A 72089-nucleotide genomic window follows, 5' to 3' on the forward strand; every position below is an offset into this window, starting at 1 on the left:
ATTCTGGACACACGGAAAAGAGAGCTCAGGAACCAGACCATCACCGAACACCTGATAAAATGGAGGAATCTCCCAAACGAGGATGCCACTTGGGAAAAGGAGGAGGACCTAAAGATGCTTGAGGACAAGCAAAGTTGAGATGGAGGGACTGTGATATCCCCACCGCACCACATGGTGTAAGGCCTTTTTTCTTAAATAAAAGACAAAATAAGGTAATAATGTTAAACACTATTGAGGAAACAATACTAACAAATCATTAGAAGAGAATTGTTTGTTAACATTGATATTCAATTAATTTAATATAATTAATAGGTTTAAATTATATTGATATTTAATAATAATCAAGGTGATTATTAAATATATTAAATAGGATTAATTCATTTAATAAATTAAGTGATTATCAAATATATTAAATAGGATTAATTCATTTAATAAATGAAGTGATTATTAATATTAAATAGGATTAATTCACTTAATAAATAAAGTGATTATTAAAATATTAAAAAGGGAGATCAAGGCATTTTAAATAAAGTATTTATTTTATATTAAGAGCCACCCCCCTCCCCCCGCGGGAAGCGGTGGGATGGAAACCGCAGCCTAGGCTGCGTCTACCATCACACCCCTTCCTTCAGAAGGGAAATGGTGTGACGGTAGCCGCAGCTTAGGCTGCAAGCCATCACCACCTTTCCCACAGGAGGGTGCCCATGGAGGGACACGACTACTCCCCTCCATGGGTATTTAACCCAATTAAATGCAGGGATCAAAGGGAAAAGAGGAGGGCACAAAGGTAAGGATGGAGCAGAACTTCTGTGGCTGGTAAGAGGTAAGAAAATGTTATTTATTTTATAATGAATATAATTAATGAATAGGTAAATGCTCACTAGGATATATCTATATAATTGAACATAGGTAATTAATAGGTAGTTGTTGTTCATTTTTTATATATTAATGAATACAAGGAATTAATGTATTAATCCACACCCTAGGGCATGAATATGTAAAGATAGATGTGGTAAATGAAATTAATAAGAATGTAATACATAGGTTAATGATGGTAAGGTATATTGAATATATATAAGGAACACATTAGGAATATATGTGAATTGTGAAATGAAGTAGCATCAAATTATCAATGTATTATAAAGGAAATCACATATTGGAGGCTATAGGGAGGAAAATCCTATAGTATAAGGGAGGGATGGTGATAATTCCTAGGGCAGTACATGTACTAAAAATGGATATGCAAATGTATGGCTTGGTTGATTAAACTTAACCAAGAAGAGACAGATCTGGCCGGCCCCCTCTGAGGACTTGGATGATGGAGGCATCACCCAAGGCAAGGAATAGACAAGGGTCTTCCTTGGATGGCTTGGGTTTAAGAGGTTACACCCAAGACATGATTCTAACACAACTTCGATTTCCTGAAGGGCTTGGAACCAAGGGGTTCCAAGAAGGTGAGCTTCACGGTCGCCTAAGGACATACTTTCGTATCTTTTTATTAGATGAAAATTATGTTCGTGATAATTAAGTATAAAAGTTAAATTGCAAAGTTAAAGATGGATTATATATATATATATTTATATGTTGTATTCTAACAATCTATTTTGCAGGCCAGTAATCTCTAACTAGCAGGGACATTACACATTATCACTGATAATGGGCGACCATTCAAAAATCAAGATGTACAAGAGCTATGTGAGAAGTTCAAAATCCAGCACAGATTCTCCACACCCTATTAACCACAGGTGAATGGGCAAGCAAAAGCATCTAACATAACTATTCTAAAAATCTTCAAAAAGATAGTGAATGATGCAGGCAGAGATTGGCATATTTAACTTAACCCTGCTTTGTGGGCCTACCGTACCAGTATTCGCACACCAACAGGTGCCACACCTTTCTCTCTTGTATATGGATCAGAACTAATATTGTCAATCAAAGTAGAGATACCCTCTCTACATGTATCATTAAAAGGTCTCATCCCAGATGAAGAACAATGAGTATCTAAACTGTGAGAGTTAGAATTGATCCATGAACGAAGACAAAATGCCTTCGATCATTTAAAGTTATATCAACAAAGAATGTGCCGAAGTTATAATCATAAGGTCAAACCAGGAGCATTTCAAGTTGGAGAACTAGTACTAAAGGAAAATCCACGCAACCAGGCAGATCGAGAAAAGAAAGGAAAGTTTGAACCAAACTGCTTAGGTCCATTTGTGGTCACAACAGTATTTGGATTAGGAGCATATCAGCTATCAACATAGGACGAAGATCAGCTCGAGGAACCTATCAATAGCATGCATCTGAAAAAGTTTTATGTCTGAAAAAATGAGAAAAAAAAAAATAGTAAAAAAAAAAAAAAAAAAAAAAATATTAGAAAAGTTAAAAAAAAATAGACAGTGAAAACCTAGCAAACATGCGCTATCTGTCCACTAGCTCTTCCATCTATTAGTTCATGCATCTTTCCACTTGCATCCATTCATTTTCCATCAACGCTGACCATCATAAAGCCTTTATACATACGTAGACATCCCAGGTGGCTTCTTGTCATGGTTTGGATCATTGGATATATCATAACGACTTTGTTTCTAGGCTTGGGGAAAAATCCTACAACTAGCTGGGGGAAAAACTCTTGATCATTTTGAGCTTAATAAAATAAGTAGAAAAATAGTTAGACAACTCTTATCAAGCGAAAACTGAGACACATCCAATGTTGAACATGAGATCAAACTATCAATTATCAAGCTATCACAGAGTCAATCTAAGAACATCACACACTTTTTAGTGGATAATATCTTTTGGATGATGATTTTAACATGATTGTTCAACTTTTCTATATTGATTTTCGCTCTCATGATTTCTGAGTAACTCCAGGATGTCTTTGGCTAGAGGAACAAGGAAGGAACATGATATTTTTCTTGTCTGCTATCTGAAAATTAATCATTAACATGTGCAAATATGTCTTGAGACATGATAATCATAGTATCATTGAAGATATTTCCAATTTTCATATTGAAATGATTAATACTGCTTGTTTTACGCAAGCAATGCTCATGTCATCATGGTTCATTTATACCTCGATGCTTGTGCTAAATTGCTATATCAAAATCCAGGAAAGAAGTGCTCAGGTCATCATGGTTTAATTATACCATCGATGTTTGCACTCACTTCCCCAATTTCAAAATCTCAATGATGACAAAACGCAATAATCCAGTGACTGGTCCGATCGTAGCTTTGCATTTTCATTTTCATTTAGCTTGCATTTCATTCTTGCATGGGATCCTGCATGCTCCTTTCATCCAAGGTTAAATCTATCGCAGGAATCATCAAGGTATCATCACAAGTGTATATGCAATCAGACGAATGACTCATATCTCTTCAGATATTGTCGACCTAGCGAAAATCTTATGCTATCTCTCTCAACAGAATCAACATCAACATAACTGAATCTTTTTGCAACTTGATATCAACAAATTGTCAGTTCTTTATCTAATCAACCTTATAAATTCATTCAATCAATCAAACCTAATCGATTTTATCATGTCTTATATAGGATGTATCTTTCCTAAAACCAGACAATCTGATTCATGTCTTATACAGGATGTATCCTTCCTGAAACCAAATGTTCTGATCTATGTCTTATACAGGATATACCTTTCCTAAAACCAGACACTTTGATCATCTTTGTCTTATATAGGAGGTTTCATTCCTGAAACCAGACTGAATCTCAATCTTATCAATCTAATCAATCAAGCTAATCGAAGAACTCACATTTTCATCAACCATAGGTGTAGAAATCAAATCATTTCTAATTGGGATATCAATTTCGTAAAGTCAGAAAACTGCAAAGATCAATTATCTCAATTGATCTCCCGAGGGGGAGTCATCATACCGCAATTTATCAATCAATGTCTGGGGCATTCTATCAAACCAATATCATCATCAAAATGAGATTATTCTTTGAATCAACATGTCATCACACCTCGCTTCAAAGAGGGACAAAATGTATACACCTAAAAATGGTTTGAAGATAATTAATTGAATAAGGAATTATTTAATTAATCTCCCTCCCTAATTTGATTGAATCCATTAACAATTTGATTAAATCCTCTCCCTTTTCATCTACTTATTAATAAATCTAAGGATTTATTTAATAGGTTCATTTCAATAATCCCCTTTGATTAATTAATTCAAATTAATTAATTCTTCTCCATTAAAATCATTTCTTCTAATCTCCTAATTAATTAAAACAAATCAATTATGAGTTGTTGAAATTAATTATCCTTTTCCTATTATTTGAATCTTTAAATTCAATTCTCATAACTTTTAACCACCTAACTTCTAACCCTTCCTAAACCTAACCCATTCCATTTACCCACATGTCCCCTTTCCTTGAACACTTTACCCTCTCATGAGAAAAGCTTTGTGACACTTGTCACTAAGTGTTCCCTTTCATCCAACCTCTTCTAGAAGCCTCTTGACACTTGTCACCATAGAGATGACAAATGTTCCCTTTCATCCAACCTCTTTGCCAACCTCCTCCAATTTCACCATCGATATCTTCAGACTTAATCTCACTAGTACATTTGGGTCAAAATTTCAATGGCCAATTGTTGGAATTCCGACCACACTTCGTCGCACTACCAACAAAAAAGGCCGTCGAAAACTTTGTGTCGGAATTTCCGACTATCTTTATGGTCGTCGCAATTCTGACATCACCTCCAACCTTTCCGATGGCCACCATGGATGCTCATTCCACGAAAGAATACCGTCGCCATCTCAGGCTATCATCGGAATTCCGACTCCAAAGTATAAAATTTTGACAGAGGAGTGCTGTCGGATGCACAACATCCTTGTCGGGCGTTTCATTAGTTGTCGACGGAATTTCGATGGCGAGAGATGATGTGGGTCAAACGGCTTTGCCGTCGGTGCATGAAAGCATTGAACGAGTTCTATTTTTTAAAATTGCATTAAACATTTTAATTTATTTGATTCAGTGTTATTTGCAAAAAATGATTATCAATGATGTTTCCTTTCTCCACGAATTGTCTAGGACCTTTCCATCAGATAATATGTAACATCGAATGACTAAATTTTTTCTTTACAATTGCTTATTTAATTTAATTATTATCTCAGCGTGAATTAAAATTTATATTTGTACGGAAGTAGAACATACAAGTTGAAGAGTCTCTTGCAAGCAAATTTCCTAAAAGAAAGCAAGCAGGCATTATCTTGAATGACATGGAAACAAGCTCATCAGCTGCCTAGAAGAGAGCAATTGGAGAATGGCAGAGGAAAGTGTTTAAGGGTGATAAATAGATAGATAGTATGCAATACAAACAAACAATGTCTGGAGTGTCTGATGTGACGTCTCTAATTTATGTCCGGAGGGACTAACTGGTTTTGGAGTTCCTGCGAAACCTATTGGGCCACACTTGGAGGAAATCAATGTGTTCATGCAAGGAGCACCTTTTTTCTATTATGAGAATGATACTTTTGCACCGAGGGATATTTGGAAGTCAATATCCAAAAATTTCTATAGTGTGGAACAAGAGTTGGCGGACTCGAAGTATAACTGTCAGCTTTCAGAAGACCAAGAGGTTATGTACACAATCTCCCAATAGAAGAATGATTTCAAGAATTACCTCTCTCCCCCATGACTATTCAGGAAGCACTTCCTCAAACAGAGGACTATTGGCCTCCATGGGATCAAAGAAAAAAATTAAAGCATAGACTCTAGACGATGTGGTGGTGTCCTTCGTGAAGAACTCTACACTATAATTGAAAATTCATGAGGGAAACTGCAAGATAGTGAAGAGAAATACAATCTTGAAAAGTGGGAAGAATGGATCTTGGTTTGGGTGGGGCCAAGTCAGGTGGCTGCTCTAGAGGTTGACGAGATAGAAATCATATTAGGATTTGAAAAAGATCACACTCGTGGAACTTCGTGTGCGAGTGATCAATTGCGGTGTTTGGGTAATGCATTCCAAATAGATACAATTGCATTCCAAATGGGTAATGTCTTGATGGCATGCAATTGTATTTATTTGGAATGCATTACCCAAACACCACAATCGATCACTCGCACACGAAGTTCCACGAGTGTGATCTTTTTCAAATCCTAATATGATTTCTATCTCGTCAACCTCTAGAGGAGCCACCTGACTTGGCCCCACCCAAACCAAGATCCATTCTTCCCACTTTTCAAGATTGTATTTCTCTTCACTATCTTGCAGTTTCCCTTGTGAATTTTCAATTATAGTGTAGAGTTCTTCACGAAGGACACCACCACATCGTCTAGAGTCTATGCTTTAATTTTTTTCTTTGATCCCATGGAGGCCAATAGTCCTCTGTTTGAGGAAGTTCTTCCTGAATAGTCATGGGGGGGAGAGGTAATTCTTGAAATCGCTCTTCTATTGGGAGATTGTGTACATAACCTCTTGGTCTTCTGAAAGCTGATAATTATACTTCGAGTCCGCCAACTCTTGTTCCACACTATAGAAATTTTTGGATATTGACTTCCAAATATCCCTCGGTGCAAAAGTATCATTCTCATAATAGAAAAAAGGTGCTCCTTGCATGAACACATTGATTTCCTCCAAGCGTGGCCCAATAGGTTTTGCAGGAACTCCAAAACCAGTTAGACCCTCCGGACATAAATTAGAGATGTCACATCAGACACTCCAGACATTGTTTGTTTGTATTGCATACTATCTATCTATTTATCACCCTTAAACACTTTCCTTTTCCATTCTCCAATTGCTCTCTTCAGGGAGCTGATGAGCTTGTTTCCATGTCATTCAAGATAATGCCTGCTTGCTTTCTTTTAGGAAATTTGCTTGCACATGACTCTTCAACTTGTATGTTCTGCTTCCATACAGATATAAATTTTAATTCACCCTCAGATAATAATTAAATAAAATAAGCATTTGTAATGAAAAGATTTAGTCATTCGATGTTACATATTATCTGATGGAAAGATCCTAGACAATTCTTGGAGAAAGGAAACATCATTGATAATCATTTTTTGCAAATAACACTGAATCAAATAAATTAAAAATGTTTCATATAATTTTTAAAAGTAGAACTCGTTCAATGCTTTCATGCACCGACATCAAAGCCGTCTGACCCACACCATTATGCATAATAGAACAAATCAATATAATAGGCTATTATAAAGAATATATACAAAAATATGAAAGAACATTAAATTACCATTACAAACCCATAAACCATTAAATAGTGAAAATAGATATAAATTTGTAAATGTCTCCCTATAAACACCACAACCATAACCAAAACAAAAAAAATTCTTACCTGCAAAAACTTAGGTGGTGAGTTGCAAGTCTACAACATCTCTCAGATGATCAAACCATTTCTTAATTTTGTTCTTCTGGTTAGTCAATGGATTTAGTTGCATGTTCAAGTTTTCTATTTGAAGCCTCCTTTTTCCCTATATTTGAGACATAATAAAATTCTTGTGAGTAGGAAATTGATTCAGGAGTTAAGTGTGAAGAATTTGGCAAAGTAAATGATGACAATCAAACTCAAATTTTATCTGTCTTGATTAAAGACTTTTATCCTGATGGCATTAAATTAAAGTTCTTTCTCTATTTTTTGGTGATCTCTGGAGCAGAGGTCGCTTTGCATCGACCTGGGATACATTTAACTTGTGTTGTATCTGCGGAAATATGTATCCTAGGACGATACAATGCAACCTCTGCTCCACCAATACCAGATAGAAGAGAAAGTACTTTAATTTAAAGCCATCACAATAAAATGCCTACCCTGTCATTTGAAGGGGTTTACCTACAATTCAAGTGATCTCTTAATTATAAAATCAATTCAATTCCAAGTAAACATGCAATCAAGCATTTATCAAGAATTGAAGGAGAAATCAAGTTAATAAAGATATTTAATAAAGATATCATCTTTTAAATTAAGAAATGGGTAGGAGATTAAGAATACAAACCTTCCATATTGCACACTTCAAGGTATATTAAAATCAGTTTAAAGTGTATTCATTTAGGGACCTTTCATAAAATATTCTCAACTTACATATCATAAAAGGATTTGCTCCACCAATACTAGATAGAAGAGAAAGTACTTTAATTTAAAGCCATCGGGATAAAATGCTTTCAAGACATATAAAATCAAGTGATCTCTTAGTTATAAAATCAATTCAATTCCAAGTGAACAGGCAATCAAGCATTGAAGGAGAATTCAAGTTGGTGTAGGTGAATTTGGAAGACAAAAGGACTCAATGAAGCCATTAAAGACTTTTGAAGGTCTTAGGAGTGAAGAGCCAATCAATTATGATGTCTTAATGGGGCAACCTTAAATAAAACACACTAAGCTTTGACTGCTTAGGTGTGTTGTGGGCCCATTCCTTCCCTTGACGTCCCTTCCCGTCTGTTTCCGTTAAAAAGACAATCACCATTAGCATTTGAATTCAAACAGTGTTCTCGCGTTTGACTGCATAGAACAAAGAAAATGACATAAGAAACTTTCATCTACCTCACAACTGTCATAGAATACCTCCCCAAGGACATATTCTCATGTCCTTTCCTGCTTTATACTATCGATGAAATACATAAGCGTCCTCACAATGCAGTCAATGCAACAAATAGATTTCCATTTCAATCAGTTTTATTTGCCAACGTACTCTCTACCTGTGCCAAAATGGGAGCTTTGGAATAGAGTATGGGCTTCCATCAAAGCAGAAGGTGAGGGCAATTAATATCAGATGCTTACGGTTGGAAATGCTTTGTTTGACATGTTTGGAAAATGTGGAAGTATAGATTGCAGGATATGCACAAGATGTGTTTGAAATGGATTTAGAAACTTCCAACTAAATGTGATTAGTGAGTATAGATGTTGTAGTGCAATTGCCCAAGTACACATGCATGCAAAATATGTAAGCTTAGATAAGGCACATGAACTATTTGACATAATGCCTCAAAGATCACCCAATATCCAATGACGGTTGGGAGAAAGAAAACATCAATTTTTTGACAATCTTAAATATTTCTTTATTCATCACTATAAATCTATTATGAATATAGTCTCAATATTACAAAAATTTATTCTATTATGAATGCAATATTTAGGGATGTAATCTTTATATTTTTTTTTTAATTAGGAAAAGGTCCTAATAGAATCCCCAACTAATTAATCTACAAAAAGATACCACTAAAGAAAGAAATTCAATCCTCACCACTATGGTCTTGAAGGCTTTTAAGACACTTGGATTCCTATTTTGGCCCGTTTTTCCTTGACCCTATGTTAAGATAGTAAACTAGTTTGAGAGAATCTATTGGGTGGGAAATTGTGTATGGTTGCAATTATTTTCATGCATGGAAAGTGATTCAAAGTTTGGACCAATAGAGGATAAGTATTTTTTGAACCTTCAAGGACATGTGTAGAGCACTGCATGGATGTTTCTCCATTATTGAACTCTTTGAATATGTAAGTAAATTATTTTTGGTTGATGACACAGTAAGTGTGGTATTTGTCTTTTCGATATGTTGTGGATAATATTAATCAAATATGGAATTTTTTTGATGCTATATACACTATGTTTTGGATTGAATTTAGGTAAGTGAAGAGGTAATGGAAGAATAAAAGAGGTACACAAAGGAAGAAGAGTGAAATAGGTGGTTTGGGATGGAGGTTACAAGTATATATGATAATTCGTATGGATAATTTGTTGTCTATAAAGAGGCAAATAAGCTATCACAACTTCAACATGAATGAATGCCTCATCTACAGAAGTAAAAGGTACCTCTAATGGTTTCAAAATTTGTCAAAATAGTTATGATATACCAAATAATCAAGTGGAACATCCTTTAGGTAACTAATATTATCTTCAAAGTATTTATTTTGATTTTCATCATATCCTTTCCATGTGCATTTCCCTTGGTTTTAGTCCCATTTTTTCTTTATTTTATATATATTCAAAACAAAATTTATAGATGCCTCTACTTGTCTCACCACTCATTAATTGTTTGGGATTTTCATTCCATTCACCAAGGTTGGCATCTATTCTAAGACTTTGTGTCATGGCCAAGCTAAATTATTTGCCTCTAGTTTCTCTCCAATCTAGTCACCTAGTAGCATGTGAAATCTATCTCTTCCTAATTATTATTCTCTCCATCTTGTTAATGACTATTTCATTAATGAATGCTTCCTCATAATTTTGGATAAGTGAGACAATGTTAGCTCAAGGAATCTTTTCAATCCTCTTTCAAGATTCTTTCCCAAGTAATAATCTTGCATATTGGAAAATAAATTATGCTTCTATTTTTCCAAGCTACTCTACAGATATAACGTTTAGATTTATTCTAAAGTGCTCATTGTGACTCATGTTTACTACTCTTCCTATTAGTCTCATTCCAATATCTCCTACAAAAATATGGAATGATTACATTTATATTTTATTTGTCTCCTAAATATCCACAAAATTTGGAACAATAATACAATTTTTCAATAATACTATGAGCATCACTTTGATGAAATGAGTACTAAGTGATCCATTCTTATGAGGGGTTCATGTAAACTACTGATGAGAATGGGTCAGCTTGACTCTAAAACTATGCAAGTGAATCTTGATATAAATATCATAGTATGAAAGTCTTGTGAAAACACTCATTCTTCTAGCATTGAAAGTTGTGAGAGAGTTATTAAGGGGATTCTCGTGTGTATAGATTCAATGTATAAGTTCAAGACAAATTTTGAGGTGATATTTCTTTCCTTTTGGTACATCTATCTTTAAATTGGATGTTCTTTTGCCTTCATGGTAGGGAGTAAGTAATTTTTATGTGGGTTCCTTTTTTTCATTCTTGGATTATTAAGGAAAACATAGTTTGTGAAGAGGAGGTTTTGCTTGTTATCTTATAAAAAAATTGGGTATTAGCTATTATAATAAATGATAGACAAAACAATGTCCTCTAAGGCTGTTGAAAAGAAATATCTATATGATGGATTCTCTTCCCAATTTATCTTCAAAGTTATTTAGTAAATATTTGGGAAACCAAAATAGGGTATGTTGAATTGCAAAGGAAGAACTAAATCTCCCAAGCTTGTTCCAACAACCATAAAATTTTATGATTGGGATGCAAGGGAGATTAGTGGATTTGATGGGTTGGCTTTGGCTAGATTCACCTAAGACAATTGATGATTTATTAGGCATTGTTGCCGTCGATGCATTGTTAAGGTTATTATGGTTGAATATCAAAGCTAGTGGGATTCAAATATAGAGGCATGTTTAAGATAATTCTTATCATTGGTTGGTTAATAAAAATATGGTTTCAAGATTGATGCACAAACATATTAGAAGGGCACTTTTATGATGTATGTGCAATAATCATATTATTAAGCAAAATAATAGGTAATCTATAGGCAAGAATACTCCATATATAGATATTCTATATGAGGGACATGACTAATTCCACAAACTATAAGATTGACTAGGCTTTTCTCATTAGTGGAATCATATAATAGCTAGTGTGTATTGTTGGCTAGATGCATGAATTTGTAGTTTCCATACAACTAAGAAATGATAATGTTTCTAAGTACAAACCAAGTGGGAACTATGGACCCACTAATCTTATTCGTAACCACTCGCCACGACTATATTATGATAACTCTCTTATTGATAATAGAGAGTATCTAATACATTTATTAAGACCCTGATTATGGTCATGGTAGACCACACAAAGAATGACTTCCATAGGAGGCTAAGAAGGTGATCCATGAACAAGAGTTTGTTTCATTCAATCCTTAACATTAACTATCATTAAGGTGGAGAAATTTTTGAGGTGAGAAATTTAGTGAAATATTACTTAATATTCTAACTAGAGATATTACATACTAATCATGAAGTGTGAGTTCATATGACTCACTGATATATAATGATAAAGTATTACATAATTAAAATTGTAAAAAACACTACCTACTTGATATTAAATTTATTATTATTCTAATGTGCAAAGAATAAACAAGATTATCTAGGAATTAAATCTGTTACGGTTTCATCATTAATAGATGGATGGATTGAATGAGTGATCGGTGAAGTAGTTGAATTTGTGCCTATAATTCTAGAGGTTGGAGAGTTTAAAAGCATTGCATGTACATCGATCTTTGAAGGCCAAATTAATGCATCTACTTGTGCACATAAAAGGCCCACATGAATGCATCTTAAAACTTACTCATTGGATATGCTTTCTACTATTGCTTTGTCAATCACATCCACAATATTTCCTCTCGCAAAAGATTTCCATACCTAAACAAGAATGACTAATACTCATCTTGATGAGATATATAATATAAAAAAATTGTTTTATCTTCTATTTTCGCCACCAGCTTAACCTTGTTTAGAAATTGCTCGTTTCCTTGCGTTGATTGAACGGAAAGTCTCTTTACCGCTATTTGTATTCCATTTGGCATTGTCCCCTGACAGAAAGACAACACAATAATCTTATGATTATATCTCACTATGAATTTATAACCGATTCCAGAACTATAAATTGAGTAAAATATTGCTTGAAACTTGTTTTGATAAATTAATCGAGATTAGAAAAGAGGACCACTAAGGAAAACTCATTAATCCTATGTTTATATCTGACTATAAATTTATAACCATTTCCGGAACTATAGAAAAGAGGGCCACTAAGGATTATGTTACCTTGTATACAACGCCAAATCCTCCCTTTCCAAGCTTGTTATTTTCATGGAAATTGTTAGTTGCGGCCTTGATATTTTCCAACTTACATATTATCTCCTGCTCCTGGCCAATCGCTATGTCTACCTCTCTATCTGGATTCTCTGGATAAGTATTACACAGGGAGAAATGGGGGTGATGGGGGAGGAGATTACAATTATCTTGTATCAGGATATAGATTTATTTTCTGACCATAATGTAACGAAAATTAATCGAAAATTTTCTTGATTCTGTTCTAATAGCCTAACTAGCAAGGAATTTTGTTGATACAACTGTAGCACAAGTTCAAGAAAATTTCACCGCAAAAATACCATTCCTTAAGAGCACTTGCATCCATAATTCTTTCTCAAAGATGACTTCTTCCTCCGTCCATAGCTCTTATTGCTGTTGACAGAGGCCCGGGCGTCGCCGTTTACACAGCCCATTTTGGGCTCCCTTGCGGTCATCCTTGCTGGTTATGTGCCAACCCTTGGCACTTTGTGCCCGTGGCACTTTGTTCCCCTGTTCCCCGCTGCGGTCGTGTTTGTCACACCAATGATCGCTACAGAGGTGGGACGAATGAGAGGTGACATTTTGTAAAGAGGCGGGATTTTGGTCCTTTTTTTTTTTTAACTAATGCACGCGGTCATCGTAATTTCGACGAACACGGGCACTTTTTCTTAAAAAAACCCTAATGTCATTGCATTATCGTCAGAATTCCGACCAAATCGGGCATTTTTTCAAAAAAAAATCAAGTTTGATCACAATATACCTTCTTTGTCGGAAACCTCCATCGGAATTTTAGGCTAAATGTATTAGTGTCTTGACCGTTGATTCCTGCCACCTCACCCCTAGCCTTGGAAATCCTATAAATAGACCCCATTTTGGAGCACAAAGGATCCCCAATTCATCCTGAATCTCGATTCATTCATCCCGATTCATCCCATCTCATTTTGCATTTCAGGCATTGTTACTATAGGCATATGCAATCTTAGTTTATCATCTAAGCATTGTTATCATAGCTGAATTACATCATTTTAGCATGTTTTCTAGCATAATTATAGAATCATTTAGTTTAATCATTATCATCGCTAGCTCAAATGCATCATTATCATCTTAAATTCTCCATCTAGGTGTAGTCAAGTCTAGAATTTGCCTAACCAGATTTGAGAGAAAAATTCATACTCGCATTTACTAGGAGGGGATAGATCGCTTAGCTATGGTTTTATCTTTACTTGTTTTAAATTCATTAACCATGCTTGTAATGATCTATTGAGTGTTTTGTGTTGTAGCTACAGGTATCACAGGTACACACTTCACAGGCATGACATTTGGAATTTTACATAAAAGTAATTTAAACATCTTATTATGAATGCAGGGTGATGTGGGTTTGCGATTTGAGTTTTATAAAATATCCAATCGCCCCTTTTCTTGTTGTTTGTGCAATACCATAGTTATAGTAATTTTTGTTTGAGTATTGTCACATGTAACACTAGGTTGAAACCCTTCATATTTGGTTTCTCATCCTCTTCGCTCATTTATGCTTACGAATTGGTCATGAAGCAATTGTTGGAAGTGGTCTCCTTAGTTACCACTAAGCTAATTTAGGGTGAAATTCTCCCATGTTTTCCTTATTGAATGAAAAATTTAGAAGAAAGTCACTTTGTTTTAATATTTAACAATTTTATTTCTCATTATGATTTTGGGTATGTATGTTAAATAGAAAAGCTAGCATATACAAACTATGTCATACGGGTTTTTGGTGGATGTTTGGAGGTGTTATTTTAGAGCTAGTTTCATGTTTAACTTTATGTAGACAAACTTCTATTACACCTTCCTATATAACTAAAAATTAGGGCATGAATGTTGTGGTGTTCTTGTTAAATTTTGTGTACACTTCTACCCTAACTTTCACTAAAAGAGACATAATCATTTAAAATTATAAAGAGTTTATGTCTACAATTTGTCACCATAAAAATAAATATCAACCCTCTCAAATTTGTTGGTTGAAATAAAAATAATTCAATCAAATCATTCCCTTCACATTGTTTTACACTCTATATCTCACGTGTGTGTGAAGGTTGAATGTTTAGTTGTATATAATGAATATATATCTTATTTAACCATTTTTCAGATATATTTAATAGTATAAGGGAAATATTGCACAAAAATTAGGGTAGCATTAGGTGTTATTTTAATTCATATAAAGATAATGAATTGTTATTTTTACCTAGCAGCAAAAACTCCCATGAATCCATCTTAATTTAAAAAAATGTTAGGTTCTTAATGAATCATTTGAATACAAGAAATTAATTATTTTTAGTCAAGGCATAATGGAACATGAATATGCTGGATTTACAAATTTAACCAAGTTAGCCTTGTATAAACTACAATAAGGGGAAACAAGCATAAAGAAAACTAAGAAACGATGAGATGAGAGATCATATAACAATGAAATGATGGTATTAGCTGAGTGACGGTAGCCTTTCTTACTTAAAAACCTGTAATCCTCTCCTAAAAGGAGAAATCTCCCACACACAAGCCTATGCCATAAAAATATACCTTTTGGGTAGACTAGTGTGTTTTTGCAACTAGGAATATTGCATCACCACGAAATAATTTTGTCATGCCAATGTAGCTAGAAGAGAAACCATTTACTCCCTCTCCATGATTTTTTGTAGCTACACTTTGTCAATAGAAGTAGATTGTGGATAATCACCCTACAAAAGTAGCCCAGATTTATGTCCATTGTTAGTGGCTAAAAGTTAAGAAAAGGGTTTCTAAGGATCTTTTTAGTCTCTAAGATTCCATCAAACTTCGTAGATGATTAGGTGCATCAAAGATGAGTCTCCAATTTTAGATGTGTTTCTTTCAACTACTTGGGTCTTTGTGCATCAATATTCATAGGTTTTAAATCTCAATAGATATTTCCTAAGCAATTTACATTGTCTATTGTAAGTTTCTCCCTTTGAGAGAAATTTGTTGGAACAACATCTATAAGTAATACTTGTAGACATGATCCACATGCTTCTTGCTCATGCCTAAATAGAAACATTGGGCTCACAATGTTCATAAATGATCCTAGTCCTCTCATTAGTCATTAGCTTCTTCTTAGCCATATGATATAGGTGTCTTTAGTTGACTAGGTAGTGACAAGTTTTCTCATCTTATTTTGATTATTTACCCTCCCAAGGTTGTTAATCGACCTCTTGATTTTCAAGAAGACTAGGAGCTTATCATATCATGAATGATTAACGTCTTAATGTATGAAATAAAGAAGATAATGACAACTCTTTCTATTTACCAGATTAATGTTTTCTCTTTGAATATACAATCAGACTATATTACATAAGTCATGAAGGATCACTATTTTCATCCATCTTCCACGTTGAATCTGGCACTATTCATTCGACATTTCCTAAAAACTCTGTCAAACTCCTCCTACGTCCACGTTTTGTAATTCTGATATATTAAAAGACTTCTTGTTTATTTTGTTTCCTACTCTTTAGTTGGCGTGAAAATCTCTAGAAACGAGTCAATATAATTTGTTACGTTGATCAATAAATAATCTAGTTTTGGTTTGCTGTAGCACACGAGTTATTTTTATTCTCTTTGGTTTCATTGATCGTATTATTGTAAAATACCTGTATTTGGCAGCTTTTCTCGTGTTCTACTGCTCGAATCTGTATTTTATTCCTACACGACAATATGCGGAGTCATTTTTGACACCCGTTCATCACGTTTTAATGAATTGCTGTCATGATGGAGATGTTTTCCAGCTGGTGCTCTAATATTCTATAAGAAATACAATAAAATCTTTGCTAGCTGTTGAGAATTGAAATGAACAAAGTCAGTCGCTGATGTAATATATTTGCTAGCTACTGGGAATCGAGGCAATAAATTTAAGGAAAAAATCTTTCCTGACTGCTAAGAATTGATATCATAACTGATCATGTCTATCCTTATTAAAATAGAGATTTATTGTACAATGGTATGAGTCAAAAGAGAAAATAAAGTCGGTCGTTGTAACCAGAGGGACCCATTAACTTTTTAAAAACCTGTTTTCTACAAATACTGATAAGAGAAAAGAAAATTTCTGCATCATAGTTTTATTTATTTAATAAAGAAGTATCATTTTTTTTTCGCCGAGGGATGGATGCTTATTTTGGATTTGGTTCAAAGAAACATTTAGATTTTGATTATATATAGTGGTTCATCTTAAATCACATTATTGAGTGGGTCATATTAATGACTTATTTTGGTGTTGAAAGTTATATAAATTACTATCTGATCATTTTGTATTTTTTTATTAGAAGATTTTATCATTCATGCATAATTTTTTTAATGGAAGATTTCATCATTTATGAATAGTTTTGTTATTGATAAGGGAACATGAGCTTATGCTGATATCTCATTGAATAAGTGCCAAAGGTTGATAGGTATCCATTTTGAATTTGGCTTAAACACACACTTCAGGCTTTGTCTATCTTTAGTGATGCATCTTAAATCAAACTAATAGGTGGGCCTTATTAAAGAAACTAGAGTGATTTCAGATGTTTGAAAGAATCAACTCTTAGAGTATGTTGTTTAGACCTAGTCTTCATTTTGTGAATTGAACCTTTATCAAATGTTATTCTATCTAATGATTTGAATTGAATGATAATTTCTATCAACAAGACCCGAAAACTGCAATTATTTTTAAATACTTTTTTGTTTAGTCATTAAACTACCTTGGTTGACATTTGACATGTATGAAATACAAAACCATGTCCTCGTCGACTGGTAGAATAATATGCTTAAGCATATATCACATTCTATTTGAATTTATTGGTGCTGACTAGTGTGTTTTTGCAACTAGGCATATGACATCACCACCACATAACTTTGTCATGCCAATGTTGAGCTAGAAGAGGAATCTTTTACTATCTCTCTACAACTTTGTGTGGCTACACTTTGTTAATAGAAGTAGATTATGGGGTAATCAGCCTACCAAAGTAGCCCAAGTTTAAGTCCATTGTTGGTGGCTAACAGGTAAGAAAAGAGTTTCTAAGGATCTTTTTAGTCTCTAAGAGTCCATCTAACTACGTAGATGATCAAGTGCATCAAAGATTGCTCTCAACTCTTAGATGTATTTCTTTCAATTACTTAGGCCTTTGTACATCAATATGAATAGGTTTTAAATCCCAAGAGATATCTTTTAAGCAATTTACATTGTTTGTTTGTAAGTTGTATCCTCCAAGAGAGGTTTGTGTGAACAACTTCTAAGAGTTATGATGCTTGTAGACACGATTCTTGTTATTCACATGCTTCTTACTCATGCCTAAATGTAAACAATGGGTTCACAATGTTCATAGATGGTCCAAGTCCTTTCATTAGTCATTAGCTTCTTTTGAGTCATATGATAGAAATGCTCTTAGTTAACTAGATAGTGACAGTTTTTCTCATCTTACCTTTATTTGCCCTCCCATGGTTGTTAATCAACCTCCTAATTTTGAAGAAATTAATAATAATGACACTTTTATAGACTAGGAGCTTATCATAGATGATTTGGAACATCTTAATATGTTAAAGAAAAGAAAAGATAATAGTGACCTGCCTCATGTCACTGCATTAATAACTCTTTCTATTTATCAGATTAATGTTTTCTCTTTGAATACACTAATAAGACTCTCTGTTACGTAAATCATGAAGTATGACTACACTGCTGTTAAATTTTCTTGCACATGTTGAATCTGGTACTATACATTCCACGTTTCCTAAAAACTCTTTCAAACTCCTTCCACTTCTGCCCATTTTTCTCCATGTTTTGTACTTCTCTCATATTAAGAGACTTCTTGTTTGTTTTCTCTGCTACTCTTTAGTTGGCGTGAAACACTCTAGAAATAGGAGGCAATATAATTTATTATGATGATCAATAAAAAATCTGTTTGCTGTAGCATAAGTGTTATTTTTATTCTCTCTGCTTTCATTGATCATATTTTAATCCTGAACAATTTTAGAAATATGTGTATTTGGCAGCTTTGCTCGTCTTCTAATGCTCAATGAGTATTTTATTCCACAGATGACAATATGCAGAGTCATTTTTGACACCCAATTATCACGTTTTAATGAATTACTGACTCATGATTGAGATGTTTTCCAGCTGGTGCTTTAATATTCAATCAGAAATACGATAATCACTTTTTTAGTTGTTGAGAATTGAAATTGTAAATGATCTTGTTTATTCCTATTTACAATAGTCTGAACAGAAATGGACAAAGTCAGTCGCTGCAATAATATATATTTAATATGTGCTGGGAATTGAGGCAATAAATTTAAGGAAAAAGTCGTTCCTGTCTGCTAATAATTGATATAATAATTGATCATGTCCATCTTATTAAAATAGAGAATAATTGTATAATGGTATGAATCAAAAGAGAAAAAAGGTCGGTCGTTGTAACAAGAGGGGATCATTAAAAGAGCTGTCTGACTATGCATGACACTGCATGATGATGTGCATATTGAGAGAGTCTTTTGATAGTTCTCTCTCCTATTTTTAGGAGCATATTACAGTTTATTTTTAGGGACTACGAAGTCTATAAAAGACAATCTTCTTGGTGTTTGAAATGCAGCTGGTAATGAGAATGATTAAGTCAGAAGAAAGACCTCTAACGAGGCAAGATGTAATGCTTTGTATAAATTGAATAAATAAGAGATATATATGTGTTTCAAATCTTTGTTTTTTTATAATAACATTATGTCATTAAGAAAATAAGTTTAAAATGTTATATATATATATGATTATTTCTTATTTCTTATTTCTTATTTCTTATTGTAATCCTGAACATGTATTTTAATATATAAGTATTTGTCAGGTTTACCCGTTTTCTTAATGCTCAATGTTATTTTATTCCTACACATGACAACATGCAGAGTCATTGTTGACTCTCTTTTATCACGTTTAAATGAATTGCTGAGTCATGATTGAAATGTTTTCTAGCCGGTAATCTAATATTCTTTTAAGAAATTCCCATAGAATACTCTGAACAGAAAACGATCTCGGTTATTCCTATTTAGAATAGTCTCAATAGAAATGGACAAAGTCACTGCAATAATATATTTCCTACCTGCTGCGAATCGAGGCAGTAATCTATTTTGACCATACCTCTTAAAAATTTGAACCATCCAAATAATGTAATCGAGAAATTTATCTTTATTCTCACCAACTATACTCAATTAAACAACCATCCTTTACTCTTATATTTTTCGCTTCCGTCCAAGATTTTCAATTTATATTTTCGCTTCTGTCCAAGAGTTTGAAAATGGCGTTCCCACGGAAACAACCGATGAAAATTTAACACGAAGGGAATGCTTTTTCACATTATTTTCTTTAGACATGTGAATATATTCGCATCAAAAAGGTGACCTTATCAACATGGAAAGAGTTGTATTTGGCATCTTCGACCTTATTTTATTCCTGAATTTTTGAACATGAAAATGGTCGTATTTGTTAGCTTTAATCTTTCAACACATGTAAAGAAGACATTAAGCATGCTCTCTATAAATACGATAGCCTGTTCTCATCAATAAGGAAGTATAGTGGAGGTTGAGCAGAAGATCTGGGATAATTGGCTGATTGAGATAATAATGGAGAGCTCATTGGTGGGTATTTTAGTTGGGTTATGGATGATCAGTTGTGTGGCTGCAGCTGAAAAAGGGGGTTATGTGCCAGCCATGTTTGTGTTTGGTGATTCGTTAGGAGATGCAGGGAACAATAATTACATTCCACACTCTAAATCGCGTGCAAATTTCACACCATATGGCGTTTCCTTTTTCCCTCACCCAACTGGTCGCTTCACCAATGGCCGTACCACTTTCGATTTCCTGGGTTGGTGTCATTCATTATTTCAGATTTAGACTCAAGTCTACTTAGTCTGTAATTTTGGCTTTACCCATTGTACAAAAATGTAATTTCAGCTTTGCCCATTAATCGTCTATTATCTATTTATGTTTGCAGCTACCTATCTGGGGTTACCCTTTGTCCCTCCATATCTGCAGCCAAAGGCAAATTTTAGCAGAGGGATAAATTTCGCATCAGGAAGTAGCGGATTGCTTGATTCAACAGGAGCTGGAGAGGTATGGTATCTTTCTGAATCTTTTCTTTTGGTAAAATACCTCAGTAAGACATCAATACAGGATTAAATGATTGAATACGCTTAGTGGGTTGTTATGGATGCGTCAGATACAGATTCTTAGTAGGTTGTGTTATGGAGTGATTGACCTTCCTCAATTACATCTTGATAAAGTTACCTGTACTTTTTTTTATAATTGATTTTATAAAGGGGAAGTCTTACAATTGATTTTAGTTAATTGATGAAAAGTTTAATATGGTATAGATCCCAGCTCAACAATATCAGACAATGTTAAGATTCCTAAATATTTACAGTGTTGATCACTCTCAGGAGGAGCGTTAAAAAATGAACCAATTAAATAGAAGATGGGAAAGTCACTAAAATTCCTTTATAACTTAATTTTATAAAGGAGAAGACTTACAATTGATTTTTAGTTAATTGATAAAAAGTTTAATATGGTATAGATCCCAGCTCAACAATATCAGACAATGTTAATATTCCTAAATATTTACAGTGTTGCTCAGGAGGAGCGTTGAAATTCAAACACCCAGACAACAAATAGACAGTCTTAAATTCAACTCCTAAATAGATTGAATGTCCTATAAAACAATTTTTTTTTTTTTTTTTTGTTGTGGCATAGATCCTTTCGTTGGGAAGGAAAGTTGCAATTTTTTCTTCGTTTTCAGCCTTAAAATTTCACTGACGTTTTTTTTTGACTTCAAATTAGTTATCGTCTCCTCGTACTTTCAAACCAATCAGCCTCGTAACTGAAGACATGCATGCATGGCAGTCTCTCGCCATGCATTTCAATTCATGTTACAAGACTTAAAAATCAGAATACACCAGGTTTTTAATTTTCATTCAATTAATAAATACAGTCAAATGTGTATCTTAGATTTTGCATAAATTAGTTATTAGAATACAGTCAAACGTGTATCTTAGATATCTTAGATTTTGCATAAATTAGTTATTATAATATTTTCAATTTTTTATTATGTATGAATCTAGTGCGTAATACATGGTTCAGTCGCTATCCTGTTAGCTTGCAGTTAGCTTAAGTTTATTTTGTAATAGCATATTCCCAATGTCATCCTCAGTTCTGGGTCGCAGCTGCTAAATGCTGCTATTTTCAGTTTCTATTTTTTTTCTATATGTACGCTGTTTTTCTGAGTTGATTAATGAGAAAATTCCTTGATTCTAAGCATATACAGAATCTTATTTTAACAGCAGAGTCTGATTTTTTTTGCTTTCTCAATATAGTGTTAGAGCTCTTTTCCACTGAATATTCGCAATCCAGTTACGAAATTAACCTGATTGCTGCTGATTTATTTAAGTGATAAATGAAAGGCATTTAACGTGGAACCTCTGCTCCTAAAAGGGTTCCCTTACGAATTTCCCTAAAATAATTGTATTAATTAGAAATATAGACAGAGAGAAAAAAAAACAATTGTTTCTGAGTAATAAAAATTGCCCTTTCACCAAAGATATGTATGTTGACATTTTCAAATCTAACAGAGTAATCTTCATGTACCCAACAAATCTAATAATACTTTTGCATGCCACTTTTTGCTTTAAATACTTCAAACTCTTTAAAAAAAATTGCTCTTTCTTTTTCATAAGAATATCCATGTCAATTTGCCATTATAGAATTATGCCCATCAGCATCGGCATAATAATTAAACATACCATTAACTGTATAGATTTAATTAGAACTTTTCCTTTGCTCTTCTAATCCTCTTCAATCTTACAGAATATTATCACACTGAGTCGCCAAGTATTTCAGTTCGAACACTTCTCTTATATTCTGAGGAAGACACACCCATCTGGAGCTGCACAAGCGAAATCCTACATAAGCAGTTCTTTATATTGCATTACGGCTGGAGGCAACGATATTGGAGCCTATATTGCCAACACAACTTTTCAAAACACTACTACTCCTCAACAGTTCGTTACATCGCTCCTCACCAAATTTGATCAGTACATAGCAGTAAGTTTCAAAATTCTCACTTAGCAAAATCTAAAAGAAGGTCTATAATTTTGTGGAAACAGAATATCATTATTGGATTGTGACTTGACAGAGGCTTTATCGAGCTGGGGCAAGAAAATTCCTTATAGTGGACATTTCAGCTGTAGGATGCACTCCCTATACCAGACTTGCTGGATATAGCATTGCCAAAGGTGAATGTTTGGAGAGCGCAAACCAGCTGGTTGTGGCATATAACACTGCAATGAAGTCACTTGTGGATCGCCTCAATAAAAAATTAGCTGGAGTAACCATCCTCCGGCTAAACAGTTATGATTATTTTCTGAACATAATTCAGAACGCTGAAGCCTATGGTAAACTACACTCTTACCCAGTCTCTCAAACATAAAGAGCTTTATTTTTTAGGGTTTTAATGATTGGGTAGCTTAAAAGTAAAAGAAATCTCAGGTAAATTTCTGGATGCAGGATTTAACAATTCAAATACAGCATGCTGTGGATCAGGATTGTTTAATGCACAAGTAAGCTGTGGAAAGACGACACCAGAGAATTTGTTTTGCAATGATACAAGCGCATATGTGTTCTGGGATAGAACCCATCCCACTGAAAAAGTTTATGCCATGATTTCACGCCAGATTTGGAGGGGAAATTCTTCATTTATTTACCCGGTCAATCTCTCTACGCTAGTCTTAGGGAAAAAGGTTTCTGGTTAATAATGGTGCACAAACTCTTCATCTTTATTTTGTAACCTCCAATTGCATTAATTGGCAATCTTTTCAGAAATGACGTGCCATTTTATCATCATAAATTATGGGATTTAATAAAAGAATAAATTCTTTATTCTACATTTTTTTATTCCTTATACTAATAAATAATATCATGCTATCATATGGAGATGTGGCATCGTGTTTTATGATGTCTTATTATTATAAAATATTGTTTTAGCTATTCATATTGTACCTTCTTTTTCAATAGATGTTAAAACTATTTTAAACAAGTATATTTTTAAAGATGTGGTGTATTAGGATATCTTAGTATGTAGTTTTGTAGGAATAATAGCTAGTGTCATATCATGCACATTTTTTTTTTTTTTTATGGATATCAATATATATCAAACTCTTTTAGTCAAGTATATTTTCTATTGAAGTAAAGCAACAACATCAAGGGATTGAGGTGATGGATAATGGTGTTCTATTAGGTACGTTTAATAGGCAACTTAAGTGCCTTCTAGCCATTCTATAATTAATGATCCATAAGTTATGAGGTTATACATTAAATTACTTATTAATTTATATAATTTACATAGAATAAATTATGAGAGCAATTAATTTGGTTAACACTTGCACAAAAATAGATTGTAAATAAGAATGAGAAATCAAGAACAATATTGTAATAATGGAGATGCTATAAATAACATGGAGAAACCCCTTGTGGATAAAAAATCCATCAAAATTTGAGTCACACTCTGTCAAATAATCAAAATGGCTTCAATGCATCTAACCTAGTAAAATAATCTATACCTCCCATTGGATGGTTGATATACATATATATAAATTGTAATGTATGAAATGAGGCAAATTATTCAAATATTGATGCTTTAGCTCATCTCTTATTATTTCCAGTGAGCTAAAGCTTTGTAGCTAGGATATATACTATTTGATGTTTTTTTTGGTTATGACTTAATTAAAGTATTTGTTGAAATTTGGCTAGAGGGATTTTAGATGAACCATCTAAAAAAGTAATCTCTTAGAGTATTTTGTTTAAGCTTGGCCTTCCTTTTGCTAGTTGAGACTTTGTCAAATGCTAATCTCTCTAATAATTTGAATCGAATGAAATTTTTCTAACCATAAGGCTAAAAGAACTACAATTATTTCTAAATACTTTATTGTTGAGTCATTAAATATTGTTTTTGCTTATTTGCTCTCCTAGGATTGTTGATCAACCTCCTAATTTTGAACGAGCTAATGATGATGCAATTCTTATAGACTAGGAGCTTATCATGGATGATTACAAACATTTTCATGTGTGAAACAAACAAGATGATGTTGACCTGCCTCAAGTCACTAAATTAATAACTCTTTCTATTTATTAGATTAATTTTTTTTCTTCGAATATGTTAATAAGGCTCCATGTTGCATAAATCATAAAATGTGACTATATTCATCTATCTTTATATTAAAAAAATATATAATTAATATAAATAGCTATTGGTCAATGACGTTGATCTGCTGCTCATCTAGTTCTACTAATCAGAGAATAACCATGCACACAGCCACAAAAATACCTTGTCATGTTCATTGTCATGCAATGTTTTAATAGTTAGTTGAGAGAGTTTTCACTAGTTTTGTTTTAGAACTACAAGTTAAATAAGTTTTCCGACTATGCACTACAATGCATGATGATGTGTGACGAGCCAAGATTGAATGGATAAGAAAAACATAGAGTTGAAGCTATGTATTATTGAATGGAAATCGAACAAATACAAAAATAAAAAATTAATACAAATATAGGAGAGGCGGTGATCAGTTTGAAAAAAAGTATTACACAAACTGCCAAACTAACCAAAAAAAATAGAAAACTAAACTAATATTAATGAACCCTAATGAACCCCCAATAATTACATATTAACACCACCTAATTGGAGGGGTTAAAGCAAGCATTCTTCTGAATTTTTCAAACATTTCTTTATCCAATACCTTGGTAAGAATATCAGTTGGCTGATATGTGGTAGGATAATATTTGAGACCTACACTAACACCACTCAAATAAAACTTGGTGTTGATGTGTTTAGTGTGATCATGAAAGACTAAATTTTTAGCTATTTTGATAGCAGATTGGTTGTCAACAAAGAGTGGTGTGGATGAAACTTATGGTATTTGCAAATATTTTGAAACCATTATATTTCCTGAGTTGTCTAAAACGTGGCCATATGTTCAGCTTCTATAGAGGAAAGAGCTGTCACTAGTTGCTTTTTAGATTTCCAAGAAATGATAGCAGATCCAAGATGCATTAAAGCGAGATGTAGATTTTCCATCGTCTAAATGACCTGCATGATTTGAGTCAGAATATCCAACCATAGAAAATTGTGATGTCTTATATTGAAAAACTCATTTGGCTGCCAGCAAATGAATTTCTCTAGGCATTGTTGTATGAATCTAGAAAGAAATCCAAGTGCAAAAGAAATATCTGGACAAAGTGTTTATAGCATAAATCAAATTGCCAACAACTTGTCTATATGTAGTTGCATCATTCAATACTAAAGAATCATTTGATGTGACTTTCAAAATTTTCTCCATAAGAGTACTATGAGGTTCTCAATCAGCCATCCCAAAAATATTGAGAAGTTAACTAGTAAATTTTTGTTGGGTGCGAAAAATATAATTTAGTTTTTGAATCACCTCAATACACAAATAGTAATGAAGATGGCCCAAATCAGTCATATTTAAACCTTGCTTCAATTATGCTTCAACAATTTGAACATTAGATCCTCATTATTACTAGTGATAAACAAATCATCCACATAAACAACAAGATAGACAACAATGCTATAAATTTTATAACAAAAAGAGCCACATCATCAAATTTGAAATGCTTAAAAATCAACTTCAAGAGATTCTTGGCAAGTTTTTCATACCGGGTTTGGGGGGCTTGTTTTAAACCATACAATGATTTTACAAGCTTGCATTCTTGGTGTTCTTTACCATTGATTGTATAGCCTTCAGGTTGAGTCAAATATGTTGTTTCTTTGAGATCACCATTCAAGAAGGAAATCTTGACATCCATTTGATGAACTTTCCACCCATTTTGGGCTGCAAGGGCCAACAAAGCATGAATGGTAGTCCTTTTTATTATAGGTGCAAAAATTTCAATATAGTTTATACCCTCTTTTTTAGCATAACTTTTGGCAACAAGTTGGGCTTTGTGTTTGTCAAGTTAACCATCTGCTTTATATTTGTTTCTAAAAGCCCACTTGCAACCAATATGTTTGCAACCAAGTGGAGGATCAACCAATTCCCATATGCCATTTTTCAAAAGTGCATTATACTGATTTTACAAAGATTTATGCTAGATTGTAATATTCTGAGCTTCTTTATACAAAGTTGGTTATGAGTTTATCATGAGATTGAGTTCATCAATAAACTCCAAGTTATCTAAAATATTTGATTGAGCCTATAGCCTTGCTTTATAAGAATTTCTTGTACCCATTTTACCAATTTCATGAGGTCTTTAATCTTTCAAATTTTTTTGGACTTTCTTTGCCCACTTATGAGAAGATTATGGTTGGATAAAAGGTGTGTCTATTTCTTGATTAGATGCTTCATTTGTGACTAATGTGTTATAAATACATGTTTTGGCTATCATTTATGTCAAACTTGGTGATCTAGATTGGTCCAGATATGATGCTAAAGAGTAAAAGATAGGTATGCATGTTTTAGAACAGTGGAAGATAGGTATACATGACACAGAAAAGTGGAAGATAGGTATATACGATATAGATTATAGATCCTAGTTGTTGCTAATGTATTGTAGACATATTTATTGCTCCAAAAATATGTGTTATTAGTAAGAGGATACACATATCTTAATATGAGAGATTTGGTGTTGGTTGTGAAAATTGGCTTCATGCTCCAGTCGTTCATGCAGTTGACTTATTTCGGATATGTAGTCCTTTGCATTCTTGTCTTGATGCAGATATAGTAGTGAATTTTTTTATATGCTTATTATCATTGTTTGAGATTACTATATTCAGGGTTTTTGTGCTCCAAAAGCTATGATCTAGGTGTTGTTCTTTAAAAATATATTCGGTTATGCAGTGTTTAGAAGCTCTAAGTGCTCTGGTTTCCTTTGGTCTTTGGATATCTAATGATGACCTTTCGTTGGCTTGTTACACATATCTTTAACCTTGTAAAATTTCTTGAGTTGGACCATGATCATTGTGCTCTAGTAGCATGTTATTGTGGAAACTCGAGGATATGCTCATTTCGAGTCAGGATGCCCTTGAATGATTATGTTGTTGTTTTACTCCGATGATTGTAATGTGTGATCTGACTGTTGAAGAATCATTTTAGAAAACTTTTTTGAGGCAGACTTGGTGTATATTCCTTTTGACACAAACACACACACATGTATTCATGTTGTGTTTTGTGAGAGAGAAAGTAAGGGTGTGCGAATAAGAAGATGGTGGTAAGCGACAAAGTGAGAGTGTTGACATTTGAGAAAAAGGATGGATTTAGTATAGTATGTTTGGAGCAGGCAGATAACGTAGTGTGTTGCAGAGTTTCTTAATTGGATCTACTACAAGCAGTTGGTGTGTTGTCTGAGCTTAATAGAAATTGGTCCCATGCATATGTAGATGCAATTTTCTCAGTTAATTCCTTTCTCTTTTTCTTGTGAGGCTTTTTGACAGTGAGTTGTTGTATTTCTGACAGTGAGCCCTCTGGTAGTGAGCCTTTTTTGTATTTCCATGTAACTAGTTATATTATCTTGAGAGTTAACCATCTCCATGGTTTTTCCCACTTGGGTTTTCCACATAAAAAATTGGTTTCTCTCTTTCGGTTGTTTATGTTGTGTATTTTAATTCAATTGCATACATCACTACATGCTAAGGTTAATTAAGATCAAATTAAGTTTCATAATATCAAAGTGCTTTTATTTTTAGGGAATACTGATTCACCCCTCCTCTCCCCCTCTTAGTATTCCCATCTATTCAAAATAATGGTGCTGAAATTTCAAGCTCATCAATAGAGGGAAGTTCATGATGAGAGGAGGCTTCTTCTTGCAAATCTAGAGATGGAGCAACTTAAGCTGGGACAACTTGGGATATATATTTTTCACATGAGTCCATCAAAAGTGTCTAAATGAGTTGGCTTCCCCCAAAGTGTAAAATCTCAAAAGGATTTTTTATTCGAGGAGAATAGTTTGCAATTTTATCAATTTGTTTTAATTGACATTCAATATTTGCTATTTCTTGTTCTCATCATACAACCTATAGGATTTTGAAGAGTTAGAGTAACCAAGAAAAATGCACTTATAACTTTGATGATGTAGCTTATTTATTTTTTTCCTTAGGAATCAAAGCTTAAAATGTGGAGCCAAAAATTTGATGATGCCAAACAAATGGAGGATAACCAAACCAAACTTCATATGAAATGGTTTGATGAAGTGTAGTAATAGGGATCTATTTTGAAGATAAATTGTTATTCTTCCTACTTTAGCCCAAAAATATATATTGATGCCTTCAAAATATAACATCGCACGAACCATGTTCATGATAGTTCTATTCATTCTTTCAACAACACTATTTCGGTGAGGAGTACCTAAAATAGTGAGATGATGTTGAATACCATTTCGACAAAGATAATCTGATGTTGGAGCATCTGGTGGTATAAGAGCAATCCTACATCACCAATTTTTTTTTTGCCTTTTGTTAGTTTTTCTTTTAATGTTTTTGCATTTCTGGATACCCATTTGGGAAAATAAGAAATTCCAACTTTCAGAATTGTTATAATTCTTTTTCTAGCCAACCTGATAATTTTAAGAAAGATTCAATTTGAAGATAGGTGCAGACAAAAAATTGTGGGAAACTTCAAAATACAAAATTTGGAATGTTTCCAGTTTTTGAATTTGGCTCAAATTTGAAAACTTCTTGTAGACTTTAAGTCTCCCCTACCCTTTTGGGGAGTTAACTTCTTTTGTTTTACCTGGGCCTTAGTCCTTTTTTCTCGAAGAGTTTTTGCTTCCCCGCATCTATGTGGTCGCACGACTCGTAGTGTTGGAGCTCCTTCTTTCCCTTTGCTATGAGGCCGAGCGGTGTTGACATGTGGCAGTGTGCCTTATTTGCTGTCTTGGTGGGCCCACGTCTTCGAGTCCATGTGTTCGCAAGTTTCCACCCATCCCAAATGGCAATTCCTCGCGAGGTACTCTATTCTTTTTTGTTGCATCCTCTAAACGCTCCCTCCTACTGCCATGTTGGAATTGATACAATCGACGAGCATTGTTGTTTTCTGACCTAAGGAGACAGGTTTTGGTCTCCAGTAGCTTACGGTTTCGATGGTGGTTGCAAATTCTTTTGTTTTGATCCGCCATTATAGGATCTAATAGCGGTTGCACGATAGGCCAAATCTTTTCCGTTTTAGTTCTAGAGAGACCGTTTCATGGCTGCTAACAACATTGCTAGCAATTCTTGTAGTTTCAAGCACTCTCTCTATTTTCTTTGCCAAGCCGTTGCTTGGGCTTATTTAAGGGATTCTTTTTGTTGTTGTAAGGGTTCAAAAATTAGGAAGAAGAATATAGATAATTGCTCATAGAACTATGCCTTTAATTGGTACTTGTATTTTGGAAACTCTAGCCAAATTTTTCCTTCGACCTTTATGATCATTGTGTTTTTGTGCAAAGACTTGTTTATGCGCAATTTATAATTCTATACTTCAGAAATATATGCTATAAGACTCGACAGATTAAACTATGTTTTTATGAACTTGTTATCTAGTGGATGAATGGTATATATTTCTTTATGTCAAATGAGTTGTTGTTTGTGTTTCATTTTTTAGTTTTTGGGCACGTAGATTGTTGAATGGGCCTTAGAACTGCATGTTTATGAATTTTTCTTTATGCCTTAGTTCCAAAATTGTCTCAGCGTATCGCTACAGAATAGTTTTCCTTTCAGTTTTATTTCTATCCCTTTTCACCCCCTCCTACATACAAAGAGCCGAATTCTAAAATCTCAGAGGTCACTTAGTGAACATGCATAGATCCACCATCACTGTGTATCCCATAAGGCTATATTCATAAAAAGCAATTATATTGATTAATAGTTCTTTTTCTAGCATGCTCGATGGGATCTTTTTTCTTAGTCTAAAGTGGGTGCATGAGCCACAGGCTAGTCACTAGGAGTCAATCTACAACCAATACGAGCTTATTATTACCACCCCTAGTTGTTGTTCAAGTAGTATCAGATATCGAAGAATCAATCCCTATTTAGGCAGCTCACGTTCCAATGATGATCCAACCTCCAAGGAACTTTATTACTTGGGATAGTGGAAGTCCTCTTTTCGCACTAATCCCTCCTGTTCAATGGTGTGTTATCCCTACTTGTTCCTTAAAAGAATTACCTAAACTCATAGGGGATGGTTCCAAGACCCTTAAGGAGCATTTGCAAGATGTGGCCGATGTATGCACTGTGCACAATGTCACTTAACAAAATATATCCTTATGGTTTCTCAGAGCTTCTTTTAAGGGAAAAACACAAGAATCATTTAGGTCCCTTAAACCAAACTCAATAGGAAGCTAAGACCAACTAGGGGATCATTTTTCAAATGTTGATGCAACAAATGATAAAAATAAGAAGAGCTCCTCAAGAGGCCATAACGATCTTCAACACTAGATTTCAGAAGATGTGACAGAGAATACACTTATCCGCCCGACCCTTGGTAGATATGGCTTTTGTATTATACTTAAAAACTTTTAATTCTGACATATCTGTCATGATCCAGTCTTTAGGAGGAAACACTCTTCAGGATTCCTATGAGCTAGCTGTTGGGGCGAAGGATAACTTAATTGATGTAGGGAAACTTTCTTCGAGATGGGCCATGCTGATTTTCCCATAATTGATAAGCTACTCACCTAGGTTTCCATCTCCAAGCACCTTGACCCCTCCATCCATGTATACTTACTTGAGCGCTCAACAAGTGAACACTTCTACTCCTTCTTCTTTGGCTGTAAAGGTGAATGATATGAAGAACCTACTTCAAACTTTTCCAAACATGAGATCATTAACCTCAAAAGGCAACAGATTCCAGCCAAACCCCCTCTCCAAAACTTCCAACGTGGGAGACCTCCTTACTAGCCAAATCAATATCAGGGTAGTACAAGAGCTAACCATGGGCAACCTAATAACCATCTTGTCCCTGTGCTGACCCCTTTGCAATCCACTCCCCCTAATCAAAACAGAGAATTAATTGCTGGCCAGAATAATCTAGCAGATGATACCAACTCTTGGTGCTTCCCTTGCAATAATACCCACATGCCATAGAATTCCCCGAGAGGGAATTTGCAGTAGAAGGTTGCAAAGAAGAGAAGTCAAGGAATGAGCCCAAATGATGGTGTCTATGCCTCTCTGAGAATGGATAACGCCTTGCTAAATGCTCAAATGCAGGGTATGTCAATGGAACAAGAGACCGAGATCACCCCAGACCATGCTCTTTTCTCATGGATTGAATATGAGGATGTAGCTATCATGAATGACGCTTTCTCATTATCTACTAGGAATCCACAAGTTCAATTCAATTATAGCCTTCGCTCCAAGCATTGTTTTATGGGGGAACTCATGGTCTAATAGCCAAAAGAAAACGCAGAGAAGTCAACAGATCAACCTATCATGGTTACCAACTCTCAAAATGTGAAAGTATTCATACCTTACAAGGTCAAAGACTCAAAGGCTTCCGTCCCCATAATTTTGGATATAGTGGAGCAGTTGAAAAAGGCTCCTGTGAATTAATCTTTATGAGATGTCCTCACAATCCTAGAGAAAAAAAATCATTTGTGGGAAGCACTTGATCGAGATGAAAATATTTTTGCAGAGTGAGAAACGCCTGGTTTGCACACAAATGGTGGTGGAATAGTCGGGGGTGACCAATCTTGGACTCTGATAGTACTTACTAATGAAGGCTTTCAATCTGTTGCTATCACAAGGGAAGGTAAGTTGAAACCCAATAATTTCTTTCTAACTCTTATTATTGGATATAAGTTGCTCCACAAATCTATGATAGACTCTGGAGATAGAACCACTGTAATTCCTAAACAGATAGCGAAAGTTTTAAATTTAAAATATGAACTCATAAATAGAGGAGTCATGCAGTTAGATGGTAATAGAGTCTATATTGTAGGTATTATAAAAATCCTTCCACTTACCTTGTTTTCCTGCCCTAGCGTTACAATAACCCAGGAGGTAGCAGTCATTGACATTCCCCCAATATTTGGCCTCTGCTTGTCTCAAGATTTCACTACCAAGGTCGACAAGTATCTATCCCTAGATTGGTCTCACCTTATACCTAGAACCAAGCATGAAGCCAAGTTAAAAATATTGTCGGACCCTCTTCATACAAAGCATATAACTGATGAAGCTATGATAAACTTTGGAGCCACCCACACATCCATCTTAGGAGAAGAAATGAAGTGTGTGGAGTTATTAGAAGAAGAAGAGATAACTGGAGACCGATCTGCAGATCAAGAATTCTTCCTGAATGAATTTATAGTTGCAGACCCTTATGGCAATTATCATGCCATCGGACTTGGGGCCTATGTAATTTTCGATGAAGACAACCAATTCCTAAGGTGTTAAAGGAACTGGAGGATATAATATGAGAAAAGGAAGACTGAGTATCTAAACTATGGACCCTCCATTTTGACAGAGTCCGATGCAAAATAGGATCTAGAGCGAGTATTTGCCTGATTTCATCTTTTGGCGAACAAACCTTGAGACCTTCCTGCCTCTAGTTTGCTTGTTATAACAATGAGGTAGAGTATGAAGGCTTGGTCCATGGTCTAAGTCTTGCAGTGTATCTCGAAGTCAAATAGCTAAGAGTGCTAGGAAATTTAGAGTTTGTAGTTCATCAAGTCAGGGGAATTTCAATTGCTAAGCATGTCTGCATGTGATCATACTATCACAGGATTTGTGACCTGATTGATAGCTTTGAAGATTTTAATATTCAAAGAATTCCCCACAAAGAAAACAAAGCGGTTGATCGCATGGCAACCATAGGATCTAATTTTGATCTTGCAACCCAATTACTGGAAAATGAGCATTCAGTCTAGGTAGTTGTGAGACTCGTTGTGCCTGACAATGACATCTATTTGCAATTTTTTGAAAGCGATGAACATATAGCAATGTTCATTCAATAATCCAAGGAGTTCCCAGACCATTTGCAGCCTAAAGTGTCTGAGGCATACGCCTATTTGGTAATTCAGCTAAAAACAAATAAACTCCCTAAGGGTTTGATAATGTTGGTATTTTGGATATGTTGATATGGTTTTTTCATTGATGTCAACACTTGTCATCTCTTGTCAACACTTATTAGCACTTGGAGATCTTTGGTTATGTTCACCGATAAGTCAGAGACTTATGCACAGTCACAGGTATTTGGTTCACCGACAAATTATATTTTTCACCGACACTTGGAATGACTTGGAGAATACTTGGTTATGTCGAAGACATTATTTGATCACTTGGTTTTGGTGATTTGGTTATTTTTTTATTCGGGTTTGCATATTTGTTGTTACTGGCAAATAGCTCCAAGATAAGCACCGACAGGCATATCTATTCCAGATTAGCACGACACGTTATGGAGATGATTTATTATTATTGTAAATGCATTTGAGCTGACATCATGCATCAGATATTAATTTATTGGTAATTGATTTTATTGTAATATCTTTTAGTGAGCCGACCTATTCAATTGGTCTTAGGTTATGGTATAAATGTAAGATCTCATTTGTAAGATTAATATGTAATTAGAAAAAGAATTGTAATAAGGTATATGCAAAAATAAGCAGAGTTATACACACAAACATCATTTTAAGGTTGAAGGAAGGTTTTTGTGAAGGCAATCAGAACTAAACCGGTACTGAATCCAGCATATGAAGATGCTATTTTATGTAATACATTATCATTGGATTTAACCATCCAACTATAGTCAGTGTGACTCCCATTTTGTGATTGAGCAGTGAGCTCTAGGCAGCTAGCCTTTCTGCATGTGCAGAATCGATATTGTACACACATACTATCTGCAGTAGTATCATTTGATCGTGGGTAAGGCTTCCCACTATGGTTTTTCTCCTTATAGGGTTTCCACGTACAAATATTTATGTTATGTGTAGTGGATGTCATTGTATTTTTGTTTCATGCATTAATCTTTGCCGGTACTGCAATTAACTGATAAAACTGTCTACCGACATAAAGTTTGGTTTATTGGTATTAAGCATTAAGTTTTGATTAAGTTAATTTTGGTTGAATTTATTGGACAATTGATTCACCCCCCCTCTCAGTTGTCTCCGGGACCTAACAATTGGTATTAGAGCCTAGTCCTCTTTTGTAGAAGTTTAACAGCTTGAGGAGATCCAATGTCTCCTAACTATTTCAGGAAGGACAGTCCGAAACTTGATAGAACTAACTATGGAATATGGAAGATTGGGATGGAGACATATTTGAATTGTATTGGAAAGGACATATGGAATGTTACAAAGAATGGCTATACTACTCCTACTCAAGGTCAACCTAATCCACCTAACTTGGCTAAAGATGAGGAAAATTATTGCAAAGCAAGAGAAGCACTTTTGAGTGCATTATAAGATCAGCAAGTCATGGTATTATCTAACCGATCTTCTGCTAAAGCTATTTGGGACAAAATGGAAACATTGAATGAAGGAGATTCCACAGTCAAAATTGCAAAAATTGAATGCTTCTGGGTTAGGTATGAAAGTTTGAAAATGGAAGAAGAAGAAAGAATTTCTGCTTTTATGGAAAGAGTAAATGAAATTGTTTTGGGTATACAATGTTGTGGAGGAACCTTAAGTGAAGATGAGATTGTTTCTAAAGTTTAAGAGCTTTTCCATTGGTATATAAAATGAAAGTTACTGCTATAAATGAATTGAGAACAATGCCTAATGCATCAGTATCTAGAGACACTTTGGTTGGAAAACTTTCAGCTTTTGAGCTTGAGGAATTTGGTCTTGTTACTACTATTAAGACAACTCTACCTTTCAAGGCATCATCGCCATCTACATCATCATCATCATCATCATCATTTGATAAATCTGATTGGAAAGCCTTCTATGCAAGAGAACTTGAAGAAAGTAGGAGAGAAAATGAAGAACATGAAGAACATGAAGAACTTGAAGCACTATTTGCAAGGAAAATGCCTAAAGGTCCAATTGGAAGTAAGTATGAAGGTAAAACACCCTTTAAATGTTTTAACTGTAATAAGATTGGTCATATGGATTCTAGATGTCCTGATAGACATGAAAGATTAAGAGAAGAAGCTAAAAGAACATATAAGCCTAACCCTGACTATCAGAAATACAAGTTTAAGAAGAATACAGATAAATCTTGTTATTATGCTAATGAAGGAGTTACTGATGATTCTGATGAGGATCCGACAGACAATGGATGGACTTTTGTTGCTCTAACAGAAGATCAACCAACACCTATTGTTCAATTGGTAGAGCAGGCCCTGACAACTAAAGTTGAAGATAAGAATGAATGGATTATTGATTCAGGATGTTCACATCACATGATTGGTGATAAGAGTAAATACTTAACCTCTTAGGAATACAATGGAGGTCTAGTAATATTTGGAGATGATAAAGCTTGTTTAATCAAAGGAAAAGGCACGATATCTTTTGATGGTAAGCACAATACTGATAATGTTTACTATGTTGAAGGTTTGAAGCATAATCTTTTGAGTGTTGGTCAATTAGTTGAGAAAGGATTTCAATTACAATTCAAGAATGGTAAATGCAAAATCTTAAACAGAAGTGGTTTGGAAATTGCAACCAGTAATCAGACTAGAGGTAATATCTTTCATTTGAACAACAATGAGAAAGCATGTTTGATTGCACATATTGATGAAATTTGGTTATGGCATAAGAGACTTTGACATGTAAATTTTGATTGCATTGTGAAAATCAGTACAACTAAGGCAGTAAGAGATTTACCTAAGATTGTTAAACCTCACAATCTGATATGTAAGGAATGTCAATTTGGAAAGCAAGTTAGAAAAACTTTCTCCTTATTTCGAAGAAGTCTAACAATGTTCTTGATTTAATTCATACTAATTTATGTGGTCCAACAAGAACTAGAAGTATACAAGGAGATAGGTATTTTATGCTAATCATTGATGACTATTCTAGAATGTGCTAGGTTACTTTTCTCAGGGAAAAATCTGAAGCATTTGAAAAATTCAAACTATTCAAGGTGATGGTAGAAAATGAAATCGACAAGAAAATCAAATGTTTGAGATCAGATCAAGGAGGTGAATTCACATCTAAGGAATTTAATACATTCTGTGAAGTGAATGGGATCAGAAGACAATTATCAACACCCCGAACACCCCAGCAAAATGGAGTTGTGGAAAGGAAAAACAGAACTATCTTGGATGCAGCCAGAAGTATGATATCATAAGAAAATCTACCTCATATATACTGGAGAGAAGTGGTCAATACAAAAGTTTATACATTCAACAGAGTTCACATCAGAGGTGAAACCGGTAAGACCCCTCATGAACTATGGTTTGGTAATACTCCTACTCTTAAATATTTTAAAACATTTGGAAGTAAATGCTATATTAGAAGAGATGAATATATTGGCAAATTTGATCCTAGAAGTGATGAAGGAATATTTCTTGGTTATTCATCTAAGAGCAAGGCATATAGATGTTTTAACAAGAGATTGCAAAATATTGTTGAGAGTGCAAATGTGAAGATTGATGAACGATTTAGAGGAAATTCAAGGTACACAGACTCTGAACTGACAATAGAGATAATCACAAATGAACCTACTGTGAATACACCGGTACAGAATGGTGATCCAGTTACACCGACATCATCTGGAGATTCAATTGTTAGTGAAGAACAACAACAAGTAAAATCACCCCGGTATGTAAGACTGAATCATTCTGAAGATCAGATAATTGGAAACAAATTTCAAGGAGTTATGACTAGAGGAAGATTGGTAAATGAAGAGGTATGTCTTATTTCTCAAATTGAACCTACATCAATTAATGAGGCATGTGAAGATAAATATTGGATTAAAGCTATGGAAGATGAATTAGAACAAATTTAGAGGAATAACACTTGGTCATTAGTTCCCCGGCCTAAAGACAAAAATGTAATTGGAACTAAATGGGTTTTCGGAAATAAACTTAATGAAGATGGTAAGGTAATCAGAAACAAAGAAAGATTAGTGTGTAAGGGATATTCACAAAAAGAAGGAATTGATTACAATGAAACCTTTGCACCAGTAGCTAGAATTGAGGCAGTCAAAATTTTATTGGCTTTTGCAACACACAAGAACTACAAAGTATATCAAATGGATGTTAAATGTGCATTTTTGAATGGAGATCTTGAAGAAGAAGTTTATATTGAACAACCTAATGGATTTTCTTTGACAGATAACAAAGACATGGTTTGCAGGTTAAGGAAAGCTTTATATGGATTGAAACAAGCTCCTAGAGCTTGGTATGCTAGATTGGACAAATATCTTTTGAAGCCTGGATACACTAAAGGTAATGCTAACAACAATCTATACTACAAAGTAACTAATGATGACATCTTGGTTATTGAAGTTTTTGTTGATAATATAATCTTTGGAGGAGAAGATGGATTGTGTAAAGACTTTCTAACAATATGCAACAAGAATTTGAAATGTCTATGATTGGAGAGATAAAATTCTTTTTAGGATTGTAGTTTTCACAGACTGATAAAGGTATATTCCTATGTCAATCTAGGTACTTGAAGGAATTACTAAAAAAATTTGGCATGAAAAACTGTAAATTGGTAAGCGCACCTATGACTACAATTGATAAATTATCTTTGAAGGATGAATCAACACATGTTAATCTGACTAGATACAAGTCTATGATAGGAGGTTTACTGTATTTGACACAAACAAGACCTGATATTATGAATGCAATATGTATTGTTTCAAGATGTCAGAGTAATCCTAAAGAAAATCATGAATCAACAGTGAAAAGGATTTTCCGGTACCTACAAGGCACTACAAATCTTGGTTTATGGTATCCTAGAGATGAAAATTTTGACTTATGTGCATACACAGATGCTAATTGGGCAGGAGATGTAGATGACATAAAAAGCACCATCGACGGAGCATTTTTTGTTGGTAGCAGACTAATTTCATGGTTGAGCAAGAAACAAAGTTGTACAAGTCTATCAATAGTAGAATCATAATATGTTGCAGCAGCAAGTAACTGTACACATGTATTATGGATCAAACAAATGTTGAAGGACATAAAGGTAAAATGCAAGGAACCTATAACTATTTCCTGTGTTAATATGGAAGCAATTGATATATGAAAGAACCCAATATTTCACTCTAAGACTAAACATGTTTCTATCAAATTCAATTTTCTAAAAGAGAATGTTGAAGCAAAAGAAGTGAAATTGGTTTATGTGAATACTAAAGAGAAGATTGCAGATATTTTTACAAAACCTTTGCCTAAGGATACTTTTGAATATCTCAGAGAGCAACTTGGAGTCCTACCCCCACTGGTAGAGACTTAGACAGTTGATGTTTGTCATCAACCGACAAAATTAACAGAGAAACCTTTTATTCTGACTTTGATGAGGAGAGCTACTTCTCAAGGGGAGTAGTTGGTATATTGAATGAGTTGGTATTTTGTATTTAATCTAGTTTTTGCAATGCTTTGACATTTGATGACAAAGGGGGAGAGATTGATATGGAAAAACACATTATCCCTTGGGGGAGAGATTGTTACTTTGGGGAGAGATTGTTAGAGAGACTGATTACTCTCTGTATCTGTATTTTCATTTTTGGTTAACGGTCTTTTTAGGAGATTGTTGGTTTTTGGCATTTATGTTTTGGCACTTTGATGGTTTTTCCATCTTGTGTTGCCATCAATGCCAAAGGGGGAGATTGTTGGTATTTTGGATATGTTGATAGTTTTGTCATTGACGTAAACACCTGTCATCACTTGTCAACACTTATCAATACTTGGAGATCTTTGGTTATGTTCACCGGCAAGTCAGAGACTTATGCACAGTCACCGAAAGATTATATTGTTCACTGACACTTGGAATGACTTGGAGAATACTTGGTTATGTCGAAGACATTATTCGATCACTTGGTTTTGGTGATTTGGTTATTTGTTTATTCAGGTTTGCATATTTGTTGTTACTGGCAAATAGGTCCAGGATAAGCATCGACAAGCATATCTATTCCAGATCAGCACGACACGTTATGGAGATGATTTATTATTATTGTAAATGCATTTGAGCCGACATCATGCATTGGATATTGATTTTTTTGTAATTGATTTTATTTTAATATCTTTTAGTGAGCCGACCTATTCAATTGGTCTTAGGTTATGGTATAAATGTAAGATCTCATTTGTGAGATTAATATGCGATTAAAAAAAGAATTGTAATAAGGTATATGCGAAAATAAGTAGAGCTATACACACAAACATCATTTGAAGGTTGAAGGAAGGTTTTTGTGAAGGCAATTAGAACTAAACCGGTACTGAATCCAACATATGAAGATGCTATTTTATGCAGTACATTATCATTGGATTTAATCATCCAACTGTAGTCAGTGTGACTCTCATTTTGTGATTGAGTAGTGAGCTCTAGGCAGCTCGCCTTTCTGCATGTGCAGAATCAATATTGTACACACATACTATCTGCAGTAGGATCATTTGATCATGGGTAAGGCTTCCCATCGTGGGTTTTCCCCTTACAGGGTTTCCACGTACAAATATTTGTGTTATGTGTAGTGGATGTCATTGTCTTTCTGTTTCATGCATTAATCTTTACTGGTACTATAGTTAACTGATAAAATTGTCTACCGGCATAAAGTTTGGTTTACCAGTATTAAGCGTTAAGTTTTGGTTATGTTAATTTTGGTTGAATTTATTGGACAACTGATTCACCCCCCCTCTCAGTTGTCTCCGGGACCTAATAGATTACTCTTGAGAACCTCTTTGACTGTGAAGATTCTAGAAATGACTGGAGGAAATTCACTACGGACAAAGGGGGTTATACATACCTCCAAGTCAGAGGTGGCCAGAAACTTAAAGTAGGACAGGATGATCCCCGGTGCGACAGAGAAAGGCTCATCAATTTTTGCGATAAATATGAGGGAGTAGTCGCATGGTTCTTATGATGAACTGAAGGGTTACAATCCAGAAGTTTTGCAACATACAATTATCTGGAGGAAGGAAAAAAGCCTTTTCGGTGGAAGCAATGACTAGTTAACCCTAAAATTGAGTCCCCCATGTCAGAGGAGTTGCAGATATTGATTGATTCTAGGATTATATAACCCATTAAACATAGCACTTGGGTTTCCAACATGGTGCCTGTAGACACCCAAAATTGTCATGTCTAATTAAATAAATATTTTATTTATTTAATTATCTAAGCCTAATTCTTCTATTAATTAAATAAATCTTTATTTATTTAATTAATTCATTTATCCTCTTCTAGCCTTATTTCTCATTTAAATAAATACATTTATTTATTTAAATTATCTTTTTCCTAAATTAAATAAATATTTTATTTATTTAATTGATCCCACTTCTTCTATTAATTAAATGAATCTTTATTTATTTAATTAACTCATTAACCTTTTCTACCCATGACACATGTCATTCATCTCTTAATTCATACACTACCTACCTCTTTCATTATTTTATTATTTCTTCTACCTACCCTCTAATCATAGCCGACCTCCTTTTACACCTCTCAATCTTATCCCTCCATTTCACATTTGTGTCTTCTATATAAGGAGATGCTTCCTTCATTATCAAATCCTAATGACCTAACTACTTGATCAATTGATTATTTGGCATATGCGATCCTACTTGTAACCACATTCCGTTCTTTGTTGAGCTCTTGTGCACATAAAATCTGAGAGCAAATATATCAAGCAAGATCAATGGAGATAGGAAGAATGGAGATCAAAACCCTTTGGACATGTAATGGTATAATCTTTGTGATTTCATTTGATTTGCATTGTCTTAGGTAATCTTCATATGTTATGGTGGATCTTTGTTGTTGTTAGGCTAGGGTTTGGTGGTTGAATTCATTTAGCCTTTCAATTTTGTTATTATTGTTATCCATTTTCACCATAAAATTTTTGGCACGCCTAGTGGGACATGGATTTTTGTTAGATCTGTGTTTTTTGCAGATTTTTCTAACCCTATATTGTTGTTTTGTAAAACAATTTGGAGAATAACCTTGTGTAGCTAGGGTTTTGGACCAAAAATTAAGATCTTGGAGAGATTTGATCATATCTCACAAACGGATACGAAATTTTGCACCAAATTGTTTTTGCAAGTTGAAGAAAGTATGAGGAGCTCGCAATACAAAATTCAGATCTTTTAGAGCACATTTTCATTTTCTATGAATTTTTTATGATTTTTCATAAAAAATTAATTTTGAGAGCAAATGAGAGAATTTTTTGGATTTTCTTTCATTTTTGGAAATCTCTCATAATTATACACAGGATCTATTTTTTGTGATTTTAATTTTGATGCAAAATATTTCCCTAAAAATCAGATCTTTAAAAATTAGGATTTTTCCTTATTTTGATTAGATCTCACAAATGGCTTCAAATTTTGGCATCAAATTGTTTTTATAGGTCAAGAAAAGTATCAGAAGGATTTAGTAAAAATGTTAGATTTTTTGGAATAATTTTTCAATTTATATGAATTTTTTATGATTTTTCATAAAAAATTAATTTTGAGAGAAAATTAGAGAATGTTTTGGATTTTCTTACATTTTTGGAAATATCTCAGAATTATATACAGGATATATTCTTTGTAATTTTAAATTTTATGCAAAATCATTCCTCAAAAATCAGATCTTTGAAAATTAGGGTTTTGCATTATTTTACTCATATCTCACAAACTACTTGGATTTGTTGTAGAAATGTTTTTGTGCACGTTTGGAAGACCATCAGGACTCTCCAATAAAAATTTCAGATTTTTTGGATCGATTTTGCATTTTATATGATTTTTTTATGATTTTTCATAAAAAATTAATTTTTGAAGCAAATTAGCAAATTTGTTTGATTTTCTTACATTTCTGAAAATCTCTTGAAATTTTACAGGTGGTCTTTTTTTTATGATGAATCAGATATTTGAACTGGTCAACAAAACGCATTGTTGAAGGCCCCTATTTCACAAAGTCTTTTGGATCTAAAATTTACCTAACTTGTGTGCTTGCAGGAAGGGGTGATCATTTGAAACAATCCAAACTACTAATAAATCTTTGTTGCAGGTCCTTAGCAAGGGTTTTTGAATTTTTTTTGTGTGCCTTTTTTTCATAGACTAGCAAACACTTCAATTGGTGCACTAAAATTAAATCATTGTCTTTTGTGTCTTGAGCAATAGGCTCTTTTTGTTTAATCTTTAGAGGGTCTGTCTTCCCGTGTGGTCATTAGGACTACTAGTGAGAAGAGAACGACCCAAGTGGTAGCAAAAGAAAAGCCATCTTCTTCCAAACCACTATAAATAACTGTATCCATGGTGAAAACTATGGATAACGTGTGCTGATTAGTTCATACCGACACTATGTCTCCCCATAAACCCGTTTGATCAAATTTATTTGATCAATTGTAGGGCGTAACCCCTACCAGATGGGAGCCTTCTATATTTACAGAGCTGAAAGTGCCGCATGTATGGCCACACGAGCAGATGCCCTTACTAGCACCTTTTTGTTTTAGAAGCCCAAATCCTTCTAGTTGTTGGGGCAGGAGGTCAGACCTCTGGTAGCGGCCCACACACATACGGTTTTTAGTAGAGATACAAAGTTCACCACGGGGAGTTTTTGTGGGGACTGATGCTTGGCTGACCCGAGAAGTGAGTGCTGAGGGTGGAGCCAGTGAGGTCAAGCATCTAAGTATCCGCTCTGAATAGCGTAGCCTCGGGGGTAAAACCCCATGTGGGATCAACAACTATTGTCTTGGTGAGCCATAAGAATTGTGCTTGACTTATTTTAAACATTCAAACATTCAAGACCAAACAACAAAACATTGTGTCTTTTGTGTCTTCAAGTGTATGCAAAACAATTTTACATCAAACAACACACTTTTCTTGGAGTCATTGTCAGTCTAAACACTTGCAAACATTGAGTCCTCATCAACATTGTGTGCTCTTGTCATGAAAAATAGTCAAACATTCAGATTTGGTCACAACAAACAACTTCACAAATTGGAAAAATTTTACAGTCCAGCAAACAAGAGCAATCAGTTTCGGAATTCTTGAGCTTCCTAGGTTGTTTCTCTAGGTTTTCATCTAGCATTCAACTTGTCTTTGGGTCTCACATAGTCCATCATTGCTTCACATCTTGCTTTACATTCACACTTGTCTAAACTTGAGTCAAAAGGTCACTTGCTTGTCCTCATCATACTTTGTCAACACACTACATACAACACTACTTTGCTAAGTGGTCCCTCATCAAGGTATATCACCTTTGGGTCTCATTTGGTCTTACTTAGAGTCAAGGTCAACTTACCTCATCAAGAGAAACTATCCTCTCTTTGGAAGTCACACCTACTCTACTACATACATACTTGGTCTTACACTTTGGACATTGCAAGTACACTTCAGATTCATTTACACTCCATCCAACTCTTGGTCTTCCATACTTTTTCCATTTTCATCTAGTCTCACACATCTTGGTCAATACCTAGTTCATGGTTGAAACTCGTCTTCAAAAATCTAGGAGAGAAACTAAAGAGGCTCAAGAGTCCGCAAACATGAGTTCTTATGAGTATGACAATGATGTCTTTTTCAATACTGATCATAACACATTACCTAACATGGATGCCTATAGAAACATTCCAAATGTTGAGAACATGGACACTACAAACAACAATGATACACACAATGACAATATGGATAACTTTTCAGTACATTCAGCAGATGTGGAAGAATCCATTATGGATCCCCGCTTCAATCGACTGATTGAGGAAATAATGAGGAGAGATAGACAATACTTCTTACAAATGATGGCACAAAGTGGAGCCAAGATACCTCATGATTTTGACATGTCTCAAATAATGGAAAATCGACCTTTGCAACAAACTCACTCCAACATGGATCAAAGGAGGCCTAATAGTGGAGGAAATAGAGGACCACATCTTGTGCCTGAATGACCATCATCTTTGTTTCAAAAACCAGAGGTCCCACATACAAATGGTCAAGCATATGATACTCACCTTCGCAGACCATTATGGAAGTCTTATGTAGAAAGATATGCTCAATCACATACAAATGCTAAGGATCAACCACCAAAGCAATTGGATATTCAAAGGCATGCTCAAAATTTGGACACAAGGAAACCCCGTTTCAAATTTGGGGGCAACACATTAGAACATGACATGCTTGTAGAGTATGGTATACATGGACAAAATAGATATTTCATTCCTCAACATGAATCTATACCAAGTGGTCCATATATGCAGCATCACTATAGACCTCCTCCATATGAACATGTGTATGATCAATATCATCCATATATGCAACATGCTTCTCCTCCAATTGGTGCCTCAAGCATGGGGTATGGTCCAAGAAGTCGATCTCCACCTAAGAGCAATTTGGAGCAACAAATCAGGGACTTACAAAAGAAAATGGAGGACATAAATACACCGAAGCCAACATACACAATGAGAGACATATGTCCTTATCCATTTGACAAGAGCATTCCAATGCCTCCTTTTCCTACACACTTTGTGACTCCTAAGTTTGATAAGTATAGAGGAAAAGGGGATCCTAAAGCACACATAAGACAATTTTTCACAGCTTGCATTGAAGTAGCAGCAGAAGAGACATATTTGATGAGATTATTCCCACAAAGCTTAGGCGATCAAGCTATGGAATGGTTCTCCCAACTACCACCTGGTATTAAGTCATGGGGTGACTTAGTAGAGGCATTTATTCAACATTTCTCCTACAATATAGAGACAGACATATCAGTCACTACTTTGTGCAACACCAAGCAAAAAGATGGAGAGTCTTTTTCATCATTTTTACAAAGATGGAGGAATCTAGCTAGCAGATGCTCTTGTGAAATTCCACAAAAACAAATGGTAGAAATGTTCACCCAAAATGTTAACAAAGACATTGGTTATGATCTAAGAAAAGCTTGTTTGTCCACCTTCAAGGATGTCATTGAAAAGGGCTTAGCGATAGAAAAGGTTCTAATTGAACAAGGAGTCATTAAGATATTCAAGGAAAACAAAGATGACTTTAAAGGAAAAGACAAGCCAAGATTTTGGAATAAAAACAAGAACATAGTCAATGATGGTGTTGTTGATGCCAACCTAGTGCGACCCAAATTCATCTTTTCGGGATCAAGTTCTACAAACAATCAAGTGAATACTCAAACAACTTCCAGATCACGAAGAAAGTACACCCCATTGGGAGAACCACTTGAGTTAGTTTTTAAAAAGCTAGTGGAAAACAAGGTAATCACAATTCCAGATTTTCCTCCATATGAACCAAAGGTTAAACCGAATTGGTGGAACGATGATGAGTATTGTGAATTTCATAAGAGCAAGGGTCATAAGACAAGAAATTGTCATCGACTGATGAACATCATACAAGATCTCATTGATAGAGGTGACATTAAGATTGAGGGACACTCCTCCAATCAAGAACATGAGATGTTTAAGGAACCATTCCCAAAACATGACAAAGGAAAAGCTAAAGCCACAGATGACAAAACCAACTATACCAGAGCATCCTATAACTATGATTCAACTATCAATCACATCTCGATGGACAATTATGTCTCTACCATTATCATCAAGGACAAAAACCTTGAGAATTCTACGCAGAGACCCAAGATTGTTTTAAAAGGCGTTGGATCTTCTTCTGAACCTACTTCCGAATGTAATGTCACAACCCGCCAAGGTAAAATTACTTTGCAAGGTGCTCTAGCCAAGAACACCGCTTCTTCATCAACTAAGCCTGAGTATGACCTTGTAGAATAGTTAGGGAAGACACCCGTGCTCATCTCCATCCTTGAGCTCGTACGCATATCCACCGCACATAAAGCCATTCTTGACAAAATCTTGAGAGACACCGCCGTTCCTACTGATCTGAACGTGGACCAGTTTCAAGCCATGGTGGGATACCTTTCCGTTCCACATTCCCATACATTCATAGAAGCCGATGACGCCTTCGTAAGTCAGCCACATAATGCACCACTACACATTGAAGCCTTCATACACAAACATTGAATAAAACGAGTCCTGATAGATGGAGGAGCTGGTCTAAACATTTGTACATTGAGTACAATTAAACAATTGGGATATTCTGATAAAGCTGTGAATTCTACAAATCAAATCACCATCAAGGCATATGATGATGAAGAGCGTTCATCCAAGGGCACAGTCATTTTACCTCTCAGAGTTGGGCCAGTTACAAAGGATGTGGTTTGTCAAGTCCTTGATTTAGATCTCACATACAACATACTTTTGGGACGTCCATGGATTCATGAGATGAGTGCAGTACCATCAACATATCATTGATGCATCAAGTTTCCACACAATGGAGTTGAAGTGACCGTCAAAGCGGATCCAAATCCATTCATATATTGCAACAATCTGCAACCTAGATCAGAAATAACAATCCCAGTCAATCGACAAGCTGTTCCTTCTTCAGCATATGTGGATCCAGAATCCTTGAAAGCTTCTACGTCAAAACAAATAGAGCTAAAAGAAAAATTCAAGATTAAAGACATGGGATGTGGTGAGTATATCTTTCATGTTGATCAACTCCCACTATCTCCTAAGACATTCAGTTGACAAGAACAATCTATAAACAATTTACAAGGAATTGGGTGTGAACCACCTAGTGTTGTGGCTATTGAGTCTGAATGCAAATCTCCTCCAGTGGTGCAAGCAACTCTTGATATCAATAGTCCTAAGAATGTTTCCAACAAAGAGTCTATTGAGCTTATCGCTAGCCCTCTTGAGAGCTCACATAGCTTTACCATATCATCCACTCATTCCATTTCCACTCCACTCCCAGACTTGGATCAACAAGAATCACAAAAGCCCTTACTTATTGGGGATCAAAAATCAAGCTTTGAAAAGAAAAATCTAAAAGTCAAAAATAAAGAAAAGTCCTTTATTCCAAATCGAAATCAAAAGCTACTGGACTCAGCAAAAATCAAAGTCAAGGATAAAAATCCTATGAAGCAAAAGAACAAGAGTTGATCTCCCCTAATATCAAAATAACTGGGGGCAAAAGTTCCATAATTTCAAGCCAAAAAGAATACTTGTTGATCCTAAGTCTCCATCATGCTATCCTACTTTCACTTCTTTTCACAATCATAAGCCTTCATCACTCATCTACTTGTTCCATACATCCTTTCCCTTCTGGTGATACATCATGGATCTTTAATGGAGCTTCCTTGAAGGAATTTGTTATCAAGAATGCCCAAACTTCTTCAGGTGACACGCATATAGCCCTGTGTAGTCCACACACTAGTAATTCTATCTCAGTTCCTTCATCCAGGAAGACAGTCACTCGAGCTACATATCGTTCAGTCAAGGAACAATGCAGTTACAATCACAAAGTCAAGCCTCACACATTTGAGGTAGGTGACTTAGTTCTTAGAGAAAACCCCAAAAATCAGCAAGACAGAGAGAAGAAGGGCAAGTTTGAACCAAATTGGCTTGGTCCTTACATCATTACAGTAGTATATGGATCTGGGGCATATCAGCTCTCAACTACAGAAGGTGAATCTTTGGAGGATCTTATCAACAACATGCACCTTCGCAGGTTCTACACATTGCTCTTCAGAATATCCTAATTCAAAAATACAAAAAAATCAAAAAATTTCAAAAATACAAAAAAATAAATTACAAAACAAAAAAAATCGTTACTTGGTGAAAACCTGGCAAACAGGCGCCTTGTGACATAGAAAACATTGAAAAATTGAAAAAAGTAAAGAGAAATAATTTCGTCCAATGATGAAAACCACTTCGGTGGTGCCCTGGGCAAGTACCATGGTGAAAACTGGGTCACCAGTGCCATGCGTAGAGACATTTCTCCTCCGTCCTTCAGGGTCCACTTTCATCCTTTCACTTTGCACACACTCACGACCAATTCATCCATAATAAACTTACCCATTCCCATCATGGCTTGTTATTGATCTACCCAAGATTGGTTAGCCATTCATAATAAACCTCCCTTTCCATCCATAATAAATCAAATCCTATCTGTGGCTACGACAAATCCTATGTCTAGTGATGGGTGTGGAATTGAGAACATCACATGTTTCGAGGAGTACAGTTTCTTCCAGCTTCCTTCAGTCTATCCGCACACAATCCGTAATAAAGAAACATTTGCATCACAGATCCGTAATAAAGTTTCATCTTCTCCATAATAAAGTATCAGTTTCATGGATTCAGTCAGTTTCAGATGAGACACAGTAGCAACAATGGGCTTCAACAAAATCAAATCTTTCAACAGACTTAGACAACATATGGTTCAATGCTATCTATCCATTTTGTGAAAGTAAACATTGTGACCAGAATCAAATAAGACTTATACAAGTGACAAGAGACACTAAACTTGAGGACTACAGTGGATGTTGGTGTCGAGTCTTTTTTTTCTTTTGATTTTATCTTTTGGTGACATGTCTTTTAGCTTTTCCAGGATGTCTCTGACTAGAGATTCTATATCCAGGATGTCTTTGACTAGAAAGGCGAGGATGGGGTATCGTCACCTATTTGTATTTGCTGTCTGTGGATTGTCTCTTAGTAATGCTATGACTTGTCCAAGGATATGAGGACACTAAGAGTCTAGTGTGAACTGGGGCATTCCTTGTTTGTGACTGTCTTATCTCCATGCAAATAGGTACAATGACTTTTTGGGTCAAACATATGCCTCAATTTTCATAACCTACTTGCCATAATAAAGCTCAATGATGATAACGCACAAGAAGCTCTTTCACGTTCATATCTTCTATCTTTCATCCCCCTTTTTTGATTGACTTCCATTGTCCTTCTTGAGTCCGCGTAGCCTGCTATCACATGACTGAGTATAATGACACACCAAAAACATTTGCATTTCATGTAGTTTGCACCTGCATTACCACATATAAGCATTTCATACATACATATAGATATCACAACCGCATCACATCCTGCACACAACACCTGTTAGCACAATTTACATTTGCATTATCATATTCATCTGCATTACATACATTCACATTTGCATCATGCATACACATATAAAACATAAAAGAACAAAAAAATATATTGCATTGCATCATATACATATTTGCATCCATATCATAAGCATCACATAGAAACATACATCACATAGGTATGCATGCATATAGCTTCCACAAAGATGAATCATCTCTTATATATATATTTAAAGTGTCATGATACAATGATGTCAAAATAATATGGCTACAATCACCCGCAGGTGTCTACATCGTCATACAAAATGGTACAATACTAATACATAGGGAGCCCTCTACGACTATGATGAATTCCCTTCCTTAGAGCCGGCTGGCCTCGATGGAGTCTGAGCCCTAGAAGGACTCGCCCCAAGATCATCTCTCCTGGCCCCTGTGTCCCCTGCAGCCACCCCTCGTGTCACCCTATCTGGATAGAGGAACCCACTGATAACTCCTGCCAACACTGTTGGTAGTGCTAATCCTGTCCATGTCATGGTATCCCATGCCACATGTCCCACCCTCATCTCCAGTCTGAGATCCTAGAACACTCATTTCAGTGCATCGCTGTCTCCGTCTCAATCGTAGGGTACTAACTCCCCATCGATCGGTATCTGCAGAATCCTGTATACATCCTCCAAGGTGACTGTCATCTCCCTCATCGGCAAATGAAAAGTACAAGTCTCAGAGTTTCACCTCTCCGCCAGTGCAGTCAACAGTCCCATGTTTTCCCGAAACTCAGGCACATACAGAACATGTCTCAATCCCATAGCCTCAATCGCTGCTCGGTCCTCAAGTGTCAACTCAGGTCGCAATCTCTGTGTCGATGGAAATCTCTCCCGTGACTCCAACATAGGCAAATACTCCTATAGTCAAGCAAATCAATCATCTCAGTCCTAGTGACACTCACTGTTCATCACAAAGTGTTGCTTCTATCCTAGTGGTACTCCCTGTTCATCACAAAGTACTACGTCTTTGGCACTCCCTGTTCATCACAAAGTGCTGCTCACATTTGCACTCACTGTTCATCACAAAGTGCTGCTCATATTTTAGTACTCCCTGTTCATCACAAAGTACTATATCTTGGTACTCACTATTCATCACAAAGTGCCTTGATCTATCCTATCCTAGGGCCTCTGCTTGAGTGAATCCTCTTGAGTAGTTTCCTAATTGGAAACATATGTTCTATCATAGAATTGTCAATCCTAGCCCTATCTGCTATCCTAGTCTTCCCCAGAGGACTTGCTTGAGTGTATCCTCTTAGCAGCTTATCCAATCGACAACGTATGTTCATCATAGAACTGCCGATTTGACCTAGAAGACACAAATTCACATTTTTGGACACAAACGTGCTTTCATGACATAAATGCTCTTTTAGACTGCATAAACGTGCCTTCTTGGCACAGACGCCCCTACACTGCACAGAGGCGGCCGCATTCGACGCAGACGCGTTTCCAAACACAGACACGCCTGGCACAAACCTAGACACGCCTGGCACCAACACATACGCGCTTAGATATTTTTTGACATTTTTGGACCCTAACCTAAAGCACATTTATTGCCCTATCTACCATGCATTAATGACAACAATAAATGCATCGAAGTACGAGGAGGTTTTGTGGTACTTACCGACTCTCCTGCCTCTGCTGGCCTCTGGAATCGGTGAACGCGGTCAAATCTCTGAACGAAAGCCATCGCTGCTGACTGCTATTGCTCTATTTTCACTCTGCACTTTTCTCTCATGGATGTGTGGATGACATTGAGGATGTCTTTTGCCCGTGGTCTATCTTATAGCCTACCCTCGCCTTAGCCCTCGTTTCCCGAGTCAGTCTTCTTTATCCCGTGACTCTGTCACTTTATTCGGTCAGTCCATTCTATCCCGTCTTTCTTATCGAGAGATTGTCTGCAATCTTTTCAGACATTTTCATCCAATCTCTCGAGGGGGCATATCATTTCCATCTTGGGGCAACTCTGTATCAGTTCATACTATCTTCTTTGAAACAACGCGACAAGTCGCATTGTCTCAAAGAGGGGCAAAATGTAGACACCCAAAATTGTCATGTCTAATTAAATAAATATTTTATTTATTTAATTATCTAAGCCTAATTCTTCTATTAATTAAATAAATCTTTATTTATTTAATTAATTCATTTATCCTCTTCTAGCCTTATTTCTCATTTAAATAAATACATTTATTTATTTAAATTATCTTTTTCCTAAATTAAATAAATATTTTATTTATTTAATTGATCCCACTTCTTCTATTAATTAAATGAATATTTATTTATTTAATTAATTCATTAACCTTTTCTACCCATGACACATGTCATTCATCTCTTAATTCATACACTACCTACCTCTTTCATTATTTTATTATTTCTTCTACCTACCCTCTAATCATAGCCGACCTCCTTTTACACCTCTCAATATTATCCCTCCATTTCACATTTGTGTCTTCTATATAAGGAGATGCTTCCTTCATTATCAAATCCTAATGACCTAACTACTTGATCAATTGACTACTTGGCATATGCGATCCTACTTGCAACCACTTTCCGTTCTTTGTTGAGCTCTTGTGCACATAAAATCTGAGAGCAAATATATCAAGCAAGATCAATGGAGATAGGAAGAATGGAGATCAAAACCCTTTGGACATGTAATGGTATAATCTTTGTGATTTCATTTGATTTGCATTGTCTTAGGTAATCTTCATATGTTATGGTGGATCTTTTTTGTTGTTAGGCTAGGGTTTGGTGGTTGAATTCATTTAGCCTTTCAATTTTGTTATTATTGTTATCCATTTTCACCATAAACAGTGCCAGTCCCAAAGAAGAATAGAGATATCCACGTTTGTGTAGATTTCTAGGTTTTGAATAGAGCCTCCCTGAAGGATCACTATCCTCTGCCTTCGATGGAATAGATCCTACATATCATTGCTGGATCCAAGATTTTATCCATGCTTGATGGTTTCTCAGGGTATAATCAAGTCCTTGTCAATCCAAAGGATCAATATAAAACCACGTTTACCACCAAGTGGGGAACATTCGCTTACCAGAAGACGCCTTTCGAGTTATCCAATGTAGGTGCAACTTTTCAAAGGGCCATGGACATAGCTTTTCATGATCTGATCAACAAAATTATCCCGATTTGTTTAGATGATCTAACTGTGTTTTTGAAACATAAAGAAGATCACTTCGACCACCTAGAACCAGTTTTCCAAAAATGCTTATAATTTGGTGTCTCCTTGAATCCAAAGAATTGCAACTTTGGGGTAACACAAAGAAAGTTGTTGGGACATTTGGTATCCAAAGGAGTATGAATCAACCTAGATTGTGTAAAAGCCATCAAGGAGATTTTCCTGTCAGTGAACAAAAAGGGCGTTTAGTCCTTTTTAGGAAAAATCAACTTTGTTAGCAGATTCATTTCAGATTTCGCCAGTATGATAAAACCTATCACTCTCATGCTAAAAAGGGATATGCATTTTATGTGAATCCCTGATGCCAAAGAAGTGTTTGAAAAAATCAAAGAATCTATTTCATCTGCCCTTGTTTTGGCTAACCCAGACATGTCTTAGGATTTTATAATGTACGTCTTTGCTAGCTTCAATATTGCTGTTGCGCTAACTCAAAAGGACACAAAGTCCAAAAGTGAACACCCGATCACTTTCCACTCCAAAACACTCAAAGCATATGATATCAAGTATAGTTTTGTGGAAAAGAAAGCATTCACCATTGTTAAAGGCCTGAATAAATTCAAGCATTTCATCGCTTGCAAAAAAATGATAGTCTATGTAACTCACCATGCAGTTCGTGAATATATCATGGAGGGTGAGATCACAGAAAAAGATCAAATTAGATCACTAAGATCCCTGAGTATGGTAGAGATGTTAGGCCTACTAGAGTAATCTGAGGCAAAGGTATTTGCTAGTATTTAGCTCAAGAGCCAGACAAGTTGAAAAAAGCTCAAGACAAAATGGTGCTAATGCATATAGAAGAAGAGGAAGAGGGTTGGATGGCCGATCGCCAATATTTCATGCAAGCTGGATTTTTCCCCCCGAATTTCCCTATGGAGAAGAAAAGTTTTAATAGGCTCCAAAATACTGGCTATCAGCTGTTAGATGGTGTTCTGTTCAAGTGAAATTTTGACGGGATCCTACTCTGTTGTGTTGATAAACAACAAGCCAAGAAAATGTCACACGAGTTCCATAATGGCCCTGTAGGAGGCCACTTCTTAACACAAACCATTGTCATGAAGATCATCCAAATGGGCTATTATTGGCCCTCATTGTTCAAAGATTCATAGGCTTTGATATGAAGATGCAAAGAATTCCAATTCTATGATGGTAAATGCAAAAATACAACCTTGCTACCTAATCCTATAGTGGTAGATGATCCTTTTGCTTAATGGGGGCTGGATTCCATAGGAATGATTAATCTAGTGTCCTCCGCTAGTCATAAATGGATCCTTACAGCCATAGATTACTTCACCCGTTGGAAAGAGTCAGTACCCCTTAAAAATTCCACTAAAATGAAAATTTTTAGTTTCCTCGAAGGGATAGATACGTGTTTTGGTTCGCCTAATACCATTATATCCGATAATGCTAGAGCATTCACTGGGTCCAAAGTTACCCAGTTTGCTTTTCATCGCAACATCTATTTAAAGACCTCGTCGAATTATTACTTGCAAGGGAATGGTTTGGCTAAATCTATGAAAAAAAATCTAATTTGACTTATCAAGAGAATTGGAGAAGAACATAAACGAGAATGTCATTGTCATTTAAGAAGTGCGCTTTTGGTAAGCAGAGTCACCCATAAGCAAGTGCTAAAAAAATCCCCTTACAAACTTGTATATTGGAAAGAGGTGCATTTCCCAATCTCATCAGAGATTCCAATGCTACAACTCCTGAAGTCCCTTAAACAGGAAGGGAATGAGCCCATGGAAGTAAGATTTGCAAAGCTCATAGAGCTTCAAGAATAAAGGGAGGTGGCCTTTGATTCATTCCAAAATTGCCAGCAAACCATCAAAAGATGGTTTGATAGAAAATGTTCAAACCCTAGTTGTAAATCAAAGGATCTCGTTGTAAAGTACAATGTGTGTGATGCTCAACAGGGACATCAATGCCAAATTCAACAGTCTATGGGAAGGCCCATTCCGCATTATCAAAAGCAAAGGTTTTAACGCTTTTGTATTAGAGGACTCACAAGGCATACACCTCAAAGAATTTTATTAAAGCTTATCATTGTATTGTATGTAAATATTGTAAATAGTGTGCTTTCTGTTCTTTGAAGGTCTTTTGTCTTAGTTCTTTGCCCTTTTTTTTAAGTTATATTTGAACCAAGCAAAAGAAAAGCAAAGGATAAAATAACAAGCATTATTTGCTCAAAGAAGTCATGATTAAGTCAAAAAGTAAAGCTATCTTTATATTATAGAGGTTTCTTTACATATTTACAATACAAAATAGGCTTTTAGGCCTTTGTATCTTTTTGAAAAAATACAAAAAGATGGAGAGAAAAGAAGAGTATTTTTAGATAGAGGGATAATCGAGTCTTCCTCCTTGGAGTCAAGCTCATGCTCATCGTAGTTGGCATCATCATCATCATCTCTACCATTGTCTTCATCCCCAAGGCTGAGATTTAGGTCTAAATCCGAATTCAAGAAGCACACAACCACCTAAAGAATGGGAGGCTTCTTAGGAGTAAGAATCCTTGGGAAGATGTAATCTCAAAAATCAGAGTACCAAGCCACTCTAGTCGCTTTAACCAACATATGTACTCTGAACAAGAATTCAACTGCTCACTGTGCTTGGAAACAATGTGATGATATGGACATGGTTTTAAAACCAGAAATTAAGGGTAGCCATGGAACCATCTCATCCCCATCAATAAATCACCTCAAATATGGAGTAGCAGGGATACCGCAAATAGGGTTTGCATGATGAACTACCTCCTCTATACCACCTAAATATTTATCATGAAAAAGATCTCCAGTGAGTTGCAAGACAAGATGCTTAGGCATAGTGATGTCAAGCAAGCAAGCTACAAATCTGGAGGTAATATCTGTGTTCACATGGTAATGGTCCTTGCATCCTACGAAGTCCTCTCCTAGAACCCAATTAATAGCAACTATGATGATGGGATTATTATGGTCCATCATCCTCTGTAGATAGAGGTCTAAGATAGTTCCTAAAAAAGCAACTTGACTGCCTGTGCTTACTAGCCTAATGGGGGTATCCATTATTCCTATTCTAATGAGCTACTCAAGCTTGTCCTAAAATGGTAAGGATTGTTTCATAGTATGATCAAAACTGCCTTCTTGAAGTGGTATTTATAGAAAATATTAGGCCAAAAGAAGCTTCAATGACTCTGGCATTAGCACAAGATGACATTTAATGAATGTTATTTCCTCACAGATCAGCCTTAATCGTCCCTCCTACATAGTTGTTTTAGTGAATGTGTGAATAACAAGCTTCTGCCATGTGTCCAACCAAAATTTTTCCTTTTGAAGAAAATATTAGGTAATCTCTCACATTGGTATGTGCGACAGGCTTGTCTAAATGTTTCGTAAAGAACAAGTCCTTAATCCAAGAAAATCATACAGGCCAGTGAAAAAAGCTTTTAAACGACAATGTTAAAAGGCATGATTGTCTCACTCTTCAGTGAGTTGGCAGTTAGGCGCGTGGTATGCTAATTAATCTCACATGTATATGTGAGTTGGCCTTTCCATAAAGTTAACTCTTGGCTAGCTTACCATGCAATGTGATTTTCAAGGACTCCATATTCATGAAAGCGGTTGTATTAAAGATAGAGCACATGCAATAATGATGTGGAATAAGAACAAGTTTTTTCGGCCTCTAAGTGCGTACCCTAAGAAAACACAAAATGGCATCATCTATAGGAGGTTCTGGAATTGTTTTCAATAGTCAATATGTGGACATTTTCCAAGAGGCATCTTTCGCTTCTCACATTATGCCTCATAAACTTGACCATCCTTTCAAAAAATCAAAAGAAAAGAGAGAGGTATAAGATACAATCATGGTTGTGGATAGATTTGAAGACATTTTTGACCGAGATCTCTACATTAAGCCAAAAACCCTCCAAGAAGATGCTTATTGGATATGGAAAATGGATTCAGGTAGGCCTTCTTTTCAGCTTTGGCACTCTGGTCTTCCACAATACATGGCTCCTTTGGTTCCTCCTTGCCCTGATTTTATTAGCAAGTGTGCTGCAAAGTTTACCCTAGAACCTTCGACAATTTAAGAAGAAAAACTAAAGGTGGTGATAAGTGTTGAAGCCATTAGAGATATGTTGTGTATTCCCCATATTGACAACCATAAAATGGTTTCTAAGAAAAAGAGCTCAGAGGGTTATTGGAGGGACAAAGATACTGCTATTAGCTTCTACAACATTTTGATGAATAGGAGCAAGGAGAACACCGATCTCCCTCAGTTTGTGATAGCTTATGGTGCATTCCATCAACAAGATGTAAAAGATGCTACCTCCATGCTAGCATACATTTTCGGTCTAGATAATGACCAAAATATTTATCCATTTCAAATGGGTTTCCTGTTCGAATTTCGCAAGCAGAAATAAGTTTTCCATTTTGAATTTACATATATTTTGGTGCATGAGATCGTAGAATAGGTGGCAAATTTTAAAAGTCATCATAGGTTCAAGTACACCTCTTTTCTTGTCCATATATTTTTGGACGAGAATCCTAAATTATTTGAAGAAAACATGAAACTTGCAATGTATGATAATAGAAATAAAAAGAATCTAGTAATAGTGTGGACTCACTTGCTGTATGCCACATATGATGCTTATGCATTTTCGAATGCCTTCTTGGCCCTGACAATGCAATATTTGAGCAAGAAAGATACAAATTCGATCATTCGATCACATGCTTTTCATATTTACAAATTTCTTGGATGACATCCAATTTTCTCCTATGTGATTGGTATTTGGGGTCAAATTCTTCTTTTGTCAAGACTCATGGGTTCACTGATGAACCTTTTCACCTCCTACAATCCATCCCAGATCACACTTTGGCTTTAGAAATGTTTAGGCAGTCGGTCATTATTGAGCAACATATAGGGTCAGGAAAGAATAGGGTTAACATTTTTAAGAACAACTCAATTATTGGACCAATTGTTGTCGTCAAAAGACACGAAGCCAAAGGTGTACTCACCTAAAAAATGGTTCAACTAGGCTTGGTGGTTATTGATGATAAGTAGAGTTACGATCCAAATAGATGTCTAGCCAAAAGGAAGAACCCAGTAGTGCATGTCCCACATGACCCTGCTTGGGATTCTTGGAGAAACCCACAGAAAGATGAACCGGTAGTATATGTGAACCTTCACAACATCTTGAAGGAAGAAAGACTACCCTAGTTGGCTTTCTACCCTATGAAGGAGAAGTATGATCCTACCAAAAAGCTACCACTTGAGTTATCTAGAAAGATGGGCGAAGAAGATTGGCCTGAAGATAAGAGATAGGCCTTTTGGAGATATAGACAAGGGATCAAAGAAGTCAAACTAGGATTGAGAAATATTCACAACAATAATGAATTCGAGCTAGAGCAGCTAAAGTATAAGAAAAATGAATATGATGATTATAATCCTCCTCCTGGTGCCACCAATGAAGGAGCTTTCACAGAAGTGGTTGAGCAACCTGGAGGGAAAGGAAAGAAAATCAAGATTATCTCCCTGCATACCACAACTGACACTATCTTCAACTCTATAAAGAAGCCTATCAGTAGGCCTAAGTCTCAAACCTCAAGGAAATGGTCAATTCCATCACAGGATAGAGTGGAAATCCTGAAAGAATTCCTAGCCTCTTAGAAGAAGCAAAAGAGCATCCCTATAAATTTAGAGTCTTTGCAGACCCAGACTCATGTATCGACACAAGCCTCACCTGCACCAACAACTACTCCAGTGCAGGTACTATTTTTTTCCCCTCTTCTTTCTTTTTGATCTCTAGTTTTTGTGTCGGCATCACCCTTTATCAAACCTCTTTCCACGCTAGGTAATCCTATAACAATAGCGTTTTCTATGCTATCTATGCAAACCCAATTAATTGCGGCCTCTATAAGCACATTTATGTCCCTCTCACCTATCATTGGTGCTTTTGATAGCTTTGCTAGCATGCCTCACTCTTTTCAGATCACGAACCTACCAACCAATATGTCTTCTTCCTAGCACGTCCTTGGGTTTGTAATTTTTTTGCCTACCGCCTCGTCCTGTATTAGGTCGTTGTTCTCCTCGCCTGCTTGTGTTTTCTCTAGGATTCCCCCCTTTTCCCCAACTTTTTTCTCCTTGACAAATCCAACCTAATTACAAGCTAACATGGCTCCCTTTCCTTTTGCCCCACCCCGAGGAGCTCCTTTTGCAGGGCAAATGATCTCTGTGCCTTCAGAATTCCATCAGTATGCAGATCAAGGTAGGCTTGCTCGTTCTTAGAGGTCATTGAAAAGAAAGGCTAAAGATTATCAGAAGCCTATTGAGCCTTTCATTCAGACTATCTTCAAAGAGGATCATCAGAAATTAGTGTTTGTGGCCATTACGCCAAATGTTGTTAAGCCAACAAATCAAATGTAGCCTGAAGACTATTCCATGCATGCTATTGGCATTGATTTGAGTAGAGACCAACCATAGGATAGAGTGGAAATCATGGAGGAATCCAAAAAGTTGGTCTCTTCATATTATCTTAAACGTTCGCATTGCCTGGAGAAACTCACGATTGAAGTAGGAAGAGTAAAAGCTACAAATGAGCAGCTGATGAAGGAAGGGAATGTTAAAGAATTAGAGATAAATCACTTATAGTCTGCAATACTTCAAGAAAAGGTTGAAAGAGATAAACTTCAAAAGGCATTAAAAGAGTTCGAGGGCCTATTGCACACAGATCATAATACTAAGCAAACAAATTTCCAAGAACTACTTGATAAAATGCGTGAATTATCACACATCCAATTTGCCTCTTCCAATAGGGCCTAAATTCAAGCTTAGTTGCAAGAAGCCATTGTAGAAAAAGAGAAGGAACATCAGGAATTGGTCAGAACTCAAATCCTTTTGGTGGAGGAGAGAGCAACAAAAGATAAGGTTTTTCAAGATTTCCAGACCTTGCAAACTCAATCCACCCAAGAGCTTCATGAATCTGAAGCAACCATTGCAAATCAACATGCAGAAAGAAAGTGATTATAGGATGAGGTTTAGGATAATCAAACTTGAATAATAATACTATAGCATCAATCGACAAAACAAATGAAGGATTTAAAAGAAATCTGTGAGAGATTGGAATCCAAAAAAGCTAAAGTGGAACTCCTTTCCAAGCCATCAACCCCTTAGCCTGCTCCTCCCATAGACTTTCGTTATCTGATACAGGAGCTTCATAATTCATACTAGGAAAAGATAAAGATGTTTTCTCTTCTCCTAGAACTAGCTTTCCATTTCTTATCAGTCTCTTAAAGTTTGCATGCTAAGGTTGACCCTTTCATTGAGCACGCCATGCAAGTTTTTCCTTCTAAAGTTCCCGAGGCTTAGAGGTTTTTTGATTGGCTTTATGTTGCTTCTCCCCAGGAGTTAATTATAAGAGGAGTTACAAATATAGAGGGGACAATTCAAAAGCTAATCACTTTAGAGGTTTCGTAGTTTCGATGATGGTTGCAGATTCTTTTTTTTTATCCATTGTTAGAGCATCTAATAGCGGTTGTGTGATAGGCCAAATTTTTCCCATTTTATCTTGTGGAAGGTTGTTTCACAATTGCTAACAACATTGCTAGCAATGCTTGCAGTTTCAAGCTCTCAGTTTTCTCTGCCAAGTCATTGCTTAGGCTTATTTAAGGGATGTTTTTTGTTGTTGTAAGGGTTCTGAAATTAGGAAGAAGAATATAGACAATTGCTCATTGAACTATGCCTTTAATTGGTACTTATATTTTGGAAACTCTAGTCAAATTGTGTCTTCGACCTTTATGATCATTGTGTTTTTGTGCAAAGACTTGTTTCTATGTAATTTATAATTTTGTATGAATTCAGAAAAATGCTATAAGACTCTATAGATTAAACCATATTTTTATGAACTTGTTATCTTGTGGATTAATTGTATATATTGCTTTATGCCAAATGAGTTGTTGTTTATGTTTCATTTTTTAGTTTCTGGGCATGTAGATTGTTGAATGGGCCTCAGAATTGCATTTCATGAAGTTTTCTTTGTGCCTTAGTGCCACAATTAACGTATCCCTATAGATTAGTTTTGCTTTTAGTTTTTTTTCTATCCCTTTTCACCCCCTCCTACATATGAAGAGATGACTTCTAAAATCTTGGAGGTCACTTAGTGAACACGTGCAGGTCCACCATCACCGAGTTTCCCATAAGGTTGTATTCATAAAAGTAATTTTATCGATCAACACTTCTAATTTCAAGTTTTGGTACTAGATCACCAAATTTCAAATTGTATTTTTTTGGTTCCAAATCATTGGGAGGCTATTTAGGACCCATTTTGGGAAACTTGTAGAAGTTTTTAAGTGGGAAAAGTTGGATTGTGAGAAAGGAGATTTTCTAGAGATTGTGTAAGCTATTACGTGTTGCGGAATGTGAGGATTTAATCCTCCTATTTGTAATTGCATGTATTGAAAATATATTTCAAACAATAATAAAATAATATTTTGTTGTCTCTATTGTTGTGTTTTCTAAGTCTTGAGTTCTACCCTCATCATAATCCTCAATACTTCCTCCACAATTTTTTGTACGAAGAGTACCAATTGGAGATTGAGCTTGATTTTCAATTATAGCATGAAATTTTTTAATTGTTTCAAAATCTTCTGATTTTCGTTGCAAGAAATAAATCCACTTCATGTGGCTATAATCCTCAATGGATAATATGAAAAAATTATATCTTCCAATAGAAGTCACTGGTGAAGGCCCACATTAATCATAATGAATGAGTTGCAATTTTCTATGTGCTCGCCAAGTGGAGCAAGAGAAATAATCTTTATGTTGTTTTACAAGAATACATGCTTCACATTTTTCAATTGTTTTAGGCAAAAGGGGCAAACCTATAACATTATTCTTTTGCATGATATGAATGCTATCATAATTAATATGACCAAATGTTGCATGCCATAAAAGGGTAGAAGATAAACTACCTTCTTCAGTAAGATAAACAAAACTTCTAGAAAGGGATGAAAAACCATTTGGTTTTAATAATCTTTCATCTTTACAACCAATATTTGCAACTTGATTACTAGACCTTTTTCTAACAACAAGTTTCCCATATTCTAATAGAATAGAGTGGCCTTGTTTGTAGAAATGAGGGTAGAGAAAAAAATAAAAACAGTGACACAACTTAAATTAATCAAAATAAAACATTACATTTAGACTTCCATCTCATAATTTTAGACTCATTTTTCAAGAGACTGGCATCCTTCTCACAACTCTATGGAGCTAGACTCTTTGAAAGAGTGGATACAAAATACGAAGCCAAACATTGTATAGAATGTTGAGGGTTTGTATAATTTATCAAGCTACCATAGTCTGCAGATGAGGTATTAGGTACTCTACATAATTAAAAGTGAATGTGCCGATGTGATAGAGAACAAACTGGAGGAGTTACAGAAAATCCATTCGAATTCAAGAAAGATCACTGTTTTTAATGCTTTCTGAAATATGATTACAAAGTGAAGATATAGAGGATATGAAGATATGACAGGAGGGTGGTGGGTAGTTGGGATTATTTCCAACATCCCCCCTTAATCTCAAGTATCAATTTCAATTTGTTTCTCCACTTCTTTCATTGATGATTTGGTATTTAAAACCTTCAAATTCTAAGGATCAAACCTAGGAAATCACATGATGTTGTTGGGATGATCTAACCATGAGCTCTGGTCAATTTGGTAACCAGTGTATCATTGTTCAGGTGTGATTCACTTGTTTTATCAACAGCTCCCATAGAGTCACACTGCCGATGCTTAGGGATCCTAGTGGGCTCTGCTGGCCTCAAACATGTTTATACAAATCTAGAATGCTACGACATTAAACAATACTACTTTCTTACCAATTAATAGTTTCGCTTATCTTTTCATAACTTCATATAGCTTCCATTCCCCTTTCATTTTCTCATCTATAGACTTTAGACATGATCTTCTAGACAATTTCACTCTCTCAACCTTTTCTCCAATAGGTGCAACTATACATCGATAATTTCTTCCTTTGTTTTCCATGATAAAAAATATCTTCAAACTCTTTTCACTATTTGCAACATTTTCTCCTCAAAATTCTATGATCTCCTCATTTTGACTTCACATTGTTGTCTTCCTTTTTTCCTTCAATGATCATCTCTTATTCTCACCTCACAATACTGCACTAGTAGGTTTCTCTTGGCCATGGTCTCCTTTCCCTGATAGAAATGGGTAGTTAAGAACATCCACTGACCAATATATTTTGCGCTTAGTTGCCTTTTTCTCTTCTCTCTTTACAATAGCACTTTTGACTTGATATTTATCAATGAAGAACTCCAAATTTTCAGTGACCTCCAATTTGACTGTGGCGGTTTCTTCTCCTCCTTTAGTGTATGTATATTTTAGACACTTTACTTGCAATCATTAATCCTTGTTTTTTAATGAATTTCTTCTTATTGCCTTTCGATTTTACTCTATAATGACTCTTGACAACTTACAACTAGACTGATCTTTAGCTACCCTTCTCCTTGTAGGCTGCGATATCTACTTGATAATAGCTTTCCCTTGGTAGTCTTTAAATAGACTTCAACAATCTCCAAAAACAATCTCCAAATGATCACAACTTCAACACCCACAATCTCCTTTGTCCTATGGGAGTGGCTATGACTTCTAAAATCAGGTGTACATTTGCAAACTCTTATTTTAGGGACAAGTTAGCAAAAAGTTTGCAGTCTTTTCCATTACAACTTGACTGACTTTCAAAACACAACAATGCAAACAAGACCCAATACTTATTACAACTATATGATTGCTTAAGATTGGGTGGATTGTTTCTTCAGTGGAATTTTTCTTTTTATTTTATTTTTCATTTCTTCACACAAGAATATGCAAGCCTACAGATTCATATACTAGAACAACATCTTCTTTGTCTCTTTTTGCTAACACTTGGACTTTTTCCTCACCCAAGCTAGCTTACCACTATGCCCTAATCTCTAGGCTCTGATACCAGATGTAGGAATAAGAGGAGAGCAGAAAACAAAGAAAATGACATAGCTTAATTTAATCAAATCTAAACTTTACAATTAGACTTCCATCTCATAACTTCAAACTCCTTTTTTAATAGACTTACATCCTTCTCATAGCTTTGTGGAGCTGGACTCTTTAAAAGAACGGATACAAAATACAAAGCCAAACATTATATAGAATGTTGAGGGTTTGCATAGACAAAGAAACAAGTATAAAATATAATTTATCAAGCTACCATAGTCTACAGATGGGACATTAGGTACTCTACAAAGTTAAATGTGAATGTGTTGATGTGATAGAGAACAAGTTGGAGGAGTTATAGAAAATCTATTCGAATCCAAGAAAGACCATTGTCTTTAATACTTGTTGTAATATGATTGTAAAATGGAGATACAGAGGATATGAAGATATGACAAGAGAGTGGTGGGTAGTTGAGATTATTTGCAACATTGTAGTTGAGATACTACTGATAAGAAATTATGTTGCAATTGAGAAAGATACAATAAATTATGAAGTACAAAATCTAAAAGATCAGGCAATTTAAGTCAAATGGTTCCTTTCCAATAAGCTTGAGGCTTGATTTATCTACCAAGTAAATTGGACCACAAACATCATGAAATTCTTCAAAAAAATCACACTGAAATGTCATATGTTGCGTGGCTCTAGTATATAAGATCCAATCATCATACCACGAGGAATTAAATGAATTACCATAGGCAAAATCTGAAACAAAAAGCATGTATTGATCATTATCACTGCCACAAGAAAATCAGGTTGCTCCCGAAACTTTATCATCATATTGGATTTTTGTTTTATCTTTTTATTTCGAAGAATTTTCTTTAAAATTTTCTATCTTATCCCATGAGAGTTTGCATTCATGTGCTTCATGACTACCTTGTCTACCACATCTTTTACAATACAAATATTTCCTATCATTTTGTAAATTATTTTTTCTATGTACACCTCCTCTTCCTCTATTTTTCCATTGATCTCTACCTTTTCCTCTATCACTATGACCACCTCTTGAAGAGCTCTTATTTTGAGGTTTTTATTTTTGTTGAGGAAAACAAACATTTTCACCAAAGTTATTAATTTTTCTTCCAAATTCTTTTCCATGCTTTGCTAAATTTTCAACCAATTGATCAAAAGTAATAGTTTTTAGTTTTTTTCTTACTTGAAGAGACTCTAGATAAGTTGAATGTGTTGGAAGAAGTGATTTAATGAAAGTTGTGAGATATGTATCAACTTTCCACCAGCAAAATTGACATCATGTTTTATGGTTCTTATTTCAGAAGCCAAACTTATAGTTCATCACCATTCTTCAACTCAAGATTAAATAATTTTAATTCTAATTGAATAAAATCCAATTCAAAATGAAAATAATACAAATCTTTTAATTTATATCAATACAACCTTGTATATGTCGATACACATCTCCATTAACAACAACTCTTATCAAGGCCAAAGCTTTTGAATTTTTATATTGCCAATTTTCTTTTTCTTTCACATTAGTTGGTGTTGTAGGTTTGGCAATTCTAGCACATATTTTACACCATAGATCATTGAAAATGAGTGTGTTTTCTATTCTTCTATGCCATTCTATCCAAGTATATTTTCCAATTAAAGTTTCCCCAATCATTGAAACAATAGACTGCATAGCGAATTAAAAAATGTACATAGTTTACAGATTTAAAGTGTTTTCTCAATTCTCTTGCTTAAAATTATTAAAAAACTTTGGAGAAAAAAAATTTGATTTCACTTGAATCAATTTATAATTTTTGTAGAGTGCTCCAATCTTCAGAAGCTTCACATATATGTGCATCCCTTGCTCCTTTACCACTAATAGACCATGATTTAATAGATAAAAACTAGAGAATTGAAGCTATGTACTATTGAATGAAAATGGAGCAAATACAAAAATAAAAAGCAATATAATATAGGAAAGGCAACAGTCAGTTTGGAAGAAACTGTTACACAAACTGCCAAACTAACAAAAATAATAGAAAACTAAACTAATATTAATGAACCCTGATTAACTTGGATAACTACATATCAACATATATGCATATTGAGAGAGTCTTTTAATATTTGTCTCTCCTATTTTTAGTTGAATGTTACAATTTATTTTTAGGGACTACTAGCTCTATAAAAGACAGTCTTCTAAGTACTTGGTGTTTGAATGTAGCTGGTAATATGTGAATGGTTAAGTTAGAAGAAAGACCTCTAACGAGGCAAGATGTAATGCTAGGTATAAATTGAATAAATAAGTTTTGTGTGTTCTAATATTTTTTGCAATTTGTATTTCTTCTCTGGATTTCAGATTTTACAATAGCACTATTGTAGGTGGGTAGAGATAGAATACCAATTGTAGGTGAGCAGAGACAAAAGACAAAACACATAAAATAGACAAACACAAACATTACATTCCTATCTCAATACAACTCCACAGAGTTGGACTCATGAAAGAGTGAGGAACAATGTCCATTACATCTTATTTATAATCATAGTGAGATGATTCACATTGATGCCTTATTCTACATGGTAGCTGAGAAGATAAGGAAAAATTAAATATTGGAATGATCTAGAGTGCTGATAGGGATATTCATTCATCCAGAATGCTATTAGAAGCATATGCTTTCAATGTATAATTTGATAATTTGCTAATATTTGGTAGAGATGAATTAAAGTCTGAGGTGGTGGTCATTGTTAGTCATGTCTATTGTCGACAAGTAGTGAAGAATTTGATTTATCAAACCAGTTGTTGTTAAAATTAATTTCAACACTCCCCTTAATTTCAACTAAAAATTTTAATTGCATTCTTAGTCTCTTTCCTTGATGTTGCAACATCAAAATCTTCTAATACTAGTGATCGAACCTAGGAAATCCCATGCTTCCATTGGGATGTTCTTATCACAAGCTTTGGTCGTATTGGTTACCAATCCATCGTTTGTTTAGCTGTGATTCACTTGTTTTTCCAACACCTCCCATTGAGTCACATTGCGGGTTCTCAGAGATCCTAGTTTTAGTGGGCTCTATTAGACTCTTACATTGCTTTCATACGGAAACAACATAATGTTGCAACATTCAATCAATTTACAACTTCATATGTTTCTTTCATCTTTTATCTTTTGATCTACAAACTTTAGGTATAGCCTCTAAAGAGGCTTCTCCTCTACACCTTTTTTAAAATCTCTCTCCTAAACAATTATTCATGCAAATTTCTCAAACTTTCTACAACACTTCTAAACTTTAAGATCTATCACTCACCTTCTACACATGCTCATCCAACCTCCTCAACCTCCTTATACTTTGCACATTCTTTTCTCTAATAGCTACAAATTTACTTTGGTAGTGGCTCCAACAAATAGAACTTCAACACATCACCAAAAGATTATCCCAGTAAGTGACTGAATTCCTCCACCTTCTTTGTTGTAGTGCTAGCCTTGACGTGCCCTTATTTTTCATTGGTGCCCACCATCATTCCTTTCAGAGAAGATTTATAAGAGTACTATCCATTTGTGTGCCCATTCACTTCTAATTAGCTCCCCATTCTATTATTTTAGATTTTTTTATCATTTAAAACTGTGAACTATTGAAAGCTTTGAGGGGTTTCAGGCTTATGAGTAGACAAATGGGAAAACTCTGCCTCTGAACTTCGGTAGTTTCATGCTCATGCACTGGGGCATCTTCTCTTCTTTCTGTATCGAACATTCAATCTTTAATTGGTATTTCTAGATAGCTTTTGGCTTAAATAGATGAATCGATAAGAGGCTTGGTAGATAGGCTCTTTATCTGAGCTTCCCTGAAAACATGTTTCCCTTCAAATGGTCACTCCTGGATATCTATCCTTGAGGCTCGTAATAACATGTACCATGTTTCCTTTCTTATGCCGCGCAAAACACAAAACTTGAACAATTGTCAAGAACAAGATCTTCAAGTCTAATAAAGGGGCTGAGACTAAAGGCTGGCCAACTAATGAATACAACCTTCAATAGCTATTAATCCAAACCACTTATTGCCTTCATCTCTGAAGATGTATTTCACACTAGACTAGAAATAAGTTCCACATCAAATTTTAAAGTGGTACTGGGTGGAATTGTTGGCGGAGAACCAAATTCTCCATATGCAAGCTGAGACGAAATAGTAAAAACTGCATTTTCACCCTTCATTGTTGCAATCCCTAGATCCCAACCTTTTATCACTTGACTTTGGCTAAGAATGAATTTGAATGGATTCTCCTAGTCCATACTAGAATTAAACTTAGTGCCATCCAATAATAGAATAGTCATCTTCTTTCAACCTTATTTACCAAGGCAATCAACAACTTCTTTACTAGGCACAAACCAACATAATATAAAACTAAATACAAAATAAGGGAGAGAGTTTGATACCAGTTTGAAAGAGGCACAGACAAACATGGTAGAAAACCAAACACAATAGACAGAGGAGAAGACAAAATAGAGCAACTATATTAAACCTGAGCCCTTCCTATAAACAAATCTTCTAGACAGTGGTAGCCTTCTTTGTGCTTAGCCATAACACTTGTAGACACCTAAAATTAATATTTAATTAATATAAGCCTATCAACATAATTAATTGACTTAATTATGTTATCTTTATTCATCTCAGTATTAATTAAATCTAATTTAATTAATTCTATCACTATTGTCCAATAATTAATTTATCAAATAAATAAATTATTCTCCTATTCTTCTAAAAGTCCCCTCCAATAATTATTTCCTCTAAACCCACTCAGTTAATTAATTCTAATTAATTAACCTAGTCATGTGATTCCTACAAATCACTTTTCCTAATCCCACTCAACCTAAATAATCCTTCTAGAATCTCTCATAATCATGCTTATCATTATCCCTCAATTTTTAATTCCCACTCATGTCACATAAACTTTGAGCCTCTCAAAGAAATTCAAATTTCTTTGAATCCCTTAATGCATCCTTATTTTAAAAATTTTAATTCCTCATATTTGAAATTCAAATTTCTCCCCCCTTTTCCCAAGGAATTTTAAATTCCTGTTTATTTTCCCAAGGCACCCTTGATCCATGCCTTCTATCTAAAATCAATCTACACCCTTCATGATCAAATCAATCTTGGCCCTCCATTGGCCTCCTCCAATCTATAAATTGGAGCCTATTCTCCTCACAAATGATCCACTTCTCATGCATTGTCATGTTGCCTATTTCTCCTCTCATCCTCTTCTAATCCAAATCCTCATCTATCTATCACAATCCAATCTAAATATTGATCCAACCTATCTTGTTGAGCACAAGGAGAGAAATCCACATTCACTCCATCTCTCTCCAACTCTCCATTAGTCAAACTTTGGAGCTAGAAAATTTTGTGGAGGCAAGGAGGACAAGGAAGAGTTACTTGCAATGGGAGATTCATGAGTATATTCCATTTATGTTGTCTTGTTTTCATTATGTTCTTGTTTAATCTTTCTTGATATCTCATTTAAATGGTTTTTGGTTTTATTGAATATTAATCATGCACTAACCGTTTTATTGTGAGACAACACTATTTAAAACCTCTTCATTAGTTGACACTCTAACCTTGTACTTAACCTAGTCTTCCCACAACTGTAAGATCCTTTTTTATGATTGAAGCTTTAGATTCCTTTGAATCTTCCAACTCTAAACCTTCTTGCTCCCTAGCATCTTCAGGACCATGCATCATTAGCTATGATACTGATTATAGGTGGGCAGAGACATAATACCAATTATAGATGGGGAAATACTGAAGGACAAACACATAAAATAAACAAAAATGAACATTATATTAAATAATACAAACATTGTTGGATCACAATGGACCACTGAGAGGGGGGTGAATCAATGGTAATCAATAAATTTTTTTACCTTCTAGAGGATCTAAGAAGCAATAACTTTAATCACAAAAGAACGATCAGAGATTCTAACACATCATCACACGCACACATAAGAGCACATCACATAGCACAAGTGTATACGAAAAAAACCCATGATGGGGAAAAACGTCGATGACAAATGTTGCTGGAGTGTACTGCTCCAATCAAGCCTCATAGGTAAAACACTAGTTACAAATTTTATGGGCACCAACCCCTATAGTTTATGGGCTACAACCCAAAGGAGCACCAACCCCTAGATTTGAGTACCCACTCAGTGATTACAATGAATATAGATTCAAATACAAGTTATATGACTTGTTGCAAATGAGGTTTTGCAACACCTTACTGATCTACTCTTGAGATTGACTTGTCTCTTTTCTGCTCTTTGTCCCTAGGCTTCAATCTCATCTTGCTACTCTCTATCTATCTCCACTCTTTCTCTCTTTCATTATATGTTATTTCTCTCTATTTGACCTATTCTTATCTATTCTTTATGCTGCTATGCTTTGCTTCTACTGCACTTTCTACACTCTAATCACTACTGCTCTCTATGCTCTATTTCTGCAACCTCTATTCTTTGTGGCTACCTCCTTCCCTGATCAACAACAACACACACAAACATACATTCACCCCCTTTTTTGTTTGTTTGCAGATCACTCTTCTTCTATATTCTTTGTCTCTAGTTATTGAACTACTTGCATATCTCTCTACACTCTCTCACACTAACTTCACAATAACTCTTATTGTTTCACTCACTTTGAGCCAACAACCCTAGTCAGATCACTCATCTACTATACTATTATATACCCTTGCATTCATACTCTACCCCTTCATCAAGTTGGTCTAATCTTAACTCATCACTCACAGGATAATTTTATTCTTACTCATTATCATGCCACATGGTCTAGATAACTTCCTATGCACTATGCAGATCATTCATTCAATCACTCCAATTTGTAATCCATGTTCCCAAACACATCAATATCCAACCTGTAATCCTTTCTAACTTTTAATATGGACTGTTGATCTATTGGATTCGACCTAAAAGGTTAGGTTACAGTTGGTATCGTGGCGGTTTCACATGCAACGCCTTCAAACACATCCGCCACATATTCACACCCTGTCTTGAGAGCACACCTACATTCCCACCAAGAGCTAAAGTTAAAATGCACATTCGATAGATCAGGTAGATTTGATCCTCTAAATATGGTCCAAAGATTTTCTACCCATCATTATTAAATGTGGCAGCTTCTTTATTTAGCACAAACCCTAGGTTTAGATTACTATCTTTAGTAATGTTTACTTGCTTCTTTATGCTCTGCTACAACTCAACCACCATGGTTGAATATCATTAGAATGCTTCTTCATTCGATCAACTCTGCATTTGCAAGATTTTATTCTCTATCTTGAGTATGATCTCAGATTAGCCACTCACATTATCTGTCTTCAGGTCGCTCTATACAAAGATTAGTAAACATAGTAATCTCAATTTTCCTAATAGATCCGATCTAACCTCTATTGATCACCTTGAGCCCATCAATCAACTATTACTAACCCATGATTAATTCATTCTTTGTCATTTGTTGACCTATGCATTGATTGGGTCGACCAACTGCCATACTGAAGTCCACCATCACCGACTTGTTCAAATCTAATTTGTTATGTGACCACTAGAAACCACATGTCCTCATTATCATCATCTAAGTCAAATTTTCAATCCTAATCAGCATCCTTGGGGACCTCTATTTTTTTCGGCTTGCAGACATGGTCGTAGAGTCAGTCTCAAGATTCAATTCTATCAGAAGAAACACCCTTTCTTCTTTTTGACAAACATCCTCTGATTCTCTCTGTACATGCCACGTAATCTGGTTAGATTTGGTCAAGGCTTATGTGAACTATTGGGCTGTGCTGATCAGTTGATCTTCATGCTATAACTAGCCTTCCTGTTATGCAGACATATTGCACATATCGAGTTCACAATTCAATTCTTATGTCAATCAACTTTGATTTCTCTTTGCTCATGTTCATAGCCATAGCAATCCTGATGTTGATTTCTCAAGGCTCCATCAGTATAGTTAAAACTATCAGGTTAAAATTTATCTCTATTCTGCCTTCATACCTTATCCTGATGACCTTGTGAAGCCTTTGGTTCCTTTCATCAACATGAGTTACTCCAATGAAGAATTCACCTTTGATTTCTTTTATCGCCATAAGCTATCTCAAAATGCAATCTCCATGTTGACACACCTTATAGGCATAAGCTAC

The 72089-nt window shown here is 35.2% G+C and overlaps 1 protein-coding gene across 1 annotated transcript; it reads left to right on the forward strand.

Annotated features, from left to right (window-relative positions):
* Window positions 1-20220: 20220 nt before the first annotated feature.
* On the forward strand, window positions 20221-23574 carry LOC131049819 (GDSL esterase/lipase At4g16230). Its single transcript, XM_057983902.2, has 5 exons — window positions 20221-20564; window positions 20694-20812; window positions 22559-22795; window positions 22887-23145; window positions 23258-23574. Exons 1-5 carry the CDS (start codon window positions 20324-20326, stop codon window positions 23500-23502), a joined length of 1101 nt encoding a protein of 366 aa, XP_057839885.2. The 5' UTR covers window positions 20221-20323; the 3' UTR covers window positions 23503-23574.
* The last annotated feature ends 48515 nt before the right edge of the window (window positions 23575-72089 follow it).

The sequence above is a fragment of the Cryptomeria japonica genome, chromosome 7, assembly GCF_030272615.1.
Source record: "Cryptomeria japonica chromosome 7, Sugi_1.0, whole genome shotgun sequence".
Lineage (NCBI taxonomy): Eukaryota > Viridiplantae > Streptophyta > Pinopsida > Cupressales > Cupressaceae > Cryptomeria > Cryptomeria japonica.

What these genes read in the sequence shown, in the direction of transcription:
- LOC131049819 (XM_057983902.2), top strand. Translation starts at nt 20,324, where the DNA reads ATGGAGAGCTCATTGGTGGGTATTTTAGTTGGGTTATGGATGATCAGT. An exon ending in AATTTGATCAGTACATAGCA is followed by an intron (nt 22,796 to 22,886) that starts GTAAGTTTCAAA and finishes GTGACTTGACAG; the next exon opens with AGGCTTTATCGAGCTGGGGC. An exon ending in TCAGAACGCTGAAGCCTATG is followed by an intron (nt 23,146 to 23,257) that starts GTAAACTACACT and finishes TTCTGGATGCAG; the next exon opens with GATTTAACAATTCAAATACA.